General features: G+C 48.1%; 1 protein-coding gene across 2 annotated transcripts; it reads left to right on the forward strand.

Annotated features, from left to right (window-relative positions):
• The first annotated feature begins 10,881 nt into the window (after window positions 1-10,881).
• MARCO (macrophage receptor with collagenous structure) lies at window positions 10,882-47,050 on the forward strand. 2 transcript variants are annotated; one of them, XM_069473501.1, is made up of 15 exons: window positions 10,882-10,957; window positions 24,271-24,372; window positions 25,558-25,785; window positions 26,357-26,401; window positions 28,970-29,014; window positions 29,271-29,378; window positions 31,593-31,691; window positions 31,799-31,834; window positions 32,325-32,423; window positions 32,509-32,571; window positions 43,211-43,255; window positions 44,117-44,215; window positions 44,689-44,733; window positions 45,298-45,474; window positions 46,648-47,050. In XM_069473501.1, the coding sequence occupies exons 1-15, from the start codon at window positions 10,936-10,938 to the stop codon at window positions 46,779-46,781; spliced, it is 1,347 nt and encodes a 448-aa protein (XP_069329602.1). In that variant the 5' UTR covers window positions 10,882-10,935; the 3' UTR covers window positions 46,782-47,050. The 2 variants fall into 2 exon arrangements, with proteins under 2 accessions (XP_069329602.1, XP_069329611.1); XM_069473510.1 differs by lacking the exon at window positions 10,882-10,957 and having other exon boundaries at window positions 24,270-24,372.
• Window positions 47,051-71,185: the final 24,135 nt, after the last annotated feature.

A 71,185-nucleotide genomic window follows, 5' to 3' on the forward strand; every position in this document is an offset into this window, starting at 1 on the left:
TCCTGCCTCAACCTCCCAAGTAGCTGGGACTGCAGGAGTGTGCCCCCACACCTGGCTAATTTTTTTTCTATTTTTTTGTAGAGACTGTATCTCGCTCTAGCTCAGACTGGTCTTGAACTCCTGGCCTCAAGGGATCCTCCCACCTAGGTCTCCCAAAATGCTAAGATTACAGGCGTGAGCCATTGGGCCCAGCCTCTGACTTCATCTTGTTGTGGTTGGAGAATATACTTTGTATGACACTTATCTTTCAAAATCTGTGAAGACTTATTTTGTGGCCCACCACATGGTGTACCCTGGAGGACATCCCTGTGCACTTGAGAAGAACGTGTGTTCTGTTGTTGGACAGAGCTTCTGTGTATGTCTGTTAGGTCTAGTTGGCTTATTGTGTGATTCAAGTCCTCTGTTTTCTTACTTATCTTCTGTCTGATTAATATATACGTTATGGAAAATGGGGTATTGAAGTATCCATTTCTCCCTTTAGTTCTGTCAGTTTTGCCTTCATGTATTTTGAGAGTCTTTTATTAGGGATGTTGGTGCTGCTGTAACAAAATACGTGAGACTGGGTAATTGATAAAGAACAGAAATTTATTTTCTCACAGTTCTGGAGACTCTGAAGCCCAAGATCAAGGTTCCAGCAGGTCTGGTGTCTGGCAAGGGCTTCCCTCCGCTTCCAAGATAGAGCCTTGTTGCTGTGTCCTCCTGAAGGGAGGGACTCTGTTGTCCTCACGTGGCAGAAGGAGAAAGGGCCAGTAACCAGAATGCAGCCTGAAGCCTCTTTCATAGGGGCCTTAATCACATTCCCAAGGGAAGAGCCCTCAAGACCTAATCACAGCTTAAAGGTCTCATCTCTTAACACCATCACTTTGGCCATTAAGTTTCAACATCTGAATTTTGGAGGGGACACATTCAAACAACAGCAGCCCATAAATGTTTATAATTCTTACATCTTCCTGCGGTATTGAACATTTTATTAATATACAATGTTCTTCTCTATCTCTTGTAACCTTTTTGGATTTAAAGTCTATTTTGTCTGATATTGGTATAGCCACCCCACCTCTCTTTTTGATTACTACTCACATGGGATATCTTTTTCCATCCTTTCACCTTCAAGCTATTTGTGTCTTTGAATCTGAAGTGAATCTCTTATAGATGGTGTATAGTTGGATTATGTTTTTTAAAATCCATTTTGCATCCGTTGATTGGAGAGCTCAATCCATTTATATTTAAAGTATTTGCTGATAAGAAGTGACTTACTTCTGCCATTTTGCTGTTTGTTTTCCACATACCTTATATCCTTCTTGTCCCTCATTACTGCCTTCTTTGATTTTTTGTAGTGAAACTTTTTGATTCCTATGATGGTTGGTTTTAGGTGTTGACTGAATTAAGGAATAACCTAGAGAAGTGGTAAGACATGCCTTCCCGGTGTGTCTGTGAGGCTGTTTCTAGAGGACATTGGTGTGTGAGTTGGTGGACAGAGTGGGGAAGATCTGCCCTCCATGTGGGCAGGCACCATCCAATGGGGCGTGGATGGCACAAAGACAGAAGGGTGAATTCTAGCTCTCTCTCTTCTGGGTGTAGACACTTTTTCCCCCCTTTCCCTGAACATCAAAACTCCAGGCTCTCAGGCCCTGGGACTTCAGGACTCACACCAGCAGTCCCCTGAGTTCTCAGGCCTTTGGCGTCAGGCTAAGAGTTGCACCATCAACTTTCCTGCTTCTGAGGCTTTACCAACTTGGAGTGAACCATGTTACTGGCATCCCGGGGTCTCCAGCTTGCAGACGGCCTATTGTGAGACTTCTCAGCCTCCATAACCATGTGAGCCAATTCCCCTAATAAACCCCTTCTCATATATTCTATTGGTTTTGTCTCTCTGGAGAACCCTGGCTAATACAATTTCCTTGTCATTTCCTTCTGTATAAATTAAATAGATATTTTCTTTGAGGTCACCATAGGAATAACATTTGACATCCTAAATTTATAACAATCTAATTTGAATTTATACCAACTTAACTTCAGCAGCATATAAACCCTCTGTTCCTAATGTGCCCAATCTCCCCTTTCTATTATTGATGTCACAATGCATTGTGTGCCCAGCAACATAGATTAATAATTGAATTTTTATGCATTTGTCTTTCAATCACGTAGAAAATTAAAAGTGGAGTTATAGGCTAAAATTACAGCAATACTTTTATGATAGCCCCTTTATTTACCTTCACTGGAGATCTTTATGTCTTCATAGGGCTTCCAGTTACTGTCTAGCTTGCTTCCATTTCAACCTGAAGGGTTCCCTTAAGCATTTCTTGTAGGGAAGTTTGTCTAGTGGTAACACACTCCCTCAGCTTTTGTTTGTCTGAGAATATCGTTGTAATTTCTCCCTCATTTGTGAAGAACACCTTTGCTAAATATTGAATTATCAGTTGAGTTTTTTTCTTTCAGAACTTTGAATATATTCAACCCACTGCTTTCTGACTTTCAAGGTTTCTAAGGAGAAATCAGATGAAATCTTTTTTTTTTCTTTTTTTTTTTTTTTTAAGAGACGGGTCTCACTATGTTGCCTAGGTTGGACTTGCAAACTCCTGGGCTCAAGCCATCCCTCTGCCTCAACCTCCCAAGTAGCTGGGACCACAGGCATGGCCACTCCACCCTGCTTGCTAAAATTTTATTGAGAGCCCTTGTATGTGATGAATCACTTCTCATTTGCTGATTTTAAGATTCTGTCCTGGTTGTTTGACAATTTCATTATAATGTATATCACTGTGTGTCTCTTTGAGTTTATCCAATTTTTTTTTTATTGAGCTTCTTGGGTTTGTAAATTTATGTCTTTCATCAAATTTAGGGCGTTTTCAGGTGTTATTTCTTCAAATATTTTTTCTACCCTTTTCTCTCCTTTCTCCTAGGGTTACCCCCACAGTGTGTATTTTGGTCTGATTGACAGTGTCCCACAGATCCCTTAGGCTCTATTCACTTCTTTTCATTCTTCTTTCTTTCTGTAGACTCAGTAATCTCAATGGTTGTACCTTCAGGTATGCTGGGTCTTTCTTCAGCTTGCTCAGATCTGCTTTTGAGCCCCTCTAGTGTACCTTTCTATTTCAGTTATTATATTTTTCTACTCCAGAATTTCATTTTGGTCCTTTTTTATATTTTCTATATCTTTATGAATATTCTCATTTTGCCCATACATTGTTTTCCTATCTTTGTCCGTGTCTTCCTTTAGGTCTTTGAGCATCTTTAAGACAGTCATTGGAAAGTCTTTGTGTAGTAAGTCCAATATTTGGGCTTCCTCAAGTACATTTTCTGTCCATTTATTTTGTTCCTTTGAATGGACCATACTTTCCCATTTCTTTGTATATCTTGTGATTTTTTTGGTTCAGAGATCAATGTTTGAGTCTTACAATGTGGTAATTCTAGAAATAAGATTTTATCCCTTCCCCAAGGTTGGATGGTTTCTCATTTTATTTTTTGCAGGGTGTCTCTGTCAGAGGAATCAGCCTGAGGTAAAAACTTAAGGTCTTCTTGGGTCTTTTCTGAGCCTGCCTCTTTCCCTGGGCATGCACAATGGCTTTCTAAATTTCCCAACATACAGGCTTGTTTTCGGGTGTCCAAAACAGCAGGTATTGCATCTTTAAGTCTCCTGGAAGCCACCAGTGATCAGAGGCAGCAACCCATGGTCAGAACACAGAACTCTGCTATTGGAGGGCTAGGTCCTTATTGCCCACTCTGGCTCCAGTGAGCCCTGCAAGAAACATTGGTTGCAGTCCCCACAGCTGCCTGCCACAAAGATGGGGGTTGAAAATGAGTGGTCACCACTATGCTGATGGCCCAATTCAGTAGAAATTAGCTGAAATTTGCCAGCCAAACTGTTCCCTGGAAGATACAAACATTCAAATAAACTCCAGAGTTCCAAAATGCTCACTTCAGACTGTTTCCAACAGTATACTTATCCAGATGGAAAGAAAGATTTCTTTTTTCTTTCTACTCCACTATTTTCCCTAACGTCACTCTTGTTTTCCATATTAAAAGGATAACTCTGGCTGATATATTGAACAGAGACAGTGGCAAAGACAGAACTACAGACACCAATTAGAAAGTTATTGAAGAAATCCAGGTGCAAGATCCTGGTTATTTGCACCAGAGTGGTAGCAGGAAGTTTCTGAGAAGTTTTAAATTCTGGATATATTTTGAAGGTGAAGCCAATGAATTTTCTAATGGATTGAATACTGAGAGAAAAAGAAAGTGAGAGAGATAAAGGAAATCAAGGTTGAGTTCAAGGTTTTTGACTGAAACAACTAGAGGGGTGAAGTTGCCATCAGCTAAGATGGAAGAAACGTCAGTCTAGTTTGGGCACATAGAGTTTGAAATATACATGTGACATATATCTAGAAATGTGAGTCTGAAGTTCAAGAGAGAAGTCTGATCTAGAGATACAAATTTGGGGATCATAACATATAAGTAGAATTTAAAACCATGAGACCTTACTATCATGTTGGGGATTAAGGAAAAATGAAACCATTTGACCAGACAACATCAACAAGGAAGTGAGTATGAATGCAAAAGATGACCAAGGCCAGAACCCTGGGGCACTCCAATATTAAGAGGTGAGGAAAAGAGGAGGAATCAGCAAAATAAATCAAGAGTGGCCAGTTGAGTGGGAAGACTATCAAGAAAGTGCTGTCTTAGAAGACAATTGAAGAGATTATTTCAAAGACAAGAGAGTGAGAAACCCTATGAAGTACTTCTGATAAATAAAATGAGGACTAAAATTTGACCATAGGATGTCACTATGTAGCATTCATTGGTGATATTCACAAGAGTAGTTTTGGTTGCGTGATGGGGATAAAAGCCCCATTGGAGTTGATCTAAAAGAGCATGGTAAAAAAGGAACTAAAGACAGTGGGTATAGGCAACTCTTTTGAGAAAGTTTATATTAATAGAAAAGAGAGTAAGAAATTGAGTAGTAGGTTGTAGGGAAGTGTGCCAAAAGTAGGTGTTTTAGGATGGAAGAAATAATAGTATGTATGTTCAGCAGTTGGGAATACTCCAGTAGAAACTGTAAAATCAGTGTTGTAGTGGAGAGAGAAGGAAGAACTGCCACTGGGAAAAGTCTCCTGAGTAGGTGAGAGGGGGTGGCATTTTAGTACACAGGTTGAGGAACTGGCTCTTGATAGGAGCTCGGAAAGTTCATCTGTGTCCTAGGAAGGCAGGCAGAATCCTTGGTGCAGACACTTGTGGTGGTGGGAGTGTGAAGAATTTCCTTTCTGGTTGCTTTAATTTTCTCAGTAAAGAGCAGGATGAGGTCACCAGCTGATAGTGAAGACAAGAGATGAAGTGAAGACAGGTATGAAAGAGTTGTTTGGGAGAGTGAGTTGAATAAAGACTATTGTACTATTGCCAGACAGGATTAAGATTCATTTGCAGTTCACATCATAGAATTAAAAAGAGACCATCAGCATGGTCACGTCATTCCGCCAGTGACATTCCGCAGCACAGAGGGTCTAACCAGGGTTGTGGGTTTTGTCAAGTGAGTTCAATGAAGCAAGAGTGATAAGGAGATTAAGGGTGTGTGCCAGCATGTGATTACATTTATCGTCAGATAAATGTAAGCTGATTAAGTAGATGGTGGGCAGTGGGAGAGTAGCAGAACCACAGGTCACAGGTCCTAGAGTCAAAGGATTGGTGGAGTTAGTGCACTAATGGAATGAGCTGGAAAGATGGGAGGTGTGGCCAGAGAGTGGAATGGATTAACCATTAGGAAGGATTCACAGTTACTAAAAATTACAAGATAAAGTACGACCCTGGGAGCAGGTGACTAACTAAGGGAGGGTGACCAGCAAGCTCATTGCAGAGGATGAGGTTCTGTTTTCTTTTCTGACTAGTACAGAACTGGGCACATAGTAGGCACTGGATAGGCATCTGTTGAATGATTGGGGAATGACTATTGTGTCTCCAGCAACTCTGATTGACTACTCTGCTTCTTTGTTCCACCCATTTGCTCTCAATCCAGGACTGGTCAGGGAAAATTGTTTTAGATCAATGAGAATTAACACAGGTGACCCTTGTCACAATTGTGAAACCTGCAAAGTTTGTAATAGTGGCCTTTGCTTTTCTTTCAGTGCTTATTTAATACTTTCTAGTGTATTAATATTAGACCACTGTAGGGTCTGGGTGCGTCCACTGTGTCCTGTGTCCACATCTCCTCCAAACCCCCAAACCTACTCTGCAAAAGGAATAATATTGCTCGTTTACACTTGCGTGTAAGTCTGTTTCCTCTCCTACGAAGACATGCATTTTTACAACTGGTTTCTAATTGGGGGAATGAAAGGTTTGGTCCCCTGTGAAAACACTGCAGGTGTCAGGAAGGCAGGGTGTGGTGTCTGGGGTCAGGAGAACTTGTGTTCCTGAAATCAGACCAGGAAGGCGGCTGCCTTCCTCGCCTTTTCCCACATGGGCCCTGGGTGGGGACACTGGGGCAGTCCAAGAGTCTCACTAGAGACCAGTTTGCTTCTCTTTTCTTCCCTCTGCGCAGACGGCAGCCCTGGCTGAGCAATCCCAGCATGTGTGCATCCTAATCACAGGCAAGAGGGAGTGTGTGTGGCCAGTCCCAGCTGTCATTGAGAAACTGGCACTGTCTCACTCCCATTCCAGTGGCTCTCAAAAGACTTGTGAGTTGGGCCAAGGTCCAACAACAATGATTCTTTGACCTTTGTCCTTTAATTTCTGCTTTAATTAACTTTATTGAGATGTAACTTACATACTATAAAACACACACATTTCAAGTATAAAGTTTAATGGGCTTTGTAACTAACACCCCAATCAAGATACAGAACATTCCATCACCCCAGAAACTTCCTCCGTGGTTTACTGCGGTCAATTCTCCCTTACCCTCACCCCAGGACAGCACAGCTCTGTTTTCTGACACTATACGTGAGTTTTGCTTGTTCTGGACCCTATATAAACGGAACCATATGATATGTTTTCTTTGAGGTCTAGCTTCTTTCTCTCAACATAATGGATTTTGAGATTCATCCATGTTGCCGTTTACTTTTTATTGCGGAGTAATATTCCGTTGTATGGATATACCACAATTTATTCACCTGCTGGTGGCCAGCTGTGTTGATTTTCTTTTCAAAATAAATCAGCAGTCCTTGAGCTTCATTAAGTAGCAGGAGCTGATGCAGGCCTAGTGACACTGGGTGACCTCCACTGTCATGCACAACTGGCAGGACAAATAAAGCTAATAGGTAGAACTTTTTTAACACGTGTCTCCTATACATTTTCGTTAGCCCAAACTCCCCTTCCCATTGTCTCTGCTGGTGGGTTCAGGAGATGACAGAGCAGGTGTATGATAGAGACTCTGGAACAACCACCAAAGCTCAGCTTGCCTACTTGCTGTGGGTTAGTTCGTTTGTTTCAGACACGTGGGTTTGTGTCTGTGATTTTTATATCAGACATTAACACAGTTATCCAGTTTTAAGCTGGAATGAGGCTGCTCAAAGGTTCTTTTTGATGATCTGCCAGGCGGCCCACCAACCAAACTAATCTAGAACCCACTAGTTGATAGAAAATCAAGCTCAGGGGAGACCACCAAGAATGGCCACACTTGCCTGGGATGCCAGTCCTGCTCTTCCTGTCTAATAAAGCACTATGAGCCACCAACTGTCACTTCAGACGACATCAGAACCTGATATAACTGCATCAGGGCCTCTCTGAACACACATTTAATACTCCAATCCAATTACGTGCACTCTGCTAGCAAAATAAAGCCAAATCTGCATTTCTTGAACAACCTGGTCCCCAAATGTTAGTCAGCCACTTTACCTGGTGAAGAAGCAGCCATATCCGTGTTCCTGGAGATAAAAGTGTCCGAGTATGACCTAGGAAGAGACTGTACCATATTTGCTAAACTGTGTGTTTTGCACTTTATGGAAGATTTAAAGGATTTTTAAGGGTAACGTCGACAATGCAGGAGTTTCACATTACGTGCTGACTTGGTATAAGATGCTATTCTACATACAGCCCTTTGGTTTATAAATGTGCTTTCGTTTTTGCTTTTTCATTTGATCCTCACACCTGCTCTGTGGGCAACAGGGCCCCTCTTGGTGCCCCATGTTGTAATGGGGGTACCAAAACAGAGCTAATGAAAGCGCCAGGACTAGGGTGAGTGTGAGGAGAGTCGTGGCAAGTGCAGGGTGGGATTCTTTATTTAAAAGGTTGGTATTTTGTTCATTATAGAATTTTTGCCTTAACTTTGATTTTTAAAAATATTGCATTAAAATATTATTTATCTTGGTTACTGATTCTTTTGCACTCCAGGCTAGTGACTCACTTGCCTCATTCTAATCCTGTCCCTGAGTGTCAGGCCCTGCAGGGCGAACAGATTAGCTTGAATCCGTCCATTGCATGTGAAAACAGGATGAAGACCAGTCATTGCATATGGTTCAACCCAGTGGATTCTCCCAGGACAGAGTCAAGAGGGCTCACACGGATCTCTGCGCTGCCTGTGAGAGCCTCATTATTCTGCTTAGGGTCCCCAGCCTGCTGCACACTGCAGCCACCCATGGGACTTTCATTAACACCAGAGCCTCAAGGTGCGGGTGGGGAACTGGCATGTGTGTTTCAAAAAGCTCTTCTAGTGTGAACTTCCAGATTAGAGCCCCTGGATGGAAGCAGAATTAAGCCAGGCTATAGAGGCAGGGGGTTCTGGATTCAAATTCTGGTGCCAGCACTTTCTAACCACACAATCTGAGGCAAGTTACACATTATTGTGAGTGTTGAGTAATGCATGTAAATGTCTAGCACAGTGTCTGGCATAAATAAATCCCGGATAAGAGTTAATGCTTCTATGAGCTATTACTTTGTGCTGAGGTTCAGAGAAGTTAAATAAGTTGACTAAGGTCACACAGCAAGTTAATGAAAGAGTTGAGTTTGGGACCCAAGTCTGTGTGGCCCCATAGCCAGAGCTGAAATGACTACACTTGACATCCACTAAATGCTCCCTCCAAGAACAGGGGCCCTCAGCAATCAGCCCACACCATTTTCTAATGAGCCGCCTCCCCACCCCCATGAGGATGGGACGGGGTCGGGCAGGAGGCACTGCCAGCCCAAGGGAGGGTTCCTTTGCCTGGGGGATTCCCTACTGAGGGGTGGTGGGCTGGGGGCCGCCCCCTGCTGCCTTGATCATCTAGCCCTGTCCACCCCCAAACTTCTGGCCAGAGCTGCCAGCTGCCTGCACTTTCTCACTCCTAATTCTCTCTTTCAATCTCTTCTGTCCTGGTTTCTGCTCTTAATCCTCTGCTCAAACCGGTGACTTCCTGAATGTTGAAACGGTGGGCTCCGTGAGGGACCTCTGCCTTGCAGGGCGACACACAGAGCACACTTTCATTCCCCTTTCACTTTCTGCCATGACACAGGCCAAAGAACATGACCTAGGCTGGCCGGCCTCATCTCCTGCCACCTCCCCTCCTCAGCTCGTCTGTTCCAAATAGACCAAGCATCTTATGGCTCCCCTGACCGAGCTGTCCCACCTCTGTGAGCCTGTACCCGTCCTCCTTCCTGCCTGGGGCCCTGCCTTATCTCGATCCCCCATCAACCCTGCCATCCCTTTAAACTCAGCTTTGTATCTCCTTGATTCAGATAATCAAGCTCTTCACGGCAGGGCCTGCCTCCAGGCCACTGCTGTCCTCTCATGTGCAGCCACCGTTGCTGCGCTTCCCAGCAGTTGTCTGGGATTTAGTTGTATCCACACCCATCTTGCACACTAGACTGTGAATGTCTTAAGGCAATGGCTATGTCTTCATCTCCCGGCAGCCAGCAGGTCCACAGTGTCTCTAGTGACAACAGTAACAACATGACCATAGTGTTTATTAAGTACCAGCTGCCTCCTAGACACCTCACACAATTCCATTCATTTAATACAATTATTAACATCTTGCTTATCTTGCAAACAGGAAAGTGAAGTGCTCAAAGCACAAGTGACTTGCCCACGGCCGCAGAGCTCCAATGTGGAAGAGGTGGCATCTGAAGCCAGGCATTCTTGCTCTTACTGTCTGCGTCTTAACCACTGTGCTACTCCGCAGCCCTGGCAGGGATGCCTGACACGAGGGCAAGGGAAGCAGTTCCTCCCCTCAAGGAGCTCAGATCTCACTGGGGCTGGGGCACACACACACACACACACACACACACTTGTACACACACACACACAATGTGAGAAAACTACAAGGGAAGATATTAAGTGCTAAAATGTGTGCTATACAGCCATGCTTCTCAAACTTTAATGTGTATGTAGATCACAGGGGATCTAGTTAAACTGTAGATCTGGATCCAGTCTGATGGGGAGGGACCTGAGACTGAATTTCTAACAAGTTCCCCGTGATGCTGATGCTGCCAGTCTGGGCCACATCTAGAGTAGCAAGGATGAACTCCACGGGTGTAAGCAGGCAGGAGGAGGAAGATCTCGGTGGGCAGAGAGATCCTGGGACAGCGAGCTGGGTCTGGGACAATGGCAGGGCTTGGATAGGTAGAGGGCGGGGAGAGAAACATCCTCCCTAGAGTCATCTGCTCTTGGCTCTCAGGGGCCTGGGAGCAAGCAGGGGTGGCTTCAGAAACCCACAACTTGTGCCTCAAAGCTGCCCCGACCCCCCTTAACAAGCAGCTGCACTAAGCAGGAGCTCCACATGTGAATAGCCCGTTTTTGAGAAATGTCCAATCCTGATGTGTCAGGAAACATTTTGCAAATTCAGAAATGACAGCCAAAGGGAAGTGCTGTGAGGTCTACAACTAGTTGTAGTGATTCAGTGGGCAGGATCCTGAGGGGAGTGTTTCTGCTGACTCCAGGACTTGGGCCATCTATAAAGCTTGGCAATGGAAAATAAGGAAACCCTCAAGGAGGAAGAATTCTTGAGCTGTGCCCAAGGACCAGCAGCTGTTGACCAAACTGCGATGGAGAGCTTTGAAATCAGCGGTAAGGTACTATTCCTCAAATAATAGAATTGCCCGGGGATGCGGTCCTTCTGCTGGTGAGATATAAGAATAGAAAAGTCAATAGAAAGTCTAGCTTTGCTCTATTGCTGCATTTTCCACCTAACCCTCACTAGTATGTGTCTGGAATGCTTCAATTTGGAATTTCTGGAATGCTAATAATAGATACTGTACTTTTAGCATATCTTTAGCTCCACAATTCCTTTAAATCATATTTAAATGTTTTCCCTTGGATAAATGCCAATGCTTATTAAATGCTGCCATTTTTTAAAAAAAATAAGTGTCATTCTGACACACAGGTTGTGTGAAGAAATGATAATACAAAACAGGGGCATTGAAAAAGCACCACAAAACTGAAGCCAAGTGCCACATATTTTTTTGACACAACTTTTTTGAAATTCTTTAAGGGACTTCCGCTGTCACCAATGTGCTGATCGGGGAACACTTTCCCCGTCTCGTGTCGGCTAGGGTATGTTCATAGCTTCATAGTTGGTTTGTCTTAGATTAAATTCAGGCTTTGAAAATTCAGTCAACTTTGTTGTCTTTCATTTCTTGCTCAGTGTTACACAGGTGATGCATTTTTTTAAATCTTCTAGAATTTGCAGCAAAGTCATGAATGGATTGGTCTTCCACAGGCAATCTTTGTTTTTGTTTTTGTTTGTTTGTTTTTCTTTTGAGACAGAGTCTTGCTCTGTCGCCCCAGTCAGAGTGCAGTGGCATCATCATAGCTCACAGCAACCTCAAACTCTTGGCTCAAGAGATCCTCCTGCCTCAGCCTCCCCAGTAGCTGGCACTACAGGTGTGTGCCACCATGCCTGGCTAATTTTTCTATTTTTTGTAGAGACAGGGGTCTTGCTCTTGTTCAGGCTGGTCTCAAACTCCTGAGCTCTAGATATCCACCTGCTTTGACAGGCCATCTTTGATTCCTTATTCTAGAATATTCTCTTGGAATCATCTTATAAGATGGTTAGTCATTCCCATTCCCAGACTTTTCTAGAAATTGTCTATGCAAGAACAATGGCAGCTCTGTCCCCTGCCCCGAGTGTCCCTGTCATCCAACACCTGTGCAGGTCCCTGGCTGGAATTTACGGGTACAAAGATGAAGTGTCTGGGGCTCTACCTTTAGGAATTTACAGTGTAGTAACAGAGAAAGTCACACGTACAAATGACTATTAATAATCATTGCCTATTCAGAACTTCTCAGAATGCAGCATTCTGGATACATGACTTTTTAAGATACTGAAAATGTTGAAGCAAAGTCAGCTGATCAAGCACCTACCACCTGCCGGGCTCTGCACTTTGCACCAAGGAAACCGTCCCGACTAAACTCGGCCTCTGGTCTCAAGGAGCCCACACTCCTGGTGGTGGCAGGAGGATGCCAGTGTGAGCCTGCCCATAAACTGCCCATTTCTATACATTCATCCCCATTGTGACTGAGATTTCCTCAGGCCATGATGGAAGGCTCTAACCTGGTGTGGGGCCCCCGGGGTCAGAGCCGACACCTCTTCTAAAGTTTAAAGGTGAAATGGGGTTCATTAGAGAAAGGAGATAGTGCCTGAGGCTGGGGAGGGCGCCCCATGTTTATATCGTAGTCATGAAAAATATTCTGAGAAAGACCAATAGCTCCATACCGGTGGGCCAAAACTGGGAAGGGAAGCTCAGTGGGGACTGAGGCTGGAAAGAAACTGGGCCCCACCCTGAGGGCCATGGGGAACCTGGAAGGGGCTGCCGCGGGGCTGAGGGTCACTGGTGTGCAGGGGAGGCCACTCACTGTCCAGGTGCAGGCGTGCTGGAGAGGGTGGCTGAGGCAGAGAGGAGCCTGGCAGCAAGAGGTGATGAGGGGCAGTGGTTGGAAGGCAGGAAATGAGGGAATGCTCTGGAAAAACCCTAGATGTCAGATTAAGAGGACTGTGATGACGGGATGGGGCAGGGGAGGGAGGTGCAAGAGTCACAGGCGACTCCAGACTTCTGGCTTGGGTTGTGAGTGCCACGAACTAAAAATCTAACCAGCAAAACAAAATCACTTCAATTTGGGTGGGACGTTTTCCTAAATGCATTCCCAATGTCCTGCCTTTTCGTACAAAGATCATGGAACATACGGAACTTTCTGGAGGAGTGCCATGATGAAGGGTCGTCCCTGTGAGGCTCCATGACCTGGTGACCCCTCAGGGCTCACTGTCATGCATCCGACTTGCTTCAGCACTGAATGTCTCCAGGCATCTGCATTTCTTTTTTTTTTTTTTTTTTTTTGTCTGCCAAAAATTTATTTATTTGTTTGGGCCATATATAGTTTTGTTCTTTTTTGAAAAAACACTATGCTAAACTTTCCACATATAGTTCACCAAAAACACTGCTGAATAACACTCGTAATGTCATTTTTCTCATTTATTTTTCTCTATTGTTGCTAGTATTGAAATATAAAATGCTGCCTTCCTCTGATGATAAAATACTAAAGCTATTTTTTTAATTACCCAAGGGTACCAGATTAGGAATGTTTTAACCATACGCTGCAGAAATTTTTAGAAGTGAATTTGAGAAACTTTTGTACTATTACCATTTTTTTCTTAAAATTAATCTAAAAAATGGTGACGAGTTTAAATTTCACGGGACATTCTACAAAATATACGTTGCCTCCTTCGCTCTGGTGACTGCTCCCTCACACCTTACCGCAGCCGGCTTCACTCACTACTAACAAGCCACCCTTAGTCCCTTGTCTGCACTGGAATCAAGGCACGATTCCTTTTCTTCCTTTTTCCCCTCAGTTTTTTAGAGGTTTGATCAACGAATAAGAATTGTGTATATTTGCAGTGTACATGGGATGATTTAATATACATATACTTTGTGAAATGATCACCACAAGGATTGCTTTTTTTTCCTGAAGGGACTCGACATTCCATTGGCTCCTGTTTCACTCAGCGTCCAGCAAAATCCCAGGTCTTTCCTCTAGAGCTGGTGTTTGTCCTCTTCCACCTCAACGGTGGCGCGTTTGAGCTTGAACGACAGAATTTGCACAAAAGTGCAAAAGATATGGGCAATATGTTTCCAGGATGTGATTGTTTCTACCTTTTTGCAAATCAGCAACATTCGTCTGGCTTGAGACTTCCGGGCACGTTTCTGGCGCGTCTGGTTTCTCAAGGAGGACTTCCGTTACCACAGGGGCCAGCGCTCCTTAGTCAGTGGAATGGAATCTTTATGGACTCTCTTACCCCGGCTTCGCAGCTATTTCAGGCTTTGCATCTTTCTTCATGGTATTTCTTCCCCACCAATTTCAGTCTGAAGGTGACCCCAAACAAAATACAACTAGAGAAGTTAAGGCTTTTGTTGCTGTTTGTTTTAGCTAACAGTAACCATTGGCCCCGGTGGTGAGCCCAGCCGTCCCACCTTCCTGCAGTAAAAGGTAATCTGAAGAGATCTGTAGCAGACCTTGACCCTCAGGCCATTCACGTTCAGCCTTGCTGACCTGCCTGCTGTCACATCACGCGGGTGTTCTGACTTCGTTCTTTGTCATGCCACTATTTCTCAACATTTTTAAACATCTGGCTTTACCGTAGAGGTTTTTGTTTTTTTTCTTTTAATAGATTCACAGAAAGTTGCAAAATATGTACAGGAAGGTCTTTCTGACCTTTTGCCACTTTCCCCAGTGGTAACATTTTGCATAGCTAGTACAATACCACAACCAGGAAATTGACATTGGTGCTTACTTTTAGTTTCCACACACTCACTTGAGTTCATGACTGTAGTTCTATGCTAAATAGCACCACACACCCTTCACCCCTGCCCAGCAATCACTCATCCCAACCACTAATCAGTTCCCCGTCTCTATCACTGTGCTTTTTCAGAAATGTTGTATAACGGAATTTCACAGTATGTAACTTTTTTTCACATAGCATAGTGTAATTCCCTTGAGGCCCATCCAAGTTGTTGTGTATATCTACAGTTGATTTTTCTTATTGATGAGTAGCATTCCATGCTATGAATATGCCACAGATCGTTTTTATCCATTCACCCATTGAAGGACATTTCTGTTGTTTTCAGTTTTGGGGTAATTACAAATAAAGCTGCTATGACAGTTTATGTAAAAGTTTTTGGACAAGTTGTCATTTCTCTGGGATAAACGCCCAAAAGTGCAATTGCTGGATTCTAAGTGTGTGTTTGGTTTTACAAGAAGCAGCTGATGTATTTTCCTGTGTGACTGTACCCTTTTTACATTTCTACCAGCAATGTATAACTGATCCAGTTTCTCCACAATCTTGCCACCGTTTGGTATTATCACTATTTTTAATTTTAGCCATTCTCATAGGTGTGTAGTGATAGTTCACTGTGGATTTAACTTACATTTTCCTAATGACTAATAATGTTGAATATCTTTTCCTGTGCTTTTTTGCCACTTGTATACTGTCTTCCTTGAAATAGTTCTTCTTGTCTTTTGCCTATGTTTTAATTGGATCATTTGGTTTTTCACTGTTTAGTTTTGAGAGTTCTTTGTATGTTCTAGATACAAGTCCTTTGCCAGGCAGGTGGTTTGCAAATATTCTCTCCCAGTCTGTAATTTGTGTTTTTATACTTATAACAGGGTCTTTTGCAGAGCAAAAGTTTTTGATTCTGATGAGGTCCAACTTAATTTTTCCTTTTATGGATTTATGCTTTGGTGTCAAGTTTAAGAACTCTTCACTTAGCCCTAAGTACTGAAGATTTTATCCTGTGTCTTACTCTAAAATTTTGACAGTTTTACATTTTACAATTAAGTCCATGATCTATTTTAAATTGATTTTCATATAAGGTATAAACCAAGGTTTTTGTTTTGTTTTATTGCCTATGGATGTCCAGTTGCTCCAGCACCATTTGTTGAAAAGGCTATTCTTCTTTCATTGAATTGCTTTTACACCTTTGTCAAAAATTAGTTGGGAAAATCAGTGTGGGTCTAGTTCTGTGCTCTCTATTCTGTCCCATTGATCTATGCAACCATCCCTCCACCAGTATCACACTGTCTTGACTACTGTAGCTATAAACTGTAAGCCTTCATATCAGCTAGACTCATTCTCCATATTTTATTCTTCTTTTCAAGATGCTATTCTAGGCTTTTTGCCTTTCCATATAAATTTTAATATACCTCCAAACCTCCTTGTTGGGATTTTGGTAAGAATTGTGTTACATCTACAGATAAATGTAGAGAGAATTGATTTCTTTACTATATTCAGGTTTACAATACCCAAACACAGAACGTTTCTCCATTAATTTAGGTCTTTGATTTTTTTAATTGAATTTTTGCAATTGTCATTATACAAATTCTGTTCATGTTTTGTTAGATTTATATCTAAATATCCCATGTTCTTAGGAGTGACTGTGAATGCTAATATGTTTTTAATTTTGGTTTTCATTTATATGTTGTTAGTGTTTAGAAATGTGATTTATTTTTATGTGTTGATCTTGTATTCTGCAACTTTGGTGAACTCAGTTATTAGTTCTAGGAGTTTTTTAGATTCTTCGATTTCTTTTTGTTGTTATTGTTGAGACAGAGTCTCTCTCTGTCTCCCTGGGTAGAGTGCAGTGGTGTGATCATAGCTCACAGCAACCTCCAACTCCTGGGCTCAAGCGTCATTCTGCCTCAGCCTCCTGAGTAGCTGGTACTACAGGCATGTGCCACAACTCCCAGCTATTAATAATTTTTCTATTTTTAGTAGAGATGGGGTCTCAGTCTTGCTCAGGATGGTCTTGAACTCCTGAGCTCAAGAAATCCTCTAGCTTTTCCTCCCAGTCTGCTAGGATTACAGGTGTGAGCCACTGCACCCAGCTGTCTTTGGGATTTTCTATGTAGATTGTCAAGTCCTGTGCAAATAAGAAAATTTTTATTTCTTCTTTTTCAATCTGTATGCCTTTTATTTTTTTCTCTTGCTTTACTACACTGGCTAGAACTTTCCAGTACTATGTTGAATAAGAAGGCAAGAACAGATATTCTTGTCTTGTTTCCAATATTAAGGGGAAAACATTCTATCTTTTACCATTAAGTATGGTGTTAGCTTTAGATGTTTTGTAGATGCTTTTTTCTTAAGTTGAGAAAGTTCTTTATTTCTAGTTTGCTGAGTTTTTACTGTGAGTTTATTATTTATTATGAGTTATAATTATGAATTATAATTATGAGAGCTTTACTATGAATTGGATTTTTCCAAGTGTTTTTTCTGCATTATAAATTTTTATATATAATTTGTATACATAATTATATATATAATTTTTCTTCTTTAGTTTGTTGATCTGGTAGATTGTATTGATTCATTTTCAAATATTAAGCCATCCCTGCATACCTAGAATGAATCCCACATGGTCATGGCATGTAATTCTTTTTGTTATATTGCTTGATATGATTTACTCATTTTTTATTGCTGAAGACTTTTGTGTCAAAGTTCATGAGAGATACTGGTCTTTAGGTCTTTAGCTTTCTTTCTTTTTTTCTTTTTTGTGCTATCTTTGATCTTCAGATTAGGATAATTCTGACCTCATAAAATGAGTTGGAAAGTGTTTTCCTTTTCTATCTTCTGTAAGACATTGTGTAAAATTGGTGCTAATTCTTCTTTAAGTGTTTATTAGGATAGTCTGGTAAAACCACCCATGCCTAGGTATTTCTTTTTTGGGGAGCTTTTAAATTAAAAGTTAAATTTATTTAATGGTTATAGATATTCAGATTATCTATTTCATCTTGGTTGAGTTTTGGTAGCTTATGGCTTTTCAGAAACTGGCCCATTTTCTTTAAATTGTGAGCATAAAGTTAGTAATAGTACTTTCTTATTTTCTTTTTAATGGCTGCAGAATCTGTTGTCATATCCCCTGTTTCATTCCTGATATTGGTGATTTGTGTCCTCTTTCTTTTTTATCTTTCTCAGTCTTCCTAGATGTTTATCAATTTTATTGATTTTGTTCAAAGAACTAGCTTCTCTTTGGATTGAGTTTCTCTTGTCTTCCTATTTTAAATTTTATTAATTTCTGTTCTTATCTTTATAATTTCCTTTTCTTGGCTGATTAGAATTTATTTTGTTCTTCTTTTCTAATTTCTTGCAGTAGAAACTTAATTTGCTGATTTAGGCCTTTTTTAAAAAACTCTTTAATATAACCTATTAGTGCTATAAATTTCCTTCTCAGTGCTGCTTTAGTTATATATCATAATTTTTGATATGTTCATTTTTAATTTTCATTCAATTCTTGTTTTTTTAATTTTTTGAGACTTTCTAAATGACCCATGCATTATTTAGAATATTTAGAAGTACTTTTTCTTTTTTTTTTTTTTGAGACAAAGTCTTGCTCTGTTGCCCGGGCTAGAGTGCGGTGGCGTCAGCCTAGCTCACAGCAACCTCAAACTCCTGGGCTCAAGCAATCCTTCTGCCTCAGCCTCCCAAAGAGCTGGGACTACAGGCATGCGCCACCATGCCTGGCTAATTTTTTATATATTTTTAATTGTCCAGCTAATTTCTTTCTATTTTTAGTAGAAACAGGGTCTCACTCTTGCTCAGGCTGGTCTCGAACTCCTGAGCTCAAGCAATCCTCCCACCTCTGCCTCCCAGAGTGCTAGGATTACAGGCGTGAGCCACCACGCCTGGCTAGAAGTACTTTCTGAAAATTTCCAAATGTTTGGAGCTCTTCCTGTTGTCTGTCTGTTATCGACTCTTATTTTTATTGCATAATTGTCAAAGAGCATACTCTATTCTCTGAAAATTTTTTTCTTTCACATTTTGTTGAAGTTTGTTTTATGACCCAGGATATGCTCTGTGTTGGTGAATGTTACATGGGTCCTTGACAAGAATGTGCATTCTGCTGTTTTTACACGTAGTATCCCTAAGTGTTCATTAGATCCTGCTGATTGATGGTGTTTAGTTCTTCTGTACCTTTGTTGATTTTCTATCAATTGCTCAGAGTAAGTTGTTCAAGTTCCCAATTATAATTGTGGATTTGTCTATTTCTCCTTTCAGTTATATCAGTTTTTACATCATGTATGCTGAATTTCTATTGTTTTATTTCTTGTAAATAGCATATAGTTGGATCATGTCATTTAATCTAGTTTGACAATATCTGTCCTCTGGTTGGTATATTTAGACCATTTACATTTAAAGTAATTATTGATATGTTAGGTCTTAAATCTGCCATCTTATTGTGTGTTTTCTGTTTTTTTCCCCTGTGTTTCCTATTCATCTACTTCTCTTTTCTTATCTTCTTACGGACTATTTGAACAATTTTTAGAATTTCATTTTGATTTGTTTATCATGTTTTTGGGTACATCACTTCAAACAGTTTTTTAAATTGTTCCCTGAGTACTGCAATATACAGACAGAACTTATCACAGTCTACTACTATCCACATTTTGCCACTTCAAGTGTAGTAACTTACTTCCATTTACATTCTTTAACCTACTCTACTTTTAAAATATAATCATCTTAAGCATTTCCTACATACACCAAACATCACATCAGAACATATTATAATTTTTGTTTCAAAAATCAAATGTGATTTTAAAAACTCATGATAGTCTAATACATATTCCTATTTTTATCCATTCTATTATTTTCTTTCCTTTTTGAAATTCTAGGTCTTCTTTTATCATCATTTCCTTTCTGTTTGGGGGACTTCCTTTAGTCATTCTTTAAATTAGGTCTGCCAGCAATAAATTCTCTTCATTTTCCTTCATCTGAGAATGTCTTTATTTCTTACTTGTGCCAGAAGGATATTTTCATTGGCAATAAAATTCATGGTTGACAATTATTTTCTTTCAGCACACAAAATATGTTGTGCCACTTACATCTTGTCCCCATGGTTTCAGATGAGAAATCTGCTGCCGTTCAAATCAGTATTTCTTTATAAGGTAATGTGTCATTTCTCTCTGGCTGCTTTCAAGATTTTTAATTTTTATTTATATTTTTAATTTTCTCTGTCTTTAGATTTTTTAGACATTTAACTATGATGTGTCTTGGTATGGATTTCTTTGGGCTTATCATGTCTGGGATTTATTCAGCTTCTTTAATCTGTGTCCATGGCTTTCACAAAATTTGGGAAATTTGTAGCCATTTTTAAAAAAAAAAATTTGTTGCCTCACATTCTTTCTGAAACCTCAGTGATATGAATGTGAGGTATTTTGTTACTGGCCCACGGGTCTCTGAGGCTCTGTTCTTTTTTTTTTTTTTTGTGCTGAATTTCTCCATTTTTCAGATTGGGTAATTTCTAGTGTTCTATTATTGAGCTTACTGATTCTATCCTCTGTCGCATTTATTATACTATTCAGTTCATCTAGAGAGTGTTTTGTTTTGTTTTGTTTTGTTTTGTATTTGGAGACAGAGTCTTACTCCATCGCCTGGGCTAGAGTGCAATGGCATCATCACAGCTCAAACTCTAGGGCTCAAGCCATCCCCTGGCCTCAGCCTCTCGGAGTAGCTGGGACTACAGGCACATACCACCACGCCTGGCTAATTTGTCTATTTTTTTGTACAGATGTGGGTCTCATTCTTGTTCAGGCTGGTCTCAAACTCCTGACATCTTGCTCAGCCTCCCAAGTGCTAGGATTATAAGCATGAGCCACCATGCCTGGCCATGAGGGTTTTTTTAATGATATTTTATAGTTTCCATTTTGGTTTTCTTATTTTATATCTACTACTTCTTTGGTGAGATTTATTTTAATTTTTTTAATCATTTCAAGTATATTTGTAATTGCTCATGAAAGCATTTTTGTCATAGCCGCTTTAAAATTCTTGTTGAGTAATCCCAATATCTGTGTCATCTCAATGCTGGCATTTGTTGATTGTCTCTTCTCATTCAAGTTGTGATTTTTCTCTCTTTTTGGCATGACAGGTGATTTTCCATTGTTTACTGAACGTTTGCTATAGTATGTTAGGAGACTCTGGATCCCATTTTAATCCTCTATTTTAGTAGAGGGTCATACTGTTTGGGTTTATTATGTAGGCTCTGGCCTACTTTTGTGGGCTGTGGTTCCAATGGCCATTTAGTTTTCGGAGCCCTGACCATGCTACTCTGATCTGCTTTGTCCCCCTGGCACTGTTAGTGTGCTCGCTGCCTCCTGCTGGTGCTGCCTGCATGGACAGGGGCTGCCCAGGGCACCAGGTGGGGAGTGGGGCACTGCAGGCCCACGGGGCACTCGCTACTGCTCTGAGTCTGCTCACCAGGAAGCCCAGTGCTGGGGCACAGGGGACTCCTGGTCGATCTCCACTGGCGTTGTGGCAGGGGAGAGGACACCTACCAGGGCCACCTTATGCCACTGGAAGATGGCAGGCCTTAGAAGACCAGCGTTTGTGTGCATCCTTTTGTTTTCTTCATTGGTATGCTTTATGGAATTGAAACATCATTTTTACTTCCCTCTAGAGCCATGTTTTCATTGTGAATCAGACAATAGAGCTGTCAGATTTCTGAAATCTGCTTCCCTAAAATCTTTGCCCAGAGTAACCACGGTTTACCCTGGGAAGCCGGCTCTTGTTTCCCAGAGGCTGTTTTCATTCTCTCCTCTCAGGCAGCTCTTCCTCACTGGCCAAACCTAATCCAGAATAGATAGTCCTTTACAGTTTCTTCTACCCTCTGAGAGATGCAGTGATCAGTGTAGCGAGCAAAGGCTTCGTCAAACTCTCCACCTTGCCGGAGTGAGTTAGATATGCCCACAGGTTCGAAGTTCCCAGTTTCTAAAATACGTTGCCTCTATGCCAGGTGGTAGCTCTGAATTTAAAAGGCATTCGGGGCCTGGGTGGACATCCATGAACTACTCCCTCAGTACTACCGTATCTCATTTTTTCTCACTTTATTTTTACTCCAGTGCCTTCAACCATGCTCCTGCCCTCTGGTTTTTATAATGTCCCTGTTTTCCATGCTTACTCTCACCCTCGCCTCCAACCTCCCTAATATCTGTGTCTCTGACACACAATTTACCTTTCCATTCCCATCACATGTTATGTTTCATCAAATTTGGTGCCATCCATGAGGGTGTATTTGCCATCCACCACCTTGTGTTACATGTGAGGCTTCCCTTGTGTGTTGCCCGTCCTCACCATGATGGTTGCATGGACACCCATGGCCCTGAGTTGCATTCCTGCTGCTCTTCCCACATTTGCAAACTGGAGTGTTCAACTCTGTACATCTTCAGCACCCAAACCTCCTCAGGCACTCATTCACCTGTTCAGTCATCTTCCCAGCACACATCATGTGCCAGACACTGTGTTGCTGCTGGAATATAGCTCGAGAAGCCTCCAGGCCATCTGGGGAGACTGAAACATAAACAGACACAAACGAGGGTGATCCGTGCCATGGCAGAGAGAAACACAGAGTGATGTGGGGAAACAGAGGGGATTCATCCTGCCCAGGGGAGCCAGAGAAGTCATCCTGAAGCAGGAAAGGCTCTACTGCACTCCCCAACTCCCAAAGGATGAGTGAGAATTAGTCCCATGGAAGGGAGGAGGGAGGGACCTGTGTTCAGAGGACATGCATTGCCCCAAGTCAGAAGGATGTAAGCACGTGCCATTAGGCCTGGCCACTGCTTGGGACCCGTGTGGAGGTTTGGTATGGAAGTGCAGCCCTGGGAGAGCTGGCCGGTGGGGCTCGAGGTGCTGGGGGGAGTTGTTTGCCCAAGGGCAGTAAGCACCCACTAAAGGGCTGAAGGCAGGGGAATATCTTGGCCAGGTTGTGTGTTGGGGATCTCTCTCTGGACTGCTGTGTGAGCCTCGGTCCTGTGGGTTCAAAGAAGGAGTGGGGACACCTCATACTAGACTGAACATAACCAGTGACACTAGCTAAAATACCAATACGCTGACAAAACCACTCGTCTGGGTGCTGAGCTATGCCCAACCACTGTGCATTGGGGTGGTGCTGGAGCAGGGATTACTGTTCTGCAGATGGCAGGAAGGAAAATCAACAGGATGACACAGCTCCCCAGGGTGATGGGAAAAAGACCTGAGGTTTGAACACATCTATCAGAACAGTCAGCTGAAAATCCACCATTGGCTGTCACGAAGCGAAAATGGTGCTCTCGCCCCCACGCCTCCCCTGGACTGCTCTATTAAAATCTCTTTCCCCTTCACATCTGTCCTCAGGGCCCGTTTCAACTGCATTTGTCCCAGGGGCAATGGTCAGCGTAGACTAATGGGGCAACCTCAGGCCTTGGAGTTAGACAGACCTGGGGCCGCGTGCCTGCCGTGTCATGGCCACCTCTCTGAGCCCTGGCGCTCTCGTCTGTAGAGGGCAATGCCCACACCTACCTGGCAGGGTTGCTGCGAAGCTCAGAGGTGACGGTGGCAAATGCCTGGTGCAGAATAGTTACTCAATTAATGTGAGCGTTGGAATTGCAGGCCTTCTGCAGCGGGGTGGGGCTCTCCCTTGGACACCCCTAGACAAACGGGGTGACAGCTGATGTAAGACCGGAGCCAGGACCTCCAGAAAAGGGTTATTACAGCCTCCTCTGTAATGCCCCAAGCTAGAAACAGGTCACTAAAAGGGAATATTTGTGTGAACTGTGGTTTTGTCTCTAAGGAATATTAGGCAGCTAATCTCTCTCTACAAAGAAAACTGGAAAATGTTCATGAAAATCATTCATTGCAAAAAGCAGTGTGCAATATTATATGTACCATGATATCATTTGTATAAGATTAAAATAAGAAAACCAATTCTGTCTCCGAGTCTATGGGTTTGTGCGATTCTGCAGGCAGGCGGATGGGAGGAAGAACATTTCCCCGGGATGCTAATAAAGCCCACCTCACAGGGCAGGGGCAGTAGGAGGTTGAGGGAAGAGTGTTAACCCTAAACTATATATCAGGCGTGTTTTACTTTTTAACTTAAAAATCTAAAAAAAAAAGAAAAAAAGGCCTGGACATGAATTCCAGATCTGTATCTTATACCCTCATGAGTTATTTGACTTCTCCAGGTCTTACTCCTTGTTTGTAAAATGAGAACAGTCCTCCTCCTCCCAGAGTTTTGAAACTTAAACACATTAATTCATTCCATAAACCTGGATTGAGAACCTGACATGGGCCAGGCACCGTGCTGGGGTTTCAGCAGAGAATGAGCTGACCCAGTACCCCTTCCAGCTGATGGTATACGCTATGGCACGGGTGTTTGGTTGCCTGGCTACACAAATGAGTGACCAACAGTGGCGCTTCTTGCTTTGTGGCAAGAAGGAGGATCGGGGGAAGATCAGGGGATCTTGAATCCCTAGTGTCTTTCCCACACGGCCTCCCAGGGAGCTCCTGCTCACACAGAGGGGGTCTGGCTCAGGCTGGGCCTCCCTGCTCATGCCCTCAGCAGTGGCATTTTCTGCCTGGCTTGTTTCAGATCCAAAGCCCAGGAAGAGAAATGCAGTGAACTTTTCCATAGCTATGGTGGTCATCTACCTGATTCTGCTCACCGCGGGCGCCGGGCTGCTCGTGGTTCGAGGTAAGGGAGGCTTGGTCCTGTGCCCTGGGGCTGCTGTGGCCCACCTGCTGGGAGAGAGTCCTCAGCCCACAGCAGCCACAGTGATGGGGGAGAGAAGAGGGGAGTGTGTGCTGTGTATAAGTGTGTGAGAGAAAGAGAGAGAGAGAGAGAGAGAGATTGAGAACTCGCTTGCGAGCCTGAGTGGGTCTAAAGCAGTGAAAGATGCAATGATTTCACATGGGGAATGCCACATGCATCTAACATCAAGGACTCTCAGCCTCCGAGTGGGAAGGGACTTTGTTGATCCAAGTGTTCATCTGAACATGAATTTACTTTTGATGTATTCCCAGTCTAATAGTTAAAGTCATGAAGCAATTCCATCAGCAGACACTGAAGTCACTCTAGAATGTTGCAACCACAGTTATCATAAATACATATCATATACATATTAAGGTCACACATGAATGCTGCTTGTACATATTTAAGTCAGACTAGCATGTTAGTCCCAAGTATGAGGGAAGGTCTACACTGCATTAAGGTTGGAGACTGTGGATGCAGTGGGCACAGCCTTGGGCCATGAAGGAATGTTCTATGGATGTATGATGTCATGTGTGAGTATAGAGTATACATATCAAGATGTAGCAAAAGCTCTGTGCTCACATTCGGTCCTCACAGCACATGGAATTTGTGTTCACAATTGCTTCTCGGCCTTTTGGCTAAGATCAAGTGTGGAATTTGTGTCCACAAATTCAGGACCTATGGAAGTTATGCACACATGACACAAGAATGTCAGGGAAGGCCGGGTGCAATAGCTCACACCTGTAACCCTAGCACTCGGGGAGGCCGAGGCAGGAGGATCGCTTGAGTTCAGGAGTTCGAGAACAGCCTGAGCAAAGTGAGACCCCGTCTCTACCAAAAAAACCCCACAAAAAATAGAAAAAAAATTAGCCGGGCATAGTGGCTCATGCCTGTAGTCCCAGCTACTCAGGAGGCTGAGGCAGGAGGATTGCTTGAGCCCAGGAGTCTGAGGTTGCAGTGACCTATGATGATGGCACTGCACTCTGGCCTAGGCGATAGAGGGAGACCCTGCCTCAAAAAAAAAAAAAGAAAGAAAGAAAGAAAAAAGAAAGAAAAAGTCAGGGATCTGCTCAAATGCCCCAGGCTTTAATGGGGTCCCTAAAAGAGTGCTGTGGGGGCGGGGTCCAGTTCTGAACCTGCAGGAGCGGCTCCGGGCCCTGGAGGAGATGTACTTTCACAACGGAACGCTGGCCACTGAGGACAGCCCGTCCTTCTCCTTGCTGCAGTCGGCGCACCCCGCAGCACACCTGCCTCCAGGCGCATCGCGGCTGCAAGTCCTTCAGGCCCAGCTCTCCCAGGTCCTCGTCAGCCAGGCGCACCTGCTGCAGCGGGTAGACAACGTCACTCGGAACCCAGGTTTGGCCTCCTTCTCTCTGGCTTGGGACCCTCAGAAGAGGACAAGGAGGGAGGAGCTGTTTGTTCATGAGATGAGACTTGAATTCCCTTCCATGGCAAGGGGGGTTTCCAGGACGCTGGGCTGCTCTGAGACTCTGGGGGACAAGGCAGGGGGTGCGAGTCATGTGAGCTGGGCACAAAGTTACAGGCCCCATGGGAGGCTGCAGACAGGGCCTTGGGAGGGGTGATGGTGAGGGCAGGAACCAAGGGCCCTGTCTAGGCAGAGAGTGACCTCCAACAGCCAGGACTAGAGCAGCCAGCCCAAGGCCAGGTCTGAGTCACAAAGTCCCCAGATGGATTCAGTCCGCCTAGGAGGGAGGGTAAGACGCAGAGCCTCAGGCAGTTCCCAGGACTACTCCCCTGCAGCCGGCTCCCACCGACTGGTGGAGAGGAGAGAGCAATTGAGGGCACCAAACTAGTCCAGACAATGTGGGGACTGTAAGGGGGATAGGTACTGGCCTCTGTCCCCTGGGTCTGTAATTTTTTCTCCTTCTTATCCAGGCTTCACCCTGGCTTCACCTTTCCCTTCCAGGTCCCCCGGGACCCCAGGGCCCGCCAGGAATCAAGGGAGAGGCCGGTGAGTAGGGGCTGGGTGTGTGCACGGGATACACGGCAGGTTTTCTCAGAGTCACCGCCGCGGGCTGCACACACAGACCTGCTCCAGGGTCTGGACACCTGAGGGTCTGTGGGAGAGGGAGGGCCTGCCCGGTGTGAGCCTCCAGGTGGGCCGAGAGGCTCTGGCAGGGAGGGCAGGGCTGGACGGCAGCCCCCAGGGGCAGTGGCAGCCAGATGGCGCCTCGGCCTGGGTGGGACTGGCGGTTGTGTCTCCAACTTCCCCCTCTGCGCTGGGAGCCCGAGCCTGCTCTCTAGGGGATGCCAGGCTCCTTGGTGCAGCAGGGACTCTAGATTTTGACACATCTGCCACCATCACGGACTAACTCTGTGCCCTTGCAAAGGTCCCCTTACTTTTCTGAGCCTCAGTTTCTTTGTCTGTACCTGGGAATGAGAAGGCTGGGGAGGGCTGCTGGGGCATCAGAGGAATGATCCACAGCCCATGATTGTTGCTGGGAAAGTATTTGTTTCCATTTTTAGGCTGTAGCCTAACCCTGCCCAGCCATCTTGCAAATGGCCATGCATGGCCTGGTCAGAGGGTGTGGGGGACCCAGAGCTGTCCCTCCAGGGTCGAGGGACAGACCCAAACATCAAGTCCTCTGCACTCTTCTGCTCCCACCAGCTCTCCACTTACACCCTCCGACTTCCAAATTCCCGGAGGCATTGAGGCTGCCGAGATGTAACCGTGCAAAGACAGTAAGACCTTTCCCAGCGAAGAGCAGATGAGAGGATTTGCAAGGAAGTGGCAGGGACAGAGCAACAGTCTCTGAGCCTCCAGGCTGCTGGGGTAGAAAGAAAACACCAGTTACACAAAGGAAACTTGTTAGGAGGGAAAATCTTCTTCCAGGAACTGATTTTTAAAAGGAATTTAATAGGGAAAATCCCAAAGAGCCGATTATACTGAGTCTCTTGCAGGGCTTTTTCCTAGGAGGCTTTGAGGGGGGAAGACGAGCAAACAATAGGAAGGAAAGTTCATGGTGCGGTGCGGGGCACGCACACACTAGCACGCACACACCACGTGCTCACACGCATGTCTGAGCCCACATCTGTGCACACTGGCACGCTCACACACAAGCATGTTCACACTTGTACACACACTCACACTCCTCATGCACACACACGTGCACACACCCACACACACTCTCACACACTCAGCCTGCGGGAGCTCGGAACAGGCCAGGCTCGTTCAGAGGACGAGGGTCTCTCCCCCTCCTCTCTCCTCCCAGAGAGACAGCGACTCGGGCTGATGCCAGCACTCCCCAGAGTGCAGCCACTGAGCCCTGCTTGAAAGGACAAGCCAGAAAGCCCGGGAGCTCAATCATTTCCTTCTGGAGGGAACAGAGCCGGAGCTCCTGCCGTGGCTCTGCAGGGCACGTGGAGCCCAGAGCCCCTCTGTGCCTCCCCTGCCGGGGCACCGCTGGCACTCCCAGGAGGCCCCTGTAATTCAGCCACTCACTCACTCAGCGCATCTTTCAACCTCCCCTCCTCTCCCTCCCTCCTGCCACACTCTCCCTCCTGAGCATCAAACCCTTCCCTCCTCTCCACGGAGCTCTCCCTGCCTCCCCAGGGACACCCAGCACCACCAATTTGTACTGCACACCCTAGCCTGGGACCCCGGGGCCATGCGGGAAGGAACTACTGCTTCTCAGTTCCATTTTTGCCTTGGAGCACTAATTATACACCTGCTGAGGACCAGGTGGTCATGACCAGCCCCATTTTACAGATGGGAAAATTGAGGTGCAGGATACTTAAGTGACTTTCCTAAAGTCATCCAACCCATCAGGTGGCAGGGCTGTGATTCCAACAGAGTCGCCAACTCTAAAGCCCTTCCTCTACTGCCATCAGGACACGTGCCCAGGCGCTGTTCCACCCTTTGGGAAGAGAGCTGTCTTAGACTGTTTCGTGTTGCTATAAAAGAAAACCCGAGACTGAGTCATTTATACAGAAAAGAGGCGTATTTAGCTCACAGTTCTGCAGCCTGGGAAGTTCAAGAATGGGTGGCTGCGTCTGGTGGCTTCTGGTGAGGGCCTTGTGCTGTGTCCAATCGGTGGGGAAACAGAAGGGGAACCGGCCTGCGGGGAAAAGAGACCAGACACAGTGGCAGCCTCATTTTGCAGCCACTCACTCTCACGGCAACTCATCCAGTCCCTAGAGAGCAAGAATGCACTCAGTCCCACCAGACAGTATTAACCCCTTCATGGGGGATCTGCCCCGTGACCCAAGCACCCCACTCTGCCACACTGAGGACCAGGCCGCCCATGCGGGGACTTTTGGGGGACATACTCAAGCCACAGCAAGAGCAAACACTGCCTGACACCACCAGGGACTCTGCCGTATGCACCGTGTGTGTGTGTGCATGTGTGCACACACGTGTGTGTGTGTGTGTGTGTGTGAGAGAGAGAGAGAGAGGGAGGGAGAGGGAGGGAGATCTGCTGGGCGCCTTGCCCAACTCGGGGGTTCTAGAACGTTGTCTGACTGAAGAGCCCAGGCCACAGTGGCTGACCTCGTCTTGCTCTTCTTTCCTTCTTCACAGGCCTGCAAGGACCGCAGGGTGTGCCAGGGAAGCCGGGAGCCCCTGGTAATTGAGCTCGCTGTGCTTGGGCCCCCCATGCTTCGCCCGAGGCTCTGAGGCGGCTGCCCCCGTCCTGTCTGCACAGCCGCCCCCGTCCCTCCCGTCCTATTACACCTCATTGAGACCACCCGAGAGATGAGCTAACACCCCCCACGTCCTCTGGGGACGGCTTTCCTTTGTCCCCCAGTGCTCGCTACCTTTGTCTCCTAGCCTGTCCCCAGGAGGATGAAGGGAGCCCCCTCACTGGCTGTTCTCTTTGCAGGTGCCCCGGGACGCCAAGGAGAGAAGGGCAGCAAAGGCGACGGGGGTCTGGTTGGCCCTAAAGGGGAAACCGGAGTGAAGGGAGACAAAGGGGACCTGGGCCTCCCAGGTGAGGACCGCACTGCGGGGTCAGTGTCACTGGGAGGCCTGAGGGCGGGGCTGTGCTCCACCGACCGCACCCCTGGAGCAGCACACATGGTCTCTTCTTTCCAGTGAGCAAAGGGGTGCAGTGCGAGAGGGAGAACAGCGTCACTCAGGACTGGCGGCTGGCCCGTGACGAAACGGGCGGGCGTGGGTAGCCCACTCCCGGGAGGGGAGGAGCGCTGCAGAGCTCTCGTTGGCAGGGCTGACGGGGATCCTTGCACCGGGCAAAGGGTTGGGCAGCCGCCCTGTGGGGATCGTTCCAAAGCCCATGCTCCACCACTCTCTGCAGACGGGAGAGGGACACCCAGGCTTTCTCAAGGTGCCCCTGCCAGGCCTCTGCCCACTGGGTCTGAGCCCACTGTTTCCCATCCCATGCTCACGCATGGCCGCAAAGGAGGATATCAATCCACACCCAGACTCAGGCCCGGAAAGGCTGTGGTCAGCAAGGGGGGATGCAGCAGTTTCGCTTCTTCAGAGATGGGAACTCCAACCCACCCCTCCTCTTCTCAAATTTCCTCTCCCAAGAGCACACGATCTCTCTTGCTGCAGCTTGCTCAACGCCCTGTCGGCAGTCGGGGCTGTGCCAGCCCAGTGAGACCTGACCCCGGCGGTGCTGAGGTTTTACCTGTGCCCTTCGCCCCGGCAGATCAGTAATGCCACCGGGGCAGAGTTCCAGGACAGGCCTATTTTCCTCACTCCACCGCTTAGCTGGGATTGGACAGTTCTGAAGAAATAAGCAGCTGTGCTCCCTTGGCAGGGGCCAGAGTCGGGTCCTCTCGCTGATGTGATGCTGCCCTGCTTCCCAAAGTCATCCCCACCGATAGGGACGTGGAAGTTACAGCAGTGCAGCTGCAGGCCCGGACCACCCTGAAGCAACCTCGCACCGCCGAGCAATTGCCGTAACGTGATGGCCCTGGACTGCAGCAGGTGCCAACACCTCCCTCCAGGGAAAAACTCCCAGCGCCTCTGACAGCTGCCATCGCCCCTTCTCCAAAGCGGACAGTCTGAATGGCCAAGAACGGCCTTCCCTGCTGTTTGCACCTTCGGCTGCCATGAGACCTCAGCTGTAACTAAGCTGCTTATGGTTACATGGTCTGCACTGAGGAACGGTCATTCCTCTAACGCCCACTCATCTCAAAGACTAATCTCCATGCCCTGCACCTAACTTCACTCAACGCTTAGGCCCACAAAGGCTTCCTCCTTCCCCTCCTCTGCCCCCGTTCCTAACTCACTGGGGAGAAGGCTGGCATCATGCCTGAGTCCTCTCCAGCTCCAAAATTTTCAAAATCACAGAATAGAGCAATAAACGCCTCTCAACAAAATTCCACCCCATCAGGCCTATGCGAGAGCCTGTGAGGCTGCTCTGGGGTGAGCTGTTCCTCCTTAGACCTTTCCCCCACTCCGCTCCCCGGGTGCGGAGTGGCACCTTCGCACCAGCTGGTGGTGGGACTTGGACAGCTTTCTGAGTCGTGGCCACCGCAGTGGGCTGCCAGGGAGCAGGGCCTGCGAGGCCCGGCTGGGGGGGCCCGTGCCACCCACTGCCCACCAAACTCACAGTCTGGGAAGAAGTCACAGAGCCCCGCCCCCGCAAGGAGCCTCCCTCAATTGACATGCACCAGGCACCTGCAGGAAAGGAGGAGGGAGCAATGGAGGACTCAGGAGAGGACAGGCTGGGACGAGCCCCGAATGCTGATGCCAAGTGGAAAATCTGAAATCTTGGGTGCCAGGAAAGCCTGTGTCTGAACCGCTGGCAGGAATATGAGCCGCTGCACTGTTTCTCTCTCCACCAATGCCCCAGAGTTGCTATTCTCAGCACTTAGGATCTGCTTTCTGGAATATTCAGGCTTCAATTTGAGAGGCTTTAAAAAACATTTCCCAAAATACAGTCATTAAAATGAGCCAGACAGTGATGGTTGAGCCTAGGCTGTTGTCCCTCCTGAGGGGACCTGGGCCATGCCAGGTCACCTCGTCACCAACTTCTCACAAGTTTTTGTCTTGTCTCTGGGGCAAGGCAGTGTGTTCCTTGAGGGCACAATCACATCTTCCACTTCTGAGCACCAAGTAGGAGCTCAAGGAGTGTTGGGTTTGGAATTTGAGTAGGATGGGAAGTGTCAGAGTGGGACCTGCTAGCTGGGTTTGCCCTCCCCCCACGCCTGTCCTCCACTCCTTGGTTTTTCAGGAAGCAAAGGGGACATGGGCATGAAAGGAGACACAGGGGCTATGGGGCCCCCTGGAGCCCAGGGGAGTAAAGGTGACTCCGGGAAGCCAGGCCCGCCAGGTAAGGGGATGCGTGGTCACATCCACCGATGTGTAAGTATTTCCCTTCCTTCTCGGAGGCTAAGCCCAAGGGAGAAAAAAATTCCTCAAAGTTCCTCTTCATTTTAGGTTTGGCTGGTTTTCCTGGAGCCAAAGGAGATCAAGGTAAGAGCTGTGGGAACCTGGGCATCACTCCAGCTCCCACTGTCCCTTGGCAGAGTCAAGGTGGGGACCCAACTCCACCATCTTTTATTTCATTGTATATTAACCCAGAGCGCCTGGAGTTTCTTAAAAACCTGGCCCCTCCTAAGAGGAACAGGGCGGCCGTCAGGGGTGGGCTTAACTGACCCCTCTTTAGACCTTTACCCGCCTTCGCCATCCTGGGCGTGCAGCAGGACATTTACACTCAGGGTTCCCAGTAAGTCCCCAAGTCCCACACCCTGCAGCAGTGAATGGAAAGGTGAATAAGTTGCTGAGACTAGTTTTCCTCCCACTCATGGGGCTAGTTCATGGCTGTAAAGAGAGATGGTTAAAGCTGCCGAGGACTGTGAGGTGTTAGGAGGTTCGTGTCAGTGCTGAGGACAGAGGCACGGAGGCCGGGGCAGCCAGGCCCTCTGCCGACCACCCCGCCCTGCAGTCACCACCTGCCTTTCAGGACAACCAGGACCACAGGGAGTTCCAGGCCCTCCCGGTGCAGCGGGACACCCAGGTGCCAAGGGTGAGCCTGGCAGGGCTGGCTACCCAGGGCAGACAGGTAGGTCCCAGGTCCTGCGGTGGGCGTGGGGTGGGAAGACTCACCCATCCCAGGCCTTATGCCCTGTGTGGTGTCTGTTGTCCAGGACCACCAGGGAGTCCCGGAAGTCCAGGAGCCCCCGGCCTGAAAGGAACCAAAGGAGACACAGGTAACAAAGGGTGTGAGAAGGTGGGCGGTGGGGGTCGCAGGGTGGCAGGATGGACGGGGAGGAGGACTGCCCACGGAGGAGGCAGAGGGCCTCCTGTGCCCTGGCCCCTGAGGCTCCCTGATTAAGCAGGGCAGTCTCCCTGCCAGGATCCCTTGACGATGGAGGGTAGAGAAACCCCTGTTGAGCACTCTCCCAGGGGTGCAGCTGGGAGCACTGGCCCACGCTAACCAAACTCACAAAGACTATTTATAAACCATCCTGCCAACCTAGTTAGATTACATACCATCATGTCAGTTTAGTCTAGGTTATAAGCCATTGTATCGGCATAGTCTACTTCATAAACCACGGTACCAGTTTGGTCCAGTCACTAAGTACGTTCGGGTACCTGCATTGTGTTCACTCAGTCTAGAAAGTCTGGGCCGCTGTGATGAGTGCTGAGACAGCTTCAGACACACAGGGTGGTGCAGCAGACAGACAGACTGGCCAGGCAGTGCAGGCACACTCTGGTTGGGCATCTGCATTGAGGATTGCTGTGTGCCGTTTGGAAAGCCAGGAGCAGGCCGAGGTGCTGGGGAGTGCAGGCTGTGACATAGGGCTGCATGTCTGCTGAGGATGGCTGTGGAAGGTCAAGCTTGCCGTCAGACAACCTGGATGCCTCGCCCCTGGGCCAGGCTACAGACCCACACCAGGGATGGTCCTTCATAGCTCTAATTGATTCATTCCTTCATTCACCACCACCTCTTGGCAAGCCTTGCACTCTGGGCCTGTGAGCTTTGGGGTTTTCCTGAAGGTTATCGGGAACCACGGCAAGGGTAGCTCCTTTACCCTTTCTGTCCTTCTAACCTACCCAGCCTCAGAGCCATTTTCATTTTCATGGATTGCGTATCGGTGTAGGTGGGTCCCTGCTACCACTGGAAGGGCACTAGCAAGGCTCCATCTGGGTATGGTGGTCAGATGTCCCTGACTTGTTGGCTGCCCTTCTTGAACTTATAATTCTGTCTTCTTTGATTCTCGACCTTAGGGTGCATCTGACTTTGGGGCCCAAAACTCTCTTGCCCCTGACTTTTCTGCTTGGCTTCATGCAGACACTTGCTTTCAGCTCTCAGTTACAAATAGCAGTTGCCCTCTGCCTCCACCCCCATTGCCAGACTAATGGTTCTTCACTAAGCAAGAGCATTGTGGGTAAAATAAGTGCCCACTCCCTGGGCCCAAAGGCTGTCCTTTGACAATCCGAGGGTAAGGAGTCTTGCCCTGGACTCTGTATCCTGGAAGGGTTTGTATAAGAGCTGGAGGGTAGCTCCAGCTCTTGGACAGCTCATGACAGCCTAATGGGACAAGCATTCCTATTAGTGCTATTTTACAGCAAGTTGCCCAAAGTCAAATAGCAAGTGTTTGCGTCTAGGCTCAGCCAACCCCAAGCTTGGGGTCTTGTTTACTACACTCTGTCTTAGGGTCTTCCTCCCCAGCCACCCCCATCAGGGCACTCTGATGAGTGACACCTTCTCCCTCCATCCCAGTTCAACAAGAATCAGAGGAGAAGGTAGCGGTTTCTTCTACTCTTAGGAGGAAGCATGAAGTTCTCAGGCCCTGTAATGGTTCTTAGTTATCTACTCAAGACCCCACAACTATTTTAGCACAGAGACCCTTGGCCAAAGTGTGAGGATCATTTTAACTCCATCATCATTGAGTCCTTGTATATCTATTGGGCACCTTCATGAGCTTCTCCATTAATCAAGCCTAGTGGTGAATACCAGCAGGTCAGATTCTAGGGGTTACCCCGCAATTCTGGCTGCCCAAGTGAATGACATTTTCAATTTGGGGTGTGTGATAATTACTATTTATGTAGAACTGCATAGGTTGCAAAACCAAGTCCAAATGCTTACCTTGATGCAGTAGCTGATGGCCAATGTAGAAGTCTCAGAGGGGAATTCCAATGGGGCCATAATCTGGCAAATCTTAGCCAGACCTACATGTCTTCCTGGAGTCATGGGCTAATGAACTTCCAGAGATTATATTTGGCAATTTCTGAAGTGAGATCAGGAAGAGTGGGTAGTGGGAGCCAGATCTTTCCATCACGGAAGGCAATGCATACTCGTCAATGTCAGGGTGTTGGTATTCCCCAGACTAAAGCCACTATGATGACAGTCCAGATTTGACATATCAAGCCACATTTTCAAACTGATGTATTTCCCATTTTGTTAATAAAATCATTAATCTCTCAAGAGAATATCCAGCCAGATTACATGAAAACAATCTTTATAGTGCATTGGCTTGACCTAGGCAACAGCTAGATTTCATTATTGTGCATTAATCATTAGAAATTAGAGGTCCATTTGTTATTACTAGTGCCTCTGGGCCAGGCACTGTGCTTGGGACCTGACCCAGAATCTTAGTTTTATCCCCCCACACAGCTGACTTTTATCATCCCTACTTCACAGCTGAGGAAACAAAGGTTCAGAGAGGGTAAACTCTTTGCCCACAGTCTCACAGGTAGTATACACTGAATCTGGGGGTCAACTCCAAGTCTAATTCCAAAGTTGTGCTTTTCCAGATTTTGTTGTATAGAAGAGCCTAGAGTGTATGACTCAAGAGAAAATCCGACTGGCTTTCCCCTGCCCCTCACCTTTTACCCCACGATAGACAAGTAAATCCTGGCTTGGTCACCAAGCCTCCTACCTCCGCTGGCAGTCACTGACCCCACTCCAGCCTGTCCAGGTGGAATGTTTCCCATCTGCACCTCTGGAGGGAGAGAAGGCATCTCATATTCAGTAAGACAAAGAGGAAATTCCTGCCTTTCTGCTGGGAAGATAAACACCACATTTTATTAAGTAGGGCATTATACCCCATAGAACTTTCTCTAAGTGTTGATTTCCTTCACCTTTTAGAAAGAGGCTCTTGTCTAATCCCCAGCACTTAGTTTTCCTAACTTTTTCTCTTTCAAAGATTGCAAAATAATAACCAAAATATAGTTCTACATCCCTTAGCTACTTTGAAAAGTAACATTTGTCTAGAGATAGAGACTCCACTTCAACCTGTAATGTTGACATTTCTTTTTTTACCATTTCTACCTCATGAAATGACAATGATGTTAAATGTAGCCTAAACATTTAAACTTTGAAATACCAATCTGATTGGAAAAATTTTTAATCTCATTGACCTTTATGCCTAAACCATAATACATTTTTATGATTTATTTATTTATTTATTTTTAGTTTCTTTTTTAATTTTTTTTATTCTTATTTCAGCATATGGGGGGGTACAAAAGTTTAGGTTATGTATATTGCCCTTGCCCCCCCCACCCCCTGAGTCAGAGCTTCAAACGTGTCCATCCCCTAGATAGTGGGCATCGCACTCATTATGTGTGTATACATCCATCCCCTCCCCAACCCACATCTGCCCAACATCCAATCAATGTTATTCCTAAATGTGCTCTTAGGTGAGGATCAGTGAAACCAATTTGATGGTGAGTACCTGTGGTGCTTATTTTTCCATTCTTGGGATACTTCACTTAGTAGAATGGGTTCCAACTCTTTCCAGGAAAATACAAGAGGTGCTATATCACCATTGTTTCTTATAGCTGAGTAGTACTCCATGGTATACATATACCACATTTTATTAATCCACTCATGTATCGATGGGCACTTGGGTTATTGCCACATCTTCACAATTGTGAATTGTGCTGCTATAAACATGCGGGTGCAAATGTCTTTGTTATAGAATGTCTTTTGTTCTTTTGGGTAGATGCCCAATAATGGGATTGCTGGATCAAATGGTAGGTCTACTTGTATCCGTTCAAGGTATCTCCATATTACTTTCCACAGAGGTTACACTAGTTTGCAGTCCCACCAGCAGTGTATGAGTGTTCCTGTCTCTCCCATCTATGCCAACATTTATTGTTATGAGATTTTTGGTAAAGGCCATTCTCACCGGAGTTAAGTGATATCTCATTGTGGTTTTGATTTGCGTTTCCCTGATGATTAGAGATGTTGAGCATTTTTTCATATGTTTATTGGCCATTCTTCTGTCTTCTTTTGAAAAATTTCTTTTCATGTCTTTTGCCCACTTTTTGATAGGGTTGTTTGATTTTTTTCTTGCTGATTTTCCTGAGTTCTAAATAGATTCTAGTTATCAGTCCTTTATCAGATGTATAGCATGCAAATTTTTTTTCCCATTCTGTAGATTGTCTATTTACTCTCGTGACAGTTTCTTTGGCTGTGCAGAAGCTTTTTAATTTAATCAGGTCCCATTCATTTATTTTTGTTGTTGCTGTGATTGCCTTTGGGGTCTTCTTCATAAATGCTTTCCCTAGGCCCATGTCTATAAGAGTCTTTCCCACATTTTCTTCTAGAATTCTAATAGTTTCACTCCTAAGGTTTAAGTCTGTTATCCACCGTGATTTGATTTTTGTGAGAGGTGAAAGCTGTGGGTCCTGTTTCAGTCTTCTACATGTGGCTATCCAGTTTTCCCAGCACCATTTATTGAATAAGGACTCTTTTCCCCAGAGTATGTTTTTGTCTGCTTTGTCAAAGATTAGATGGCTATATGAGGATGGTTTTATATCTGGATTCTCAATTCTGTTCCACTGGTCTGTGTCCCTGTTCTTGTGCCAATACCAAGCTGTTTTAATAGCCACAGCCTTGTAGCATAGTTTGAAGTCTGATAAATTAATACCTCCCATTTTTTTCTTATTGCTTAAAATTGCTTTTGATAAACGGGATCTTCTCTGGTTCCCTACAAAGTGTAAAATTATTTTTTCTATATCTGTGAAAAATGATGTTGGTAATTTAATAGGGATTGCATTGAATTTGTAGATCACTTTGGGTAGTATAGACATTTTAACAATGTTGATTCTTCCGATCTAGGAGCATGGTATGGTTTTCCACCTGTTTATATGCTCTGCAATTTCCTTCCTTGGTGTTTCATAATTCTCCCTGTAGAGGTCTTTTACCTCTTTAGTTAAATGTATTCTTAGGTACTTTATTTTCTTTGTTGCTATCGTGAAGGGTGTTGAGTCTTTGATTTGGTTCTCAGTTTGACTGTTATTGGCATATATGGATGCCTCTGATTTGTGTGTATTGATTTTGCATCCTGAGACTCTACTGAATTCATTTATCAGTTCCAGGAGTCTCTTGGTTAAATCCTTGGAGTTTTCTAGATATAATATCATATCATCCACAAAGAGTGAGAGTTTGATCTCTTCTGTCCCCATTTGGACACCCTTGATTCTGCTCTCTTGCCTGATTGCTCTCGCAAGGACTTCCAGCACTATGTTGAATAGCAGTGGGGACAGTGGGCAACCTTGTCTGGTTCCACTTCTAAGTGGGAAGGCTTTCAATTTTTCCCCATTCAGTATGATATTGGCTGTGGGTTTATCATATATGGCTTGTATCATTTTTAAGTAGGCCCCATCTATGCCTATTTTGTTAAGCGTTCTTATCATAAAAGGGTGTTGAATTTTGTCAAATGCTTTTTCTGCATCTATTGAGAGGATCATATGGTCTTTGGTTTTGCTTCTATTTATGTGGTGTATTACATTTATAGATTTGCGTATGTTAAACCATCTCTGCATCTCTGGGATGAAGCCCACTTGGTTGTGATGGATTATTTTCTTGATAAGCACCTGGATTCGATTTGCTAGGATTTTATTGAGAATTTTTGCATCTATATTCATAAGGGATATTGGTCTGTAGTTTTCTATTTTTGTTGCATCCTTTCCTGGTTTTGGTATCAGAGTTATATTGGTTTCATAAAATGTATTGGGGGGGGATTCTGTATTTCTCAATGTTGTGGAATAACTTTTGTAGGATAGGCACCAGTTCTCTTTGTAGGTGTGGTAAAATTTGGGTGTGAAGCCATCTGGTCCTGGGCTTTTCTTTTGGGGGAGGTTTTTATTGCTGTTTCGATTATAGTTCTTGATATTGGTCTGTTCAGGAATTCTGTTTCTTCCTGGTTGAGCCTAGGGAGGTTGTGTGTTTCTAAAAATTTGTCCATTTCCTCCACATTTTCCAATTTGTGTGCATAAAGGTTTTTGTAGAATTCATAGATGATATCTTGTATCTCTGTGACATCAGTTGTAATTTCTCCTTTCATGTTCCTGTTGGAGTTTATTAGAGATTTTTCTTTTCTGGTCTTAGTTAGTCTAGCCAAAGGCGTGTCGATTTTGTTTATCTTTTCAAAGAACCAACTTTTTGTTTTATTAATCTCCCGTATAGTTTTCCTGTTGTCCACTTCATTTAGTTCCTATTTGATCTTATTAATTTCACTCCTTCTTCTGGGTTTGGGATGGGTTTCTCCAGCTCTTTGAGTCTATTCATTAAATTTTCTATTTGTAAATTTTCTGTCTTTTTGATATAGGCATTTATGGAAATAAACTTTCGTCTCAGTACTACCTTAGCTGTGTCCCGCAGATTTTGATAACTTGTGTCTCCTTTGTCATTTACTTCAAAGAATCTTTTGATTTCCATCTTGATTTCCTCATTTATGAAATGATCATTCAGGAGAAGGTTGTTTAGCTTCCATGACTTTGAGTAGAAATGAGAATTTCTGTTAGGGTTGATTTTTACTTTTATTCCACTGTGATCTGAGAAGATGCATGATATAATTTCTATTTTTTTTTAATTTTTTAAGACATGCTTTGTGTCCTAGGATATGGTCAATCTTAGAGAATTTCCCATGAGCTGATGAGAAGAAAGTATATTCAGTGGAGTTTGGATAGAATGTCCTGTAAATGTCAGTCAGGCCCATTTGTTCTAGCGTTCTGTTTAAGTAAACCATAATACTTTGAATTCTTTATGTCCTTTTATTTTCCTCTTGGGACAAAACCAAAGTAAAAACAACTTAAAATCTATTTTCTCAACTGTATTTAAAGATGTTTTATTTTAAAGATAAGCAACAAAGGTAATCCAAATAGCAATTAAGCCCTATATCATGACAATAATTTCCCAATTAATCCCATACCTCATACCCAAGTACTGAGGCAGTCCAAGAATTTATTAATATTAAGTTCTACCAAGCCAAGTTACTAAATTGTCACTTAGAAAACCCTTCCTCACTTTCCTCTAGGCTTCTCCGAAGCTTCTGCAGTTTGAGTCCTATCCTCCTTCTTTCTTCTTGCCACGCAGCTCGAATTGTCAAGTTACTAAATTCGCCAGGCTGCACCTAGTCTGCAGATTGGGATGGTATTTAAGGAAGTCTCTTAATGAATTGGAAATTTCTACACTTAACTCGGAATCAGGAGACCTGAGCCTCAACTCCCACCTGCCCCTGACCAGCTGGGCAACCCTCTTGAGCCTCAGTTTCCTCTTTTGTGACCTGCGAGTGGTGTAAACAGAAGCACTGGGTCCTCTCAGCTTGATAAGTATGTGACACCCAGGAAAACCAGTTTGCTTGTGGATAAGAAGAAAAACCCAGCATCCATTTACTCTCTAGTGTGGTTTGCAAACATGCAGTTCTTGAGCCTGTTTTTCAGCCATTTCTCCCCGTCATGTGCAGGAGCTGATCCAATCGGATGCTGCCTTGATTTATAGTGAAGCGATTCTAGTCACTCAATCGATTAGTCAATGAACAGCCACTCAGCCAGCGCCCCCTTAGAGTCCAGCGAGGGTTGGAGAGAAATCACACAAACCTCAATTCTAATTTCCTTCCCTTGAAGAGGCAAGTTTTAGAGCCAAAACCAACACCCATTAAACACATATCAGAAGGCATTTTATCAAGGAGCAACCTCTGCCATGTGAACTGTGGTTCTGGGAGAGCTCAGACGTGAGGGGCTGTGAGTTCCTACAGAGACAGGAAGGCTGCTTGGAGGAGGCAGGCTGTGAACTTGTCCCCAAAGAAAGTGAGATTTGTTTAGGGCAGTGCTGCTCCCAGTGTGGTCCCCAGACCAGCAGCATCAGACTCAACTGGGAACGTGTTAGAAATGCCGGTTCTCGGGTCCCCACCCCCATCCATCTGAATCAGCAGCTCGGGGTAGGGCCCAACAAGTTGTTTTTTAACAGGCCCCCTCCAGTTGATTCTGCACTTGATCTTAGCCAAAAGGCCGAGGAGCGATATCTGGGCGATTCTGATGCACACTTTAGTTTGACTACTCCTCCTTTAGGGGAAGGGATGGCCAAGAGAGACTAGAGGTGTCTTTGGCACCAAGTAGACGGCCCAAGTGAGACTCCAGGGAGGAGTGAGCCTGGCATGCTGATGGCACAAAGGAGCCCACAGGGCACAGAGGGAGGCCAGGCCTGGGTGACAACCTCAGCTTCCCCCTTCACTCCTGTTTGACCTTGGCTAACTCATCTAGCATCCCTGACTCCCTCCTCTGTATAGGAGGGAAATAACACTGTCTTGCAGAGTGGCTGAAAGATCAAACAAGGTAGTGTGTGCAAATCCTTGGCACAGTGCCTGGCACCATGCAGATGGCAAGAAATGCTGAGCCCATGGAGGGGAGGAGCTGGGAGGAGGGGGAGTACCGGAAACGAAGGCAGCAGGGCCAAGCACCAGGGCATGGACCCGGCGAGCAGGGGCTTCCCTGTGGTTCCTGTCTCATAGGGGTGCTTGCTTCTCAGTGCTTTAGAGGACAGTTGGAGAGGTGCACCTCTTTGGGTGGTGACAATAAGGGATGTTCACGGTGCCCCAGGGTCCCTGAACCTCACTTCTGGGAAGAGGATCTTAAGCAGAGATTTCTGCAGAATGGCGCCCTCTAGGACACCGACGGAGAGAGCCTAGAGTCTAGAGGTGGACTGTTTTCTACTCAATCCCCTCCATAGACCTAAATCTGAATGGGGTCTCCTCCCCGCCCATCTTGACATATGCTATTCACATGCAGTAAGCAGAGACTCTGCCATTTCTGCTGGGCAACCTCAGCTAAGTCCCTTCGGGTCAACAGTGAACATTTCCTGGGTGCTTGCAGGGCAGTGAGCCCAGCGATCCTGTGGGGGCTGTACCCCGGTGCCCCCGGCTCTCCCCACCTAGAGGGCAGACACACATGCACACAGGGCCCACGAGATCTCGCAGCACCATTTATTCAGCACTGGCCGGACACTTGGCATGCACGACTTCATTTCAGTCTTAAAACTGCCTCGAGACGCAACAAGGAGGAAGCTGAGGCTCAGACAAGGACACGTGGCTGAAGGTCACAAAGCTGGTAGAGGGCAGAGGGAGACTAAGCCCAGGCAGCTGACTCTGGAAGCACTTTGCTTTACTGCCTTGGGAGAAAGGACATCATCCACTGGACAAAGCCAGGGAAGGATTCACAGTCGGCGACGTCTGACATCTTCACAGGGTTTACAGGCCGACTGTGGGTTCTTCAGGTGGACCAGAGGAGTGAGGCATTCTAATCAGAGGGACCAGAGTGTGTGCAGATGGCCCTGGGTGAGCTGCGGCCTGTCTGCCAGGGGCTGTCCTCAAAGGCATCTCCCCTCTTACGAGAACCTATCCCAGCCTCAGTTCTGTCCCCAGCCCTGAATCAAGGAACTGAAGTATTGCCCTCTCAGAACCTTCTGGTACTCTTCGCTTCTCCTGGCGTCTTGGCCATCTGACACCCCTCCCCAGGCCGCACCAGGCCTCAGTGGGTCATCTGGAACACTGCCGGGAGTCACGACTTCTCTTGCTCACGATTCCAAGAAGGGGCCTGAACAGGTGCAGAGGACACCCAGGGGCTGAAGTGGGAGGCAGGGGAGGTCGCGTCAGAACCTCCCCCAGGCAACTGCCCTGGGGATGACTGAGCTGCCTGTGGTTTCCGTGATGGACTGTTGGCAAAGGCCAGTCAAGGGCACGGCCACAAGCAGAGATGCTCGTGAGTTGCTGTCTGCATTCCCCTCATTCCCCTCTAGGAACTATTACTTCATGGCCAATAACGAGCTTGTATTTACCCCAAGTTCATGTAACTGGGGAGTCCTGTTTCTCTGAGATAAAATCAATACTGGCCTTAAAATCATGATACCACGATGTCGCTAAATGAGCAAGTTATTAACCCACAGTGACCCCGCTGGGGGTTGGGGACAGGGGTCTTCCATGAAAGTTTATTGAATAAAGGGATGAATGACTGGACAGAAGGAAGTAAGGGAGGGAGGGAGGACGTTTCACATTAACTGCAGCAGGCTCATCACCAGTGATTGCACTTATTATTTTTCCATTTTCTGGACATGAGGCCCTTTAGCCACCTGAATCTCCAGCCACACTGGGGCCAAATGGAATAAACCAACAAACACTGATGGAGCATCTACTATGGGTGAGGACACCCAAAGCTCCTGGTGGCCACCGAGTCCCCTTCCCAGCCTTTTAGAATTCAAGATAATTTTGTTTTCAAAATATGTCTCAATTCTCTTCCAATAAGATGGCACAGCAAAGAAGGGCAGGGCAGTTAGACACCAAGTGGCGATATCGGTGGGCAGGGAGGCCAGCGGGTGCGTCTGGGGTCTGTCTAACCCGGGCTTTCACCCAGCTCGTTGCCGTTTCCCCCCACACTCCCGTCGCCTCTGGTCTGCAGACTGTCTCCTCTTACGCTCTGCCGAAGAGGCTTTAAACAATTGCGGAGAACCAATGTATCTTTCCGTCTGCATTAATCAGACAAAAGGTAGAGGTTGTCTAAGATTAAAAGTGTCTAATATCTAAGTTTTATTATCTCCTCCCCCCTTTTTTGTTTTGATCTTAGGACTTCAAGGACAGAAAGGAACAAAAGGAGAATCAGGAGTTCCAGGTAAAGGGCCGGCTTCATTTTAATCTCCCCGAATGATGACTGGAAAGCCTGCCTGCTTGCAGAGGGGGCTTGTTGACTTTGGACACACAGCTGTGACCTTCCCCCAAAGTCAAGGCCAAGATTCCAGGGCTCTGTCAGACAAGCCTCAGTTCTTCCCCTGGAAGAACTCGGCATCCTGAGGGGTGTAGGGTGTGGGGCGGGGGCTCGGCTGGCGGGGGCCCCAGGCTGTGCAGGCACCAGTGAGCTGTGCAACCGTCCTTTCAGGCCCGGCTTGGTGCCTCCTGGTCTCTGCTGTGGTCCATTTTCCTCTTCCTCTTGGCCCCAGCCCCTCCTCCACCAGGCGTCCTTATTCTCATCCTGGCCCACAACCCTGTGCTTCCGGTTGGCCGCTGAGCTCAGCACTGGCTGCACAGCGTCTCTGGTCTTCCCAAAAGCCCTACCCTCGTGGATGCTAAAGCAAAACTTCTCAGTCACATTTCTAAAGCACCTTTCTTCCTCGTGAGCTAAATATTCTATTACTACTTTAATTTGCTAATGAAGATATTGAGGCTTAGAAATATTCTAGCAAATTCTCCCTGAATGGCTAGAACTTCCATACAATTATGTAATCCCAGAAGGCCCAACAACCTGTGGGATCCTGCCAGCTACTTCCACCTGCATGTTCTCAACAGCATTTACGTGAGAGTCGGGCGATCAGAGCAGCCCCCAGTTGGACTAAAGACACAGGCTGAACATTCACACCACCCATTCTAGGGGAGACTTGGTAGTTAAGGACAACCTACTCATTAAATGCCAAGGCCGTTGGGTCGCCCTCGGGGAAGCAGAGCCGGGCATCTGACGGGGTGGCCTTCCTCCTCTCAGGCTTCACAGGCAGGAAGGGGGAACAGGGAAGCCCCGGGCTGGCAGGCCCCAAGGGAGCACCTGGACCAGCTGGCCAAAAAGGAATTCCAGGAGAGAAAGGTAAGGCCTCTGTTTCTGATTCGTGAGTTCTTAGGAGAGGCCCTGTTTTAAGAGGTTTGGGGGTTTTCAGGACCCAGGAGGGTGGAGGCTTACTTACTCAGTTGACAGGTGTGTGCTTGCATACAGCAGAGGATGAGGCACACCTGGCAGGTGCGTGGACATGCACGCGAGCCGTGCCCCTCCGCGCCCCACGCTCCCCAGTTTCCATGCCTCTTACCTGTCCAATGGCCCTCATCAATCTAACTTCAATCCTTCCTGCTGTAGCTGAGGCCCGTTTCTTCTTGCTCAACCATTGCCAGCCATGGCACATCCAGTCCCCATGATGACAGGTCACAGGTGAGGCTGCAGGGGGAGTCCTGCAGACCTCCTGCCGTCCCCCCCCCCCCCCGCCCACTCCCCACTCCTGGCCAATGAGGGCAAGGACGTCCCGGCTGGGTTTCCTCCAAAGCGTGTGGGTTTTCTCCTCATGACAGGGTCTTCTGGACAGCAAGGACAAAAGGGACAAAAAGGCCAAAAAGGTAATTGCTATTTCTATTCTCTTTAATTTGTGTTTTAGAGTCATTTCTGTACTTGAAAATTATGTGTGTTAGGGGGAGAGACCTTGGTTCTCAAAGAAATTCCTCATTTTTGGAAAAAGTTGATGGACTCATCCCTTGGATAAGCCTGCCCACGGCACACAGGCACGGCTTCCCTCCCTCCCTCCTTCTCCTCTCTCCCTCCCTGCCTCCCCCCTTCTTCTCTCCCTCCACTCCTTCCTCCCTTCTTTTACTCAGCTTTTCTTTGTTTCTCTCCACAACACATGATAAGACATGTTCTATGAGATTTGCAAACCGGCCACAGAGACAGCCTCTAGAATCATGTACTTTTCTCCGACAGCCAGGTGCCTACAGGCCCAGGTGCTCGGAGGCTGCACGCCAGGTTGTGTTGGTGCCATAAAGTGGCATCTTCCAGGCTCTGGTGACAGCCAAGCAAGGGGGTTTCTTTGTCATAACGATAGAGCACCCCAAGTGAAAAGGAAGAGCCTGTGTTTACACAAAGCCCCGGGCGCTTTCCTTGCCCCCCACATGTGTTCTTTCCCCCAGGTGAATCCCTGGCCCCCGTCAGGATCGTCGGCAGTGCTACTCGAGGCCGGGCTGAAGTTTTCTATGACGGTACTTGGGGGACAATTTGCGATGATGGCTGGGACAATTCCGACGCAACTGTCTTCTGCCGCATGCTGGATTACACCAGGGGAACGGCCATTTCCGCAGTGGAAGCTGGTAAGTGAGTCATCAGCCAGGAGGCTCTTCCCCTACGCTGCTGACGTGACATTCTTATGCTTGCAAGTGACTCAATGTGGTCGGGGTTAAAAGACAAGTATTGGTTCAAGCAGCAGAAAAGTTCCGCAGCTCGGGGCTCCAGGCTTACGTCCTTCCAGCTTGGCCACCCTGGCAGAAGGGTGGTCTGGGTTCCCCAGCAGTGACAGCAAAGGTTTGCCTGGGGCTATGACTGTCGTGGCTTGGGTCAGTGTCCGCGCAGTCCTGGAGTCAGAGTGCCACATAGCCGAGGGTGCGTGCGGGGCAGCCGTGTTGCGGGAACCAGAGGAGCGGGAGGAAGCCGCGGCCATGCACGGCGTCTCTCCATCAGCCTGGACTGCCCAGCAGCCTTGGCTGTGATCGTCTCTAAAGAGAAGGTGAAAAGGGAAGAGCAAACAATCAGAGTGGGGCCATAATGAAGTCAGTGAGGGGAAGCTATCCTAGGGCACTGCAGACGCAGCCTGTGTCCTTCCGTCGAAGGTTCAAACCTTGAGCAAAGGAGTTAAGTCCCAGGGGCTGAGCCCCTTTCTTTGGCCGCACTAGCTGACCCAGCAGGGGACACAGGCCGGTTTCCCCTGCTCCCAACCCCGAAGGCTCTCTGTCCTCACCCCATCCCAAAGCGAATACCTGCATTTTAATCTGAGTCCAGTTGGACTGTAAAACTCCTTCAAAATACACTTTTTCCTCGTGTGGATTAAGCCTCTACGGGTTGTCATATCGTCATGTAAATGACTGTAATGGAATAACCCAACGCTCCTCAATTACATGGGAAGGAGGGTGTGAGCGCCGTGTGCCCAGCAGGGGGCTGGCGTGGGGGGAGGGGCACGCGAGGAAGGCGCACGCGGCCGTAGCGAATGAGCAGGGGGGAGACCGAAGGCTGGGACGCTCCCCAGGAGGAGATGTCAAATAGGGCATGAATTAAGCATCGAATATTTGTATGAGACTTTTGTCAAAGGGTGGGGAACAGAACAGAGGCAGAGTCATTATAAAAGACCAGACTAACCGTTAGCACGTGGGGCCTCCGGAGTACACATGGGAGAATTTGGCCGTCTACCCCAGACGGAAACAGGAATGTGGCTGCTCTGCTGTGATTGTCTCCTCTCTCCCTCTCTCCCTCCTCGCCTTCTCGGTACCAAGGCACCGGGCAGATCTGGCTGGATGACGTTGCCTGTGACGGGACAGAGAACAGCCTATGGTACTGCAGGAAGAGCACGTGGGGCTCCCACAACTGCATCCACAGTGAGGATGCCGGCGTGGAGTGCAGCACTTGACCTAGAAGCCCTTCTCCGGCTGCTCCCGAGGCGTCCGGGCTCCCACGGGGAAGGCAACGCTCTCAGGGGGCTTCCCTGGGAGCAGCTGAGAAGCCTCTGCAGAGGGGTCGTTAATAAAGCTCAAAGTGCTACCTGGCAACATCACGGGCTGTGGCTGAGTGTCACCGCGTCAGTACCTCCCATCCCTTACCCATGTGTCCACTCAGCGCACACAACATTGCGTCGGATTCTCCCATGTGCGTGCACACAGGGACAGTGGATCCCAATTTCTAGCCGGGGGAGAGCAGGGGTGGAAGGTGCGATGCAGAAGGTGGAGGTCACCTGTAGTCAAAGTTAGCCTTGACCGTCTCTTCAACCATTCAGACAGCATCTGTGGTGGCGCATTCTCCATCCGGCATCGGAGATGCTCACTCTATCTTTGGCTTCCAAGCAAATGAAGAGATTGGCTTGCAGTTGGCACCACGTTGCACAATAAATATGAATTGTGCCTTTAAGCCTGAAAACTAGTTCTCATTAGGATGTGAGCTCCAGAAATGGGACTTTTGTCTTTTTGGTCCACCCCTGTAGGGGCTCAGTAAGTATTTGTTGAACGACTGAACTAAACCAAGAAGGTGGAAGAGCTCACCCTAAGAGACAGGCTCCCCTCTTTCTTGCCAGCGTTTGCCTGGGATATATACTCTCTGAGTGAAATTATGATCTCTCTCTCCCTCTAGGGCCAGGTGTTGTGACCTCACAGTGTCATCATTCCCTCTTGACTGATAAGGAAGCTCAGCCTCAGGGTATTAAGGAAAGTGCCCGAAGCCACTTATAAATGGCAGGGCCAAGGTTAGAACCCAGGGAGGAGCACACAGAAGAGAGGCGGAGTGGCCAAAGTTTCTGGCCACTGCTCTGCATTGGGCACAGGGTGAGACACATTCCCCACTGGGATGCCCCAGGGTTCTTGCCCTCAAGACCTCATCTAACCGCCCAGAACCCTGTACACACTTTCAGAGGCTGCAGCTGCACAACCCAGCACAAGTGTCAGCATTGCTGGGGGACAGAAGGGCTTGGGCTCTTGAGAGAGGAGGGGGCCTTGAATGCTGGCTGTTTTAGTTTGGCAGAAGCCCCTAGAATCATGTACTTTTCTCTGGCATGTGGCATGGGGATGGTAGGTCAGAGAGAAAGGAAGACAATTTCAGCCATATTGGGGCTTCTGGGATTAATTACACATTTGGCAAATGTGTAACCACTGTGTTCTCTCAGCATCCCCTCCCTTCTAAAATCTTGTACCCTGGCCAGGAGCGGTGGCTCACGCCTATAATTCTAGCACTCTGGGAGGCCAAGGCAGGAGGATCGCTCGAGGTCAGGAGTTTGAGACCAGCCTGAGCAAGAGCGAGACCCCCATCTCTACTAAAAATAGAAATAAATGACCTGGACAGCTAAAAATATATATAGAAAAAAATTAGCTGGGCATGGTGGCACATGCCTGTAGTGCCAGCTCTTTGGGAGGCTGAGGCAGAGAATTGCTTGAGCCCAGGAGTTTGAGGTTGCTGTGAGCTAGGCTGATGCCACGGCACTCCAGCCTGGGTAACAGAGTGAGACTCTGTCTCAAAAAAAAAAAAAAAAAAAGAATAAAATCTTGTAGCCTGTTGCTTACCTCCCAAGAAGGCTTTTGCCCGAGGGAAGGAAAGGGCAGGCAGTGCCTGAAACAAAGCTGTCATCTACCCAACCTGAAGCTCAGAGCTGACTTCCTGCACCTCTTTAGGAAGACTAGAGCTATGAAAACAGAACTGAAAGCAGAAACGATTTTCTAAGGCTTTTTCATTGAAGTTTAAGTGCTTATCAAAAGCCAAGCCTGGCTGACTTGGTGCTAGCAGTTTTAAGTAAGGGAGGTCTGAGCTGAGCAAACAGGAAGGGCGTTTGGGGACAGTGGGAAAGGAAGTGAGGGGACAGCAAAGGAGAGGAGGGTCCTCCCTGGCAGTCCCTCATCCTCATTTCCTGTCCCATGATCCATCTCCTCAGACCGGTGCGGGGGACTAGTCCCTGCCTGGGGAACCCCCCCCCACCCCTGACCCATGTCTCGGGATGCTGACTCGCCCTTGGGCCCTGACAAGGACACCAGCCCACAGGAACTCACCCTTGGTGCACCTGGAGAGCTCATTCTCGACAGCACCCTGCTGTCGGCTAAGGGTGCCAGGAGCCCACGCTGAGCTGCGAGCTCAGGCTGGGGCATTTCTGCAGCTTCTCCTTTGTTTACTCTTTTACTCAACAAATGTTTATTGAATCTCAGCTTTGTGCCAGGCACGGTGCTAAGCACAGGGAATAACTGCCTCATGGAGCTTTCAGGATAGTAGGGAAGCCATATTAATCAAATAATTACAAATAAATGTGATAAATGCTGTGAGGAGATAGAAATGGCTCGGTGGGAGCATATGACGGGAGAGGTGACCTGGTCAAAGGATGTCAGGGAAGGAAGGGTAGGAGGTAACTCCATGAAGGTGGGGGGGTTGAGGGACTGTCCCAGGCAGAGAAAGAACCGTGTACAAAGGAATCGGGCTAGTAATAACGGACTGAAGAGAGGCAGATGTGACAGAAGCTGAAATGCAGAGTGAGCAGAGTGGGAAACCAGGCTGCTGCCGGGGTAAGCCGAGGCGGCACCAGGCAGGGTCTTAGATAACGTAGGGATTTTTCATCTTCATCCTAAGGGCAAGTGTTTCTAATGTGCGGACAGGGTAGCATGCTAAGAAGTAAAGATCATGACTGCAGATCCTTCCAGAAGTCATGTGTGTCAGCCACTGTTCTCCAAGCTATGCTCTGCACTCTCCCTCCCCCACACACACATACACACACTCACGCTCAAACACACACATAGACACACCCAGTGCATCTTCCCACAGGAGCAAACAACTGCTTACAGGCACAGAATGGTCAAAATCCCTGCAGGGAATGGACCGTCTGCCCCCGCCGCAGCTCAGAGACGCGCTGTGGCTCAGCCACGCCCAGCGCTCCCCGCCCAGGGCTTTGGTCTTCCTCTCTGAGCTGCCGACTTTCCCACCTACACTTCCAGAGCAGGCCTCTCTCCTGAGTTCCTGTCGCATTTATCCAACTGTCTGCCAGCTGCCTCCACAGCAACCTCCAGGGTGAGGCAGCTGAAGCCTGACTCACCGGCCCCTCTTGTGTTTCCCATCCTAGTAACCGGCTCTCTCCATGCAGCGGCCATGGCGGCCCAGGCCACAGCACCTACGGCCACCTGAGTGCCTGGAATGTCTCCTGCTTAGTCTCTAATCAGTCTCCCTCCAGTACATGCCACCAGCCGCCATTCATTCTCCACACAGCAGCATCAGGGAGCTTCAAAACTCACACAGCAGGCCAAGCCTAAAGCCTCAGGTGGCTCTCCGGTCCTTAGGCTGTGGGCGACACTCGACACCATGGTTTACAAGGAAGTGGCCCGGACACTCTACCTCACCTATTCCTCCAGCAAGCAGAAGGCTTCCACTCCCTGTCACATCCAGTCCTTTGCCCATGCAGTTTCTCCTAAGCAGCATCTCACACACTACAGGCTGATAAATATTTTCTGATAGACTCCCTGAATAAATGAATAATTGAAAGAAAAAATGAAGGAAGGAAGGAATGCTCAGCAGAGTGCTCCTCACTGGGACTCCTTCATGGTCCTTCCTCGGACGGGAGGTGGGGCCTTGTGTCCATCATACTCTCTTTACATCCTGTGACTAAAGGCTCCCACTTGGTGTCCCTGATTGAAGGAACGGCCTTCTCCAGCGTCAAATCTAATCCTCTGCCTTTTCTATTTTACAAGGTTAGCTTCCAAAACAAAATGCAGAGCCCAGGTTTTCCTAGGTGTATTGTAAATTCTAAAACTTCCTACTTTCCTGCTGCCCTGAGATGCCCACATCAGGCTGTGACACCTGCCCAGGTGACCAGGTGAGCAGTGTGGTGACATTGGCTCCTGCCTCAGTTCCCCTTTTTGTCTGCCCTTGACTGTGACCTCGTGACCTTTAGGCATACCCATGAGATCCCCCCATGCCCTGTACTGGGTGCTCGCCCCAACTCCACCTGCCCCCGGGCCTCACTCTCTCTCAGCTCCCCACTGGCTTGGTTGAGCCGGCAGCCCTGGCACTGTGTGACCCCCTCTTAGCACACAGAGACTCTGCCTCCAGGACCTGTGAGTATAAGAGCTTTGTTTTCCTGAGCCTCTCCTGTGTCCCCTATTGTGGCTACACACCTGACTGATCATCTCCTAAAAGAACACAGAACACCAGGACATTGCATGATACAAGTAATATCATTCTCCTTTTATAAATGAGCAGACTGAATCTGCGGGAGGTGAAGCCATGCGGTGTAGAAGCTCTATTCCACCACCCACATATTCGTGGCCATTGCCATGTGACTTTGCAGCTCCTCTCCTCCGAAGCAAGGTCTGGGCTGGTCTAAAGACTTGCTTTAGTCAACACAGAGTAGCGGAAGTGCTGGGGAGTACTTCTAAGCCTGGGCCTCAAGGGGCCTTGCGCTCTTTGGTTCTCTCTCTTTCTCTCTCTCTCTTTCTTGGAATCCCAGCGTCGTTATGAAAACAAGCCCAGGCTGGCCCGCTGGGTGAGGAGTGAGCATGTGCAGCGTGCCCAGCTGCCCCAGCTGAGGCCACCCCCATCAGCTGGCCCACAGCTAACCACAGCTGCACTAGTGAGCCCAGCCCAGGTTGGTCAAGTCCAGCCCACATCAGAAGAGCTACCTGCCAACCAACCCATAAACTCTTGAGAAAGCACAAGTGGTTGTGGCTTAACAACACTAGGTTTGGGGGCGGCTTGTCATGCAGCAATAGTGACTGATAAAATTGACCAAGGACACACAGCTAGTAAGGGGCAGAGCCGGGACTCAAACCCAGGTCTGTCTGGCATCAGTGAGACTGAGAGAAGGAGGAGAGCTGCTGCTGCCGGGACCTCTGCCTGGTGGCTCATCTGAGAAGCTCTCGGGCCTTGCTAAGCTAAGGAAGTTTCCTTTTTGGATGCACAGGGGCCGCCACACATGGCCACAGAGTGTCAGCGTGCTGATTCTGCGGCTCGTGGTGGGGCTGAAGAGGAACTGGTTAAACCAGCACAGGGATGGCTGCACCCTCGCTGCCAGAGGGCAGGGCCAGGCCACAAATGGGGCATGGCCTCCACATGACACTGCATCGGGAGACTCCGCTCTGCTGTCCACGTGAGATGTCTCCTTCCTGCTGCTCCCCCTTCCTGGCCACGACCTGCAGTGCTGAGCAGACTGGCTGGACAGGACAGAGGTGGCAGGGCCCTCAAAGGACCCCCTGTGCACAAGCCCTCCTGCCACTCCCCTGCCCAGCAGGGCGACCACAAGGCACCACCCAGCACCGGATCATGGAGGTGTGGGTGTCTGAGAACCAAAATTCTGGAGCCATATGGCCCGGGTAAGAGTGAATAGAAATAGAGAAAGATTTTCAGTGGGTGTGGGGAGCAATTTGGCAAGATATAATGCAAACTTTTTTAAACAGAAAAAGGAACTAATCAGAAATGCCCACTGTATAGGTCAGGTATGGCTGCATAACAAATCACACCAGATTTGGTAAGTTGTGACAATTATTTATGCTCCCTCAAGCATCTTCAGGTTGGTGGCTGGGGATTGGCTGATCTGGGCTGGGCTCAAGTAGGCAGCTCCGTCTCATGCCACAGGACCAGCCGGGCTTGGCTCCTTGCTGTGACTCAGGCTCAGGTCTGCTCTATCTAGCTTCCTTCTGGGGCCTTCTCCTGGCAAAGGCAGAGGATAGGAAGGCAAGCAGGAATACACTGAATTCTCTTAAGGCCTAGGCTCAGAAGTGGCACATTTCACTGGCCAAAGCAAGTCACCTGGTCAGATCCAAAGTCATGGGGCAGGGAAGTTCACTCCACCTCCAGTGGGAGGACGGCAGAGCCACATGGCAAAGGGCGTGTGCAGGAGGGGTACAGAAAGGGGCCAATGAGACCATCTGCCAACCCACAGAAGTGCATCTGAGTTCTCTGGAGTCACACAGATGTGCCTGTGACTTATGTAAACTCAAACCCCCGTGTTCAGAAAAATTAAAAGAAAAAGGTAATTTAAACAGTGGTCTAAAGTATGCTTTGCATGTACCTTCTTTACTACAGCCTGTATTTTATATATTTACACATATGCATTACTGTCCCTGGTGTGTACACAAAATGATGACACTGTACTTCACAGGTGACTTAAGAGGTTGTCAAAGGTATTTTGACTATACATGAGTTCCCCCATATGAGATTTGCTTCTGTTGTAGAGAAGAATTGGAAATAGCAATGACCAATGTAGAGGTTCGGTTACCTGAGTGACCGTACATAAAATGCAATTACAGACTCACCAACCCTTATAAACCATATTACAGAGGATATTTAGGAATATGAGGAAGTATTCATGTTATATTTATTTTAAGAGAAATAAGTTATAAAACAGTATGTACAGAAGAACCACGGTTGAGTAAGAACAGTTTTTCCCTTCTCCCTGTCCATCCCCACCCCAGACGCAACCCAGCACCAAAGACCTGGGAGTCTCCTCCAGATGCTTCTCGGGTCTGTCCTTTCATCCCCAGCCCTGTCCCTCCACCCTCGCCTCTACCGTGCCAAAGCCACAGCGTCTGTGGCCTAGAAGATTGCGTAGACTCCTAACTGCTCTCTCTTCCTTTAGTCTTTCTATCCGCTCACCCCAAATAGCCAGAGTGACCTCAGATCTAGTCACTTCCTTGTTTAAAATCCCTCAAAGACCACCTGCTGCCATTACAAGGAAGTCCCCACTCCTGGCCACAGTGTGAGAGGCCCTTGGTCCTCCAGCCTTTGAATCGCCACTTTCCACCTCGCCAGACCTTACTCTCCAGCCTGACGAATCTCACTCAGTGCCTCAGAGTCTCCCGCTGCAGATGTTTCTCTTTGGTAGTAGGATTGTGGTTGATTTTTATTTATTTTGGATGAGGGAGTATATATTTATAAGCAGAAAAAAATATAAACTGCCAGTTAAAGTAAACAATAAAAGTACAATATGCATCATCAAAGAGCCCAGAATCTTCCCCTTCCTGAGCTCAGACTTTGAGTCCTGGTCGCCCTGGGTCTGCTGTGCATGGCTGCTGTGCAAGCTGCTCCGAGGACAGGAGGTACAGGGTCCACAAAACACCTGTGCTGGGTGGGCTGAGAAGAGAAATGGGCGCAGCTGGAAGGAGACAGGCAGGGTGCAGGGGAGGACTTGCTATTTTATAATAAGATATAATGTGTCCTGTTTGTATGCTGACAGGAATGACCCAGTAGAGAGAGAGAAATTAATAATTCAGGAGAAGGGCATAATTTCAGGAGCAGAGTCCTTACAAGGACTAGAGGGCAAAGGATTCTGAGCAATTGGTGGGAGTAGGAATAGTTCTTTCATTACAACAGGAAGGAAGGCAAAAATATGAATAAAGATGCAGTAGCCAGAGGATCTGGTGGTGGAAAGATGAGGGACGAGGGAGTTCTCATCTGATTGCTTCCATTTTCTCAGAGGGCATGAGCCAAGGTCAGCAGCTGAGCAGAGGGGGAGGAACAGGTGCTGGGGGGCTGCCAGGGGAGAAGGATCTGACTCTGGGGTGGGAAGGTTCACCATTGCCTTTCCTGGGAATGTCAGGAATACGCAGGAGGCCATCACTGAGGGTTCACCCATGCCGGGCACACATTATCTCAATTAATCTTCAGAACAAACTGCAAGGTAGATAGTACTGGACCATCCTACAGATGGGGAGCTGTGTGTTCAAGGTCAAACAGCTGGTAGGGGGCAGCGGCAGAATTTGAACCCAGGTGTGTCATACGACAGAGATGAGTGGTCCTCTACTCATCCTGCAGGAGACACCTTTGCGGCACCTTCATGCTCCCCCTCTCCCTTCTGCCCAACTGGGCACCATCCCATGCCATGGCTAAACCCCTAGTCAAGTCCCGTTTCCCGAACATGGCAAATCTGGGGACTCTAGTACATTGATGGCTGCTGATAGTTTAATGTCCCCCAAGGGCCCCTCACTGCTTAATAATTTGCCACACCTGTTTTCCTTTGCACTTGTCACAACCCTGTCCCCAACCTCACCATCTCACGCTTGCACTCCCCCCTGCAACTTAGCAGCCATTGACACGTGCCTACTGTATGTATGATGCTGTGCTGAACGCCGATGATTCAAACAGTAAAGACCTGTTCCTGTCCGCCAGGCCAGGGTCCACAGGGAAACCAGAGGAAGCATGACCTCAGCACAGGGTGGCAGCCTGGGCTGGCCCAGGAATGTGGGGACCAGCAGGGTTCCTGATCTGAACCCCCACCGGGCCCAGAGCCAGATTGGGATTCCCTCCCTTGCCACACTCCCAAGCTCTATATTGTAAAATCTTAATGAACACGTACAAACTGCTTTATGGTGTCTCCTCAAAATAACACTAAAGATAAAACACAAAATTTGCATGTTTGTTCAAATGCATAATAAAACAGCACTTTCCTGTATTTTCTGACTGCAGTCCTCAAATAAGCCGATGGGAGCGCTTCTCTGCTCCTCTGCACCTCTGGGTGGGGGAAGGACGTAGCTGGTGCACCGTGGTGCACAGTAGGAGCTTGGGACGTTTATGCACTTGGCCTTCCCAGGAACTTGGCAAACCCTGGGCGGCGGTGACTGGCCATTGCAGGCAGTGGCAGGGCTAGCGACTGAGGAGTGGCCTGGGGAAGAGTGGGCTTCCAGCCGGCCTCCCCCACAAACATCACCGGGCTGCCTGCCCCTCGGCGCCTGGGGGCCGGCGGGCTTTCCCTGGGGTGGAAGGCCGAGGCCTCATTTAGCAGCAGATCCGGTCCGGCGCGGGAGGTCGCCTTCTCTCTCCGGGCACGCGGGGGCGCTGCAGGCCGCGCTCGGGCCGGCTCGCCGCCCGGCGCTGAACAAGAACCTCAGACGGAGGCTCCTGGGTCCGGGACTGCCGGGACCCCGGCCACCCAGCTCGGGAGAAATATGCCCCCCTCACCTATTCCGTCTCGGCCTCGCCAGACCCCTCCTAGACCTCGCCTTCCGATCCCTGGGAATAACCCGTCCACTGTCGCCCGCACAGATGGCGTTCAGAGGGCTGCGTGCAGGTGGCCTGCGCCCTTGGGGTGTAGAGAAACGCCCACTTATTAAGCACAGATTGTGAACTGGCACTCTGTGAAGTTCTTTACGTACACTAATTCCTCAGAACAATCCCATGAGATTCTACAGCTCCCACCGCACTAAGGAGAAAGCCGAAGCTCAGAGAGGTTAGGTTATTTGGCGAGGGCCGCACAGTGAGCTGGTAAGCCGCAGAACTGGTGGTCCAAACCCAAGGCTGACCCAGAAGGCCACATCTTCCTCTATACCTGCCACCCTCTTCCCATGCCCACACCCCAGGGTAAAGAATCTGGGCAGGAGGAGGTGGCTACTTGAGCAAGATTGATAGCGGGACTTGGGAAGAACTTGGGGAGACCAGAGTCCTATGGTGGATAAGTGCCCAGTAGTCGGGGGCCTGAGTTCTAGTCCCTATTCTGCCAAATATGGCTATGACCTCCAGCCAAGTCCTGCTCCTCCCGGGCACATTTCCTTGTTTGGACCAGGAAGGGTGGGACTAGGCCATTGCAAGACCTCCACTGTCTCTGACCGACCGTTTGTACGAGGAGGCCTCCCACCTAGGGCTTCCTCTAAGGGCTGCTCAGCGAGGATAGGAGGGACCCAGGAACGGGACTTCGCACAACCCATCCAGGCTGTGCCATCTGTGTAGTGGGGTCAGGGGATACCAGAGGACCAGAGCCACTGAAAATGTCCCAGCCACAGGCCTGCCTGGGGGTGGGCAGGGCCACAGAAGCCTACCCCAGCAGGTGCTCACCTGTGGTCTTGGTGTGTCCATGGCCACTGGCCATGTCTCGGGCCCTCTGGCATCAGGAGACTCCCTGGCATTTAACAGCCCACTCTTCCCTCTTCTGGAAGCTGCTTCTCTCCTCCAGCTCTTTCCCCGGGAGTGTTTCCAGTTTAATTCCGTTCCAGCAAACCTACCTGGGCACATCCTAAGTGCCAGGCCCTGCTGCAGGTGTTGGGCATGGGAGCTCTGCCCAGTGTGGGGACAGAACCATTGACAGACAACTAGACAATACCATACGGGGCCCAGGGACACAGAGGAGGATGAGGAGCCCTCTGGGGCTGACAAAGAACAGGGAGCCTCCCTGCGGGGGTCCCACCTGAGCTCGGAGAGGAGCACAGGTCAGCTACGGGAGAGGCAGAGGCTGCCAGAGAAGGGAGCTGCATGAGTGTGGTGTGGGGCCGGGGCAGGACAGGCCAAGGGGCATGGGAGGGAGGGTCCCCCATGCACAGACTGGAGGGCAGAGTCTCGGCTGATTCCGGGGTTCGTGGCAGGGGTGCCCGGGAGTGCAGTTGCACTGTTCACCAAAACAGAGGATGCAGGAGGGCAGGTCAAGGGAAGGATAAGCTCGGGTTTTACCTGGGGGCCCTGAGAGCTGTCCAATTGGCGCGGACAGGACGGACCCTTTAGGGTTACCTGGGCCTGCTGAGGAGACCCTCCCAGGGCACCCAAAGCGTGGAGAGTTCTCAGAGGCAATTAATGTGATCCTGAGATGCTGACTGTGGCCCCAGCTGTCATTGATAAAAGAGGCTGCAATTAATTAAAAATGAGCCTCCTCCCTGGTGAGCTGCGTTCACTGCTCCCAGCTCTGCACCCGATGGCTCCTTATCTCCTGGATGAATGGACTTGCCTCGTGGAGAGGCTCATGGCTGACAGCCCGGCAGCCTCAGGCTGAATCCCCACCAGGCAAGGGGACCGAGGGGTCACGCTTACATTGGTGTGCCCAGAGAGCCCTCCTCACTCCATCCATACAAGGAACCCTCGTGGGAGGGTTAGCTCCATCACAGCTGAGACACGTGGGCCAGATGGCAGCTTGGCCCAGACACAAAGCTACCCTGTAAAGCCTGCAGGCCCCTCAGGCCTACCTGTGCCAGGAAACCACGTGGGCACACTCAGTTAACAGAGGTGTATTGAGCAGCTTCTCTGTGCCAGGCACTGTGCCAGGTATGGGGGTTCCAGGAATGAAAGTCAGGATCTAGGCACCTTGGGAGTTCATGGTCTAGTGGGCATCAGACAATTCTAAGAGGGCATGACACATACAGTCACAGGATGCTGACATAAATGCCCAGAGGAAGGTGTGTGAGAAGACTTGGAGAAGGGGCAGGAGTGGGGCAAGCAGTGCTCTCATATACTTTCTGGTGGAATCAGAAGAATTGCCCTTTCGTTGAGCACCTACTATATGCCACGTCCCTGAGATGAGGCCTCTCTAATCTGTACCACCACCTAGAAGGCACTTTCTAAAGGAAGAAGCCGAGGCTCAGAAAGGATAATTGGCTTGTTCTAGGCCACACAGTTTGGTGAGGAGCAGAAATGGGGCTCAAACCTGGGGGTTTCTGACTCCAGGGCCCAAACTCTCCCTCCCCTGGTGCCATCTGGCCCAGCCCTCTGTAGGCTCAGCCCTGCAGGAGGCGCTGTGGGTAAAGTAGGGGAATGGAAGATTACATAACCAGGGCTTGAGCTGGGGTCCAGGAGGAAAGGTAGAAAAATCAGGATGTCTGGCCCGGGGAGATTATTAAACATCAGACCTGAGCAGGATCCCTTCGTTTTAGAGATGACGGAGGCCCAGAGTAACAGGGAGCTTGCACTGAGGACACAGCGGTTGACTGCCGAGCTGGATGAAACTCAGGTCTCCTGGTTCCTAATTCAGGGCTCTTTCTACTGTGCTACTCTCCTTGGGACACACACACACACAGTTGCCCAAATCAGTGATTCGTTTTGTCTTTGGGCAACACAATACTTTGATGTTTTGGGATCACAACAAAATGGGAATTGTTCAGGACAAACTCCTGCCGTGGCTGTATCTTGGGGCAAGATGGCCAGGGCTGCTGGTGGTCAGGAGCATCTCAGGCACCACGTACGAGATTTTTCCTAAGGGCCTCTGCGAACAAGATGCAGTGACAAAAGGACTTCATAAAATAGAGAAACAACATGGTACAGAGGGGCGATCAGAGAGACTGCCTGTCCTGGCCCTTGTTGGCTGAACAAGCCAATGTTTCTCATGTGTGGGCCATCTACTCAATTACGGTCTTAATATATAATATTATTTAAAATTTATTGTAAAATAAAAGTAATGTATTCGTATGATTTAAAACTTCAAGCAGTACTTGAAAATACAAAAGACATCCTACCAGCCTTCCTTTCTGCATTGAGCCCCGCTCAGTCCTCCTCCCAGAGGTACTTTAAACTCAACAGTCAAAAGCCAAACTTGTCATTTCCACCCAAAGGTCTGCTCCTGCATTTCCTACCTGGCTCGATGCAACAACCATCCGGACAGTGTCTCAATCCAGAAATGGTTACTAGTTTCACACGTATCTTCCCCTGAAATGGTCTAGTATAATCTATATAAGGTATATAGACTTCTTACTAACATAAATGGGGAATGCTAAACACACTGCTCTCTGCCCAGCTGGCTTCCCTGGTCTCCCACCCTTCCTATCGCTGCCTGGTATTTTATAGTGCAGACACAATGTAATTCATTTACCCCATCCTCAACTGGTGGGTATGATGTTGTTTGCAATCTTTGCTATTTCACACAGTGCTGCTGTGAGCACCCTTCTCAGTACATCTTCGTCTGTCTTTGTAAAGGCACCTGTGGAGCTCATTCCTAGTGGTGGCATTGTTGGATTAAATGGCATATGTATTTTAAATGCGGGCATGTTCCTAGATTGTCTTTCAAAAAGGTCGTACCAGTTGGCTCCCACCAGCAGTAAGAAGGCGCCTATTTCCCCATACCTTTGACAGCTCTGCGTAATAACAAGCATTTCAATATTTGCCAGACTGAGATGTGACTGAAGAAGTTTCATTGCTTTTTTGAATTGCATTTCTTTAATTATGAGTTAGGATGAGAATATTTTCATCCTAGCTTTCATTTTTAAGAACTTCTTGTTCACATCTGCTCATTTGGGGTCTTTCTCTCAATGATTTGCTCAATGCAAATTAAGGAAATTAGTCTTTTGTCTGTCATATGCATTGCAAATACTTTTGCAGTTTATTCTGAAGCTTTCTTTCCCCCTCTGTACTGAAGCTTTTAATTTTTTTGTGCAGTCAAATTTATCAGTCTTTTCCTTTGTGGCTCTGGGGTTAAGCTGTTATTTAAATATTTTATAGCTCATTTCAGTTTTTACCCAAAATAAAGGATAAGCTGCTTAGAGCATTGCCTGCAGATTCTAACACAATATCTTGTAGTTGGCAGGATGCCTTAAAGTATGCACTGATCATATAGATAGATAGATGAATAGATATATAGGTGAATTGATGGATAGATGACAGATGAATAGATAATATAGACAAATGAATTGATAGATGATGAATGATAGATAAATAAATAGATAATATAGACAGATGAGTTGACAGATGAGTTGATGGATAGTTGATTGACAGATGAATAAGTAGGTAGGTAGATGGATGATAGATGAGTAGATAGATATAGATAGATGAATAAGCAGATAGACAATAGATGGATGGATAGATAGACACAGGAGACATATTCGACAGTGTTAACCTTTCCAAAAAAAAATGTGGTTTTTTTTATTTACTTTTTTTCTTTTTTTAAATTTCAGAATATTGTGGGGGTACAAACATTTTGGTTACATATATTGCCTTTGTATCACCCAAGCCAGAGCTACAAGCGTGTCCATCCCCTAGACAGTGCGCTCCACACCCACTCATTGTGAATTTACCGATCCCCTCCACCACCCTCCCACCCGCCTGGCACACAATGAATGTTACTTCCATGTGTGCACCTAAGTGTTGATCAGTTAGTACCAATTTGATGGTGAGTACATGTGGTGCTTGCTTTTCCATTCTTGTGATACTTCACTTTGAAGAATGGGCTCCAGCTCTATCCAACATAACACAAGAGGTGCTAGATCACCATTGTTTTTTGTGGCTGAGTAGAACTCCATAGTATACATATACCACATTTTATTAATCCACTCATGTATTGATGGGCACTTGGGCCGTTTCCACATCTTTGCAATTGTGAATTGTGCTGCCATAAACATTCAAGTACAGATGTCTTTATTATAAAATGACTTTTTTTCCTTTGGGTAGATGACCAGTAATGGGATTGCTGGATCAAATGGTAGATCTATTTTTAGCTCTTTGAGGTATCTCCATATCACTTTCCACAGAGGTTGCACTAGTTTGCAGTCTCACCAGTAGTGTATGAGTGTTCCTGTCTCTCCACATCTATGCCAGCTTTTGTTGTTTTAGGACTTTTTGATAAAGGCCACTGTCACTGAAGTTAAGTGATATCTCATTGTGGTTTTGATTTGCATTTCCCTGATGATTAGAGATGTTGAGCACTTTCTTATATGTTTGCTGGCCATTATTCTGTCTTCTTTTGCAAAGTTTCTGTTCATGTCCTTTGCCCACTTTTTAATAGGGTTGTTTGATTTTTTCTTGTTAATTTTCTTAAGTTCAATATAGATTCTAGTTATCAGTCCTTTATCAGATACGTAGCATGCAAATATTTTCTCCCATTCTGTAGGCTGTCTATTCATTCTGATGATAGTTTCCTTGGCTGTGCAGAAGCTTTTTAATTTGATCAGGTTCCATCTATTTATTTGTGTTGCTGCTGTGATTGCTTTTGGGGTCTTCTTCATAAATTCTTTGCCTAGCCAATGTCTATAACAGTTTTTCCAACATTCTCTTCTAGAATTATTATGGTTTCATGCCTATGGTTTAAGTCTCTTATCCATTGTAAGTTGATTTTTGTGAAAGGTGAGAGGTGTGGATCCTGTTTCAGTCTTCTGCATGTGGCTATCCAATTTTCCCATCACCATTTGTTGAATAGGGATTCTTTGCCCCAGTGTATATATATTTTGGTCTGCTTTGTCAAAGATTAGATGACAGTGTGAGGACGGTTTTATATGTGGGTTCTCAGTCCTTTTCCAAAGGTCTATGTCTCTGTTCTTGTGCCAGTACCATGCTGTTTTGGTTACTGTAGCCTTGTAGTATAGCTTGAAGTCTGGTAGACTGATGCCTCCCAGTTTGTTCTTTTTGCTCAAGATTACTTTGGGTCTTCTCTGGTTCCATATGAAGCATACGATTATTTTTTCTAAATCTGCCAAAAATGATGTTGGTATTTTGATAGGGATTCAAAAAATGTTTTTTAAAAACAAAATGTGTGTGTGCTTTTCGAAACACTCTCTCCCCTTGATTTTCTGGACCTTTGGAGTCTCACCCCACATGTTTCCCTGCCTCTCCCTCAGCCTTCCTCCTTGGCTCCTTTCTCTCTTTTTGCCCCTTAAAAATTACATCACCCTCATCTTTTTTCATCAACCATATGTTCCTTAGCTGGGATGATGCCAAGGGGTGGCTGGGGGTGGTTACCCCACAACTCCGTCTACTTCCCCCCAAAGCAGATGAAGAAGAAAGAGGAGGGGGAAGGGGAGAAAAAAATAAGCAAAGTGTGTGTTTTCTCATTCTTAAGTAAAGCTTGAACAAAAACATCTTTTGAAGACTTCACTGTTTCTATTGGAGTCATCTAAGCGAGAACAGGGTGCTATCCACGCACACACAGCCCTGAGCCCCGCCAGACCCCTGCCAGCGTTACTGCTGCTGCTCTTCCCTCCGGGGTGTCAGCCCTGCTGCCTGGGTCCCCTACCCCCCTCTATGGCTTCACCATCCTCCGATGCCACACAAGTGCCCTCAACCCAACAGTCCCAAGTGGGGACCACTGTTTTCCCATCCTCACACCATATTCTGCCGCTCACTTGAAGATGTCACCACTCATGCATCTCTCAGGAAGGAAACAAAGGGCCCACTCCAGTTTCCCCAATTCTTCCAATTCTGTCTCCATGTCGTCCTCAGAACCTTTCCCTCTGCCCAGCAGCCCCTGTCTTAGTCCAGACTCCGTCCCCTCTCCCCTGAACCAGCCTCCAGTTTGTCTCCTACCTCAATTCATGCCCCTGACCTCTCTGTGCTCCCCTGCAGCCCGAGGGCTTTTTAAAAATTCAAATCAGATTTCATTGTTCCTGGGGCAACACCCCAGCCCCGTGCCAGGCAGAGTGTGGGTACCCGTGGGTCTGAGATGGGACAGGGGGACCTTGAGAGATGGGGGCTCCAATGAATGCCCCCACCCCTCCAGATGTCTCCAGGCTCTGCCTTCCAGGCCCTGATGCAGGACCCACACACAGTGGCTTCCTGGATGTATTTGATGAACAAATGAACGAACGCCTGGCTGATTCCTGACCTGCCCCCACTTCCCTTGCGGTGTGGCCTCTGTGCTCTGCTGCTGCCCCAGCCCGAGGTTCTGAGCACCCTTGGCTCTCGGGGCTGCCCTTGCAGGCGGGGCGTCTGCTGCTTTGCGCCTGAGCAGAGCAACCTCCCCTGCCAGGGAGGCGAGGTCGTGCAGGAAAAGAGTTGGGACAGGGTCTTTGGGAAGTGATGGGATTGCGGTTAAAACACACAGACCTCGTTTCTATCTAATTGAAAAAGCTATTCTCACAAATGGTGACCTGGAAAGCAATACAACAGGATATATTGTGAAAAGTAAGTCTCACCCTGACTGAAACCCCTCGTTGTCATTCCCGGTCTCTGGTAACACTTTCTCGTGTATCCTTCCAAGTATGTTCTATACATAGAAGAGCATGTGTGCTTGTCTTTCCACAAGCTCTGTTGTGCCAGCTCAGCACTCGTCCTGCTCGGCACGGCACTTCGCACGTAACAAAGTATCTGGGACGTGGAGCCCTATTTCCACGTACCTCTCTTCCTCGTTCAGACCCTGGGCAGCCGCGTAGCCCACTGGATGGGTGCGTTGTGGCCAATTTAACCTGTCCGCTATGAAAGAGCAGTTAGGCTTTCCAAGTTCTTGTGGTTATGAGTAATGCTGCCATGAGTATCTGCGTGCATCAGCATCGCTAGAATTAACCCCCTGAGGCGGTGTAGTGGGCAGAATTATGGAATCAGGCCACATCCTAATCCCCACACCTGTGAATGTACTAGCTCATGTGGCAAGAAGGATCTTGCAGGTGTGATTAGATTAAAGAATTCAAGGTGGGAAGATGATCCTGGTTTACCTGGGCGGGCCCAGTATGACCCCAGGGTCCTACTCAGAGGAAGGCAGGAGCGTCAGAGTCAGAGATCGGATGAGCAGCCCCGAGCAGGGAAGTGCTGGCAGCTATGGAAGGCGGAAAAGGCGAGGAAGCGTCTTACCTGGAGGAACACGGCCCTCCCGACACCTTCACCGCAGGGCTTCTGACCTCCGGAACTGTAAAACAGTATTCTGTGTGAAGTCCCTCAGTTTGGGGAAGTTTGTTACAGCAGCGACAGGAATTGAATACAGCTGTAAGTGTGTGTTTCTGCCTCCACATTGTGTCTCCAATGCCAAGTGCCCGACACGTGGTGGGTGCTTACCTATAGTTGTGTCGAATGCACAGAGGGGTGTGTGCATTACACTGTAAAGTGGAGCCAACCAGTGGTGTCACACTTAAAATATCGGTAAATATTGCCACATCCTCACCCGAGGAGGCTGCACCGCCTTCCATTCCCAATAGCAGTGCACAACTGTGTCTTTCCCCCCACCCCTGACGCACTGTATGGTATCAGTATTATTTTGCCAATATAATTGTGAAAAATGGCATCTCATTGTCTTGATGTGCATTTTGTAATGATGAGTCTGAGCTTCCTTTCATATGTTTATTGGCCATTTGTACTTCCCCCTTTGTAAACTGCCCATACGTGTACACTCCCTGTTTTTAAAAATTGAGTTATTGTTCTTTTCCACTAATTTGTTAGAGCTCTTCATATTGCATGGATATGAATATGTAAATACATTCCCTTGGTTTGTCCTTTTTCCTCCTTCGTGGCATTTTTTTGCCATGGAGGAAATGTTAATTCGACAGAGGCGTGAATGAGGTGCTCATCCTAGTTTGGCGGAGAGGAGAGGGGAGATCATTCAGTCGCACCTGACAGGAGCAAAGGCTCAGAGATAAGAAAGAACAAGGAAGATTAATATGACTGGAGCAGTTAGGGGAGAGAAGGATTGATGAGGTGTGTGTTGTCAGGGCGGGGGCTGGGCAGGAAAGCGACAGTGGAGACAGCTGAAAGCTGGATGGGGGATTTGGATCATCCTTACGGGAAAGCAAAGTGTCTTTATTTAAAGAATTTTTAATTCCTTATAATGTGCAGGTTACTGCATTAGGTATTTAAAATACTTTAGCCTATTCTATCTTCACAGCCCTGGGGGGTAAGACTATTATGCCCATTTAAAAACTGGAGAAATTAAAGTTCAGAGAGGGCATTTCACTTGCCCAGGGTCACAGAGCCAGTAAAGAGCAGAAGCACTATCTGCCTGACCCCCAAGTCCCTGGTTTCTGTCACTGCATTCGTGACAGTCCTGTGAGGAATCAGTATCCGATTTACAGAAGAGGAAACTGAATCTCAGAGAGGTTAATTTACTTGTTCAAGGCCACACAGCTTATAAGTAGAGGAATTAAGATTTGGACTCAGGCCCACTAACCCCAAAGCCCTTGCTGTTTGGGAATATCTTATGTTAACTCCAGTGTACCACCAAGTTGGAAACCCCTGCCCTGGCACAGGAAGGCAAGGCCCAGGGAGAAGAACGAGCCTGTTGAGTTATCCTCTGCAAGCAGTGGCCTCCCTGGGGGAGCTGGGCCATCGCCACCCAAACCATGGCCCATTTGCCCAGCTGCAGCCCAGCCAGGCCCACAGCAATTAGGCTGAGTGACGGACAGGGCAGAGAAATTCTTAGGCAATTCAGTTTTTCATTTACCTTAGATTTAAAATCTCACTCAGCATTTTCTTTGGAAAGTATCTCCCTTAGTCCCAGACAAGGATGCCCTGGCCTGGCCCTGTGCTTCAGGGGTCCCCACTTTGGGCTGCTTTCCTTGAAATTCTCTGAGTCCCCTTTCGGTACCTGGGACCAGCCAGGGTGAGAAGTTCTGTCCAGGCAGGGCACCCCCAGCCCGGAACGAGTTCTGCATAGGTCACAGATGCCAGAAGGACACGCTTTGAAATTTTCTAAGGTCCCTCTGGAACCTAAGACCCTCCAGGACTGGCAAAGCCACCTATGCAGGGCACCCCTAGCCCAGCTTTGAACCGGCATGGCCTCTGTCCATACTTCTCGCCTTCCAGTTGCCCTGTGATTCAATGCTGTGCACATGGGATCCTCAAAACAACTGAAGGAGCTCCAGGACTCGTGCCTAGGGGCTTGCCCCAGGGACCCGTGGTCAGCCCATGGTTCCAGAAGGATGCTCTGCTGAGTGGACTGCAACTACTCGCCAGCATGCTATTTCCTTCACTGGGTGGCATGGGCCTGGGCCCCCAGAATGGTGCTGACATGCTGGTTTGGGGTGATTCTCACTCAGGCTGGACAGAGGAGGAATTTAGAGCTCCGAGCTACCCACAGTGTCCCTCGAACCCTTGAGTGCAAACCACCCAGTGTTGGTTCTCACTGGGCGTGTTTCCACCACGATGCTGCCTCAGGTCTATGGCACCCACGGGTGGTGAGGACAATGGCGGGCATCCTTCACCCCACACACCTCCCGGCATTGACAGCAAGATGGCACCCCACCTGCTCCTCCTTCTCCAGTTCCATGTCAAGCAGCCTCTGAGGGTGACTGAGGGCACAGAGACCATGCCAATGAACCTTTCCAGCTGATGCATTCTCTTGCAGCCTGTGGTTGTGGTGACATCATGCTTCCTTGGCCCATCTTAAAACAGACCGGGGGGGGGGGGGGGAGGAGTGGACACTCCCTGTGCAAACATACCACCAGTCTGGTCCCTCCCCTATGCCTCCTGGCCTATCCCCCAAGCTGGGGGCCACGTGTGCAAGGCATGGGTGCAGGCCACGTCAAGAGCAGTCCCATTCTAGGGATGCAGTGATGACAGCCTAATGAGCTCAAGAGAAGATGTGGGTGGAAGATGTGCTGTTTTACATTTATGCTACAAAATTCCAAGTGGGAAATTTACCACAACCGGAAGATGAATTATTGTTCGCACGTCCCTGCATTCTTTGGGCAAGGCTTGCACATGTGGCCACCAGTGACAAAGCACAATAACAACTCGGAGAGAGTCACTGAGGCCAGTACCCGTGGGCAGCACAATGGGTGACGCAGCTTTGTGAGTAATGATGTAACCGGCATCAAGTAAATGGCATGTGAGAACTGCAGAGGAAAAGAGACTGATTTGATTTCAATACAAACAGGTTCCGAAAAGCTGTGGCGCTGAGAGTTAAAGTGGCATTGCCACCTTTCTCTCGCAGTGGGAAACATGAAATAAGCCAGGTATGTGCGTTTGACGAGGAGATCGTTCCTGGACCTGGACAGGGAGGCCCAGGGCCTGGTCACTCTGTGATCTTCACGAGCACTGATTGGACGATAAGCAAATGTGCACATTCCTCTTCTCTGCACATTATTCTAAATCTCCATCAGTAAGTCATTATACTCCACATGGATTTTATAACAGCTTTAATCAAATGTTTTCCTGGGGCCTCGTACACCCTAAGGACCATTCTGTTCTTTGGGATTGTTGAAGCTGCAAAAATGCACATATTTACTAACGTATATAATTCATTTAATGCTTCTCATGTTCCCTGCACTATGCTAAGCACAGTGTTAACATCCTTTCACTTCATCTTCACATCACCCTCTGTGAGGCCAGTTCTCGCACCATCTTCATTCTCTGCGTGGGGAATCTGAGGTGCAGAGAGGTAAACTCATTCGCTTGAAGACACACAGCTAAGTAAGTGAGCAAAGCAGGATTTGACCCAGAGCCTGTGTGGTCACAGTCCCCTGCCCCAGTCTCTGTTTCCCTGCTGCAGGGCTGGGTGTCTGCAGCTGGGCAGCCCCTTGTCCTCAGCCACAGCAAACACACCCTCAGAGCGGTGCAAGGGCGAGGAGACGGATGAATTCCGCTTTCCTCTTTGGGCACCCAACTCCTCGAGGCTTTGTCGCTACATTTGCATACCCCAGTCCTCCCTCTGCCGCGGTCGCTCCCTCTCATCTTAACTGTGCGAGCCAAAGGAGCCTGCTAGGGGAGCTTTGCCGGCATGGCCAGGCCCGGAAGGCTCCCCTGGGCCAGAGACAGGTGTCGACTGGAGAATGACGTTGAGGGATGGGAGGACAGCCCGGAAGTGGAGCAGGGTGGGGGCTGCAGGAGCAGGCGGTGGGGGGCGGTGAGGGGGGCTGGTGTTGGGGAATGACATGGATGCTTATTGAGGGTCTCCAAGGTGCCAGGCGCTGGGCTACGTAAGCACCACAACTGTGTGGAGATCTCATTATGACCAAAGGACGTGAAAGAACCTGAGGCCCCAAAAGCAAAGCAAGTGGTCTGGGTGTCACAGGTGTCACGGTGTAAGTGGCAGAGCCAGGCCTGACTCCAAAGCTTGGAGTGTCCCATTCCTCCTGGGCCTCCCAGCGGGCAAGGTCTGCAGAGAGCTGGAGGGAGGAGCGGAGATGTGGGGTCACCAGAGGGGACAACCAGCCTGGGATGGAGTGCACATGCTCTCTGGGGTGCTATTGGGCTGGGTGTGGCCAGCAGTTCAGTTTGACCCAATCAGCATTTATTGAGCACCAACTGTATGCCGGGCCCAGTGGTAGGCACTGGAGGGGTGAGAGAGGAGTAAGAAAAGTCACAGCCTGTCCTCAGGGAGGGCACGGTTGAGGGGGAGAGCGAGCCATGGAGGTCAGGTAGCAGGTGGCCCAGGCAGGAGGAGCAGGAGTGGGACAGGAAGGGGTGATTCACTCTCCCAGGACGTGAGCTTTAGAGAAGAGAGGCTACTTGCAGAGTTTTGCATGAATTCCAGGAGGGGAGGGAGATTTAGATGGGGGACACCCATTTGCAAAGGCTTGGGGACAGGAGCCAGCTCTTGCAGTAACAGGCATGGTACAAGTGGCTTGGGGGTAAAATGTACCCATGAGGTGTGATGTGTCACCTGGCCTACCTGAGCCCGCAAATGCCCCTCCTCAGCTCAGCCACCCGTCCAAGCCCCAGCCACACCCCGTGTCCCTGTGGGATTTCTCCTTCCCTTCATTGCAGCAGCTGTCGCCTGGCCTCCCCATGGGGCCCTCCTGGCCAGGGCTCCCTCAGCCTCCGTGACCTCCCGCCCACCTGCAATCCCAGCTGCTCCACGCAGCTCTCGCATGACATAGATGCGCCCAGACTTTGTCTCCTGAAAGGGACCCCAAGCTCCTAGAGGGAAGAGAAGACGTCTGGAAACTGCAGCCCCCGGCACAGGGCAGAGCACAGGGGGACGGGTGACACCTGGCTGGCAGCAGATGTGCAGGCTGCCCATCGGGCCACAGAGAAGAGACGTGATGTGCGGGACACAGCCGGACAGCCCCCTTCAGGCTGCCTGAGGGGCTGTGTCCTTCTGTGGGAGGGAACTGGCGGAGGGAGACACCAGGCACTGGATATGTAGTCGGAACCAGCTCCTGCTACAGAGCGCCTGAAGGCTGGGAGGCAGCGCCAAAGGCCTGAAGCAGTCAGGAAGCTGGGGTGCTCGAGGGGGCCCAAGGGACAGCCCACAGCTGCAAGCTCTTTAACCTTCTCACCCAGGACCTGGCAGATTCCTGCAGCTCCGGGAGGGCCTGGGCAACAGGCAGACAGGTGGGAAGGAGGGCGCAGTGTTGGGTGTGCCAGGGCGCCATGGAGCGGGTAGGTTCTGTTTCTAGGCTGGCAGGCCTGGACTGGCCAGGCAAGCTGGCTGCCACACTTGGGCGCAGCCACCAGGACTGCCAGACTCATCACCCAGCCTGCATTGCTTGAGTGCCCAGTGTGGGGCAGGAACTGTGTGCAGAGCTGAACGAGAAGACACTATGTATGGCCCACCCCTGGGGGCTCACACCCTGCTCCCGTGGAAGCACAGCTGCCCTGCCCTGTCCCAGCTTGCAGGCTCCTGGCTTCTCCCGGACAAAGAGGGTAATGGCGTGTGACACGCAAAGGCCTCTCTCCTACCTCATGAGCAGCTGCAGGTTGCAAGCGAACAAGGGAAAGGCAAGAACGTTTTACTTAATAGGCAATTAGGCACCTAATAGATGGGTTTTGTTGATAACACAGACTAGAGCCCACAGGTGTGTCCCCAGGCACCTTACAGACTCAGCATCGGGCCAGCCCTTGTCTAGCAGAGTCTGGCCGGCCTCCAGGGAGCTCTAACTGCTCACCAAATAATTATCTCAACCAAAGATGAGCCACCCTACACATATTTCCATAGTGCCACTCTTCCCCCTAGTTTTCTAGGTTGCTCTTTAAATTCTTTTTAGCATGCATGTGTTGTACAGGTAGTAAGCGGAAGCTTAGTGGTCCTGCCAACTCCCTCCAGTCATTATTCATTCTCGGTTACTGGGAGTTTGCTCTGTGAATAATATGTGACTCGGCTCTCTGGGAAGATTTAAAAATCAGCACATAAGATTCCTGCCCTCTGTAGACTTCTTGAAGTGTCTCTTGGAGCCTAGTCCAGCACCTGGCATGCCTCAGAGGGTCAGTAGGTGCGGCGTGAATGAGTGAATGGATGGATGGATGAGTGGACTTTCTTAAAGGCCTGTGGTGTCCTCAAGATGTCCTAGGTTGAAAGCTGCAGAGCTCTGCTTTACATAAGGATGACAAGAAAGACGTGGGTAAAATATGTCTCAGCCACTTTGTGCCCCAGCTGTTGCATATTCCTCTGCTGCTTCTGAGCCGGTTAAACATGCAGATTCCCGGGACTCACCCTAGAGGGTCTGACTCACTGGACCCGAGATTGGGCCTATGAATCTGCATTTCAGTGATTCCAATGTTGGCCGCCATTGAGCTACACATTAAAAGAAACCACATTGTCCCAACCCAAATCTCAGTGGTCCATGTGGACACCTTGGCCTCTTTTTCACTCTATGAGGGGCAAGTTAGCCTCATAGACTGCTCTGGGTTCGAATCTGAGCACTAAGGCTTCGTAGTCAGGTATAATATTTTTGGACAAAACTAGTGACAGTGGTAGTTTTTGCTCCTAATGCATAATAGATGTTCAATAGCTATGACTCTCCTCTCATTTCTTCCAGCACCTAACCCGCTCCCCCATGGCCCACTCCCTTGGAAAATTGCTCTTCCCATTCCAGTTACACCACTGGCTTGCCAGCCATGGTGCCACCAGGAGGGGCCGGAGGTGGGCACATAACCCAACCTGGATGAGTCAGAGCGAAGCGAAAAGCAACAGAGCTGCAGCGTGTGGGGTGAGAATATACAGGGAGTGAGACGGCCGGGAGAGGGAGTCAGGGTAAGGTGGGGCCCAGGCTCTGGGGTTCACAGCACCAAGGTTCACAGAGCTCTGGATCCCTTCCTATGAGCTCC

Source organism: Eulemur rufifrons, chromosome 1 (assembly GCF_041146395.1).
Source record: "Eulemur rufifrons isolate Redbay chromosome 1, OSU_ERuf_1, whole genome shotgun sequence".
In the NCBI taxonomy this organism is placed as follows: domain Eukaryota; kingdom Metazoa; phylum Chordata; class Mammalia; order Primates; family Lemuridae; genus Eulemur; species Eulemur rufifrons.

What these genes read in the sequence shown, in the direction of transcription:
- MARCO (XM_069473501.1), top strand. Translation starts at nt 10,936, where the DNA reads ATGGAGAGCTTTGAAATCAGCG. An exon ending in GGAGAGCTTTGAAATCAGCG is followed by an intron (nt 10,958 to 24,270) that starts GTAAGGTACTAT and finishes GGCTTGTTTCAG; the next exon opens with ATCCAAAGCCCAGGAAGAGA. An exon ending in TGGAGCCAAAGGAGATCAAG is followed by an intron (nt 31,835 to 32,324) that starts GTAAGAGCTGTG and finishes CCTGCCTTTCAG; the next exon opens with GACAACCAGGACCACAGGGA.